The sequence below is a fragment of the Brachyhypopomus gauderio genome, chromosome 14, assembly GCF_052324685.1.
Source record: "Brachyhypopomus gauderio isolate BG-103 chromosome 14, BGAUD_0.2, whole genome shotgun sequence".
NCBI classification, from domain to species: Eukaryota; Metazoa; Chordata; class Actinopteri; order Gymnotiformes; family Hypopomidae; genus Brachyhypopomus; species Brachyhypopomus gauderio.
Window position 1 is genome coordinate 9,198,006 of NC_135224.1, and position 62,281 is coordinate 9,260,286.

At 48.5% G+C, this 62,281-nt stretch overlaps 2 protein-coding genes across 4 annotated transcripts in view; both read left to right on the forward strand.

The window, feature by feature from the left end:
- exoc6b (exocyst complex component 6B) overlaps window positions 1-13,292 on the forward strand; it is a 61,887-nt gene extending 48,595 nt beyond the window's left edge. For both annotated transcript variants that reach the window (XM_076972433.1, XM_076972434.1), the window contains 2 exons: window positions 9,659-9,771; window positions 11,540-13,292. In XM_076972433.1, the coding sequence (XP_076828548.1) occupies window positions 9,659-9,771; window positions 11,540-11,666 (240 nt within the window). In that variant the 3' untranslated portion in view covers window positions 11,667-13,292. The remainder of the gene's footprint in view (window positions 1-9,658; window positions 9,772-11,539) is intronic.
- An 11,296-nt stretch (window positions 13,293-24,588) lies between these two features.
- Window positions 24,589-43,147, forward strand: cyp26b1 (cytochrome P450, family 26, subfamily b, polypeptide 1). Of its 2 annotated transcripts, none has more exons than XM_076971928.1 (6): window positions 24,589-25,496; window positions 35,084-35,308; window positions 38,969-39,244; window positions 39,395-39,550; window positions 40,180-40,461; window positions 40,773-43,147. In XM_076971928.1, exons 1-6 carry the CDS (start codon window positions 25,293-25,295, stop codon window positions 41,163-41,165), a joined length of 1,536 nt encoding a protein of 511 aa, XP_076828043.1. In that variant the 5' UTR covers window positions 24,589-25,292; the 3' UTR covers window positions 41,166-43,147. The 2 variants fall into 2 exon arrangements, with proteins under 2 accessions (XP_076828043.1, XP_076828044.1); XM_076971929.1 differs by lacking the exon at window positions 24,589-25,496 and adding an exon at window positions 25,671-26,204.
- The last annotated feature ends 19,134 nt before the right edge of the window (window positions 43,148-62,281 follow it).

Sequence of the window (62,281 nt, forward strand, 5' to 3'; positions counted from 1 at the left end):
GTGTGTATGTGTATGTTGTGGTAAAGATAGATGCTCAATACTCAATTTATTCTTTCTAGCTTGGCTCATTGTGGAATATCAAAAACCACCTTTCCCCCCCAATGTATCTCTCACAGACATCACCTTCAGACAAAATGTCTGCATATCCACCAATCCAAAAGGCTAAAGTACCAGCGGTGAAGAGTCTGTAGTTGTAAATTACTAAGCAAAATTCATCAGAATGTAGGTGTGTGTGCGAGTGCATAATGGTGTAAGGGGCTTGTGTAGGGGTCAATATATCTGTGGTTTTGCCTCTGTGACCTTTGGCTTGTGGATCCTCGTTCTGCACTGTGGGGAACCACTGCTCTCCAATTGCTGTCAAGTTAGATTGGACTTGGTTAATTGGCAGTGTCCTTGTTGTGTTCTCCCTAAAACACAAATATTTGTGCGTGTGTGTGTGTGTGTGTGTGTGTGTGTGCGCACCATCCTGTCTCCGTCATGCTCCTTCTCTGTGCGGTATTGGAACTGCAGTAAGAACCTCCTTGGGTTCTCAGACGTTCTAGCCAACTGTTGGTTGCTCATGTTGTAGCAGTGACCTGATACTGGGTCAGGATTGTGCAGCTGATTTTGCTGGGTGATGTTCACACCCAGCTGTAGTTGTTCCTCAGCCTGGAGCTGTCCGTGATTTGTGGAGTTGTAAAGTCTTCTTTGCAGTCCTGTAGGTTGATCTCAAATGGTCTTCATGCAGCTGGCTAATATGACGCCAAGACTAGTTCAACAGATTGACTATTATATTATTATTATATTATATTATTATTATTATTATTATTATTATTATTAATAATAATAATAATAATAATTATTATTATTGACTACTATAGACTGTTTATGATGCTCAATAACCTGTCCTGTCCCACCTGCCATCATCAAGATGGGGGACGTTGAGCAAATCTCTAGATAGGGGCCGTTAAGTTAATCTCTCAGCTTTTGTTGAACGTTCTGTCATGTGAGTTGAAGCAGACCCTTAATGCCAGCAGGGAGTTGAAGCAGACCCTTAATGCCAGCAGGGAGTTGAAGCAGACCCTTAATGCCAGCAGGGAGTTGAAGCAGACCCTTAATGCCAGCAGGGAGTTGAAGCATACCCGTAATGCCAGCAGGGAGTTGAAGCAGACCCGTAATGCCAGCAGGGAGTTGAAGCATACCCGTAATGCCAGCAGGGAGTTGAAGCAGACCCGTAATGCCAGCAGGGAGTTGAAGCAGACCCTTAATGCCAGCAGGGAGTTGAAGCAGACCCGTAATGCCAGCAGGGAGTTGAAGCAGACCCTTAATGCCAGCAGGGAGTTGAAGCAGACCCGTAATGCCAGCAGGGAGTTGAAGCAGACCCGTAATGCCAGCAGGGAGTTGAAGCAGACCCGTAATGCCAGCAGGGAGTTGAAGCAGACCCTTAATGCCAGCAGGGAGTTGAAGCAGACCCGTAATGCCAGCACTACAGCCTCACTTTTCTCCTTTTCGGTCCTCTTTGTTTAGTGGTCACGCATGGTTCTGCTCCAGCTCTGAGTTTCAGAGGGTCATGGCATGAGATCTCTGATTATCTGTGGTTGATGTGTTATGATTATTTTTCATCAGTATGGAAAGTTAGAATTCATGTTTCATAGTCATTTTACAATTATTTTTTGCTTGTTTGGTGGGAGTCTTTAAGCTCCATGGGAGGTTTCTCAGTAAAGGACACAAATAAACAAAACGTACGACAACAGCCCTGACCTTTCGTGTTGAAGCCCTCGGGCCTATCCTCCTGCCAGCTCATGCAACAGTGCCGAGCATTTAAGACACTTCTCATTTTGTGTATTTATCATCTGAAGGGTTTGTTCCTGGAATTATAGATCACATAATGTGTGAAGCAGATGGAAAGATGAAAGTGTCTGTAAACATGTGAATTAAAATGTGCTCGGCAGCAGCAAAGGGAAAACCCAGTGATGCCAGGAACTCCCCAGTATCTTGAGTGATAGATGTAAGAGAGGGGCTCTGAGGAGGAGGAGGAGGAGGAGAGGGAGGAGGGCACGCTACAGCTGGGGGGTGGGGGTGGAGGTGGGGGCAGCAGCGGACAGCAGTGGACAAAGACAAGTGTGTGACGTGTGGGCTGGTGAACTTGTCCTGGCCCCAGTGCACGCTGGATGACCTTCCTGTACTTAACAGCCAGAACCAGGCCAGGTGTAATCACTTTCCCCAGCTTTCCTCCTGTCTTTCCGTCCTGCAGCAGAGGGAGAGAGAGAGAGAGAATAAGTATGTAAGACAAAAGGGGGAGGGCTACTCAAATGGCCTCCAGGCGACCCTGCTTGTGTTTCCCTGGAGCCAGCGGACGATAAGCTTGACGAGCTATCTGTATTCCTCTCTCTCTCTCGCGCGCTCTCTCTCTCTCTCTCGCGCTCTCTCCCACATACACACACACACACTCTTTCTCCCTGAGAATTATCGGGGGTGGGGGCTGGGAGTGGTATATTATAGCCGCAGACCACTGTGTGCAATACGTGTACACAGAGAGCACGCTCTGAAAGACCGAGTGCTGACCCCAAAGTAACCCTGGCCACTGTCCAGCCGCGGAGTCGGACAGCATCTAGAGTCTGAACCGCACTCTCTTTAACACTCCAGCTCCCGACTAGCTTAGCACAGCACGTGGGGCTGAGACCTGACAGGGAAACCTGGTACTGTTTCCTCCTTCCTACCTTCTCATATTACCCCCTGTCTGCTAGCTACCCCCCCCCCCCCCCCCCCCCACCACCACCACTACCACCCACCTTTGTCCTGCCCTTACTTTGAATATTATGAAATTTCCTCGCTACAATATCAACTGCCTCAAGATACCCACGCTCTGAGATCCCATATGATCTTAATCCCTTCATCTTTGCCCCTTGATTTCACCCCCGCCACCCCACACACGTTCTTACATTCCCCTCCCTCTTCCTTTTCTCAATATGTCCTCCCTGTGTCTGATTATGGGCTGATGGAAAGATCGCTTTACCTGTTTTGCCTCCTTATGACCTCAATTTCAACTCTCATTGCCTTCTTACCGGAAAGCCTGATGGGTTGTAGGTCATTTACAAATGCCAATTCCATTGCCAGTTAGACCTGTAAATTGGTGAATTCCAATGGGACAACAAGCCCCGACTTGACCTTTATTGTCTTAAACGAGCGACTCTCTCTCTCTCCTGCTTTCCTTTTCTGGCGTCTGTTTATCTGTTTATCTTTATGCTGTGGTGACCGTGAGTAAGTGGAATTTAGTTAGCGGCCTTTCTATGACCCTTAGCACCGGGGATATCAGAGTTCATATGCACAGAGATGGTGCGGCACTGCCGTGTTTAAAGAGGTTCCACTATCTGATCTTGCTTGTATCCATTATGCCTTTCTTGTTTTGTTAAAGCAAAGATGCCTAATCTGAAAATAGCCTGTGTACATTCACATACCATCTTCATTGTTTCACCCGAGTTGAAAAACGAGCTTTACTTTGTCCAGTTCCTTCAATTCCATTTCAAGTAAAAAAAAAAAAATGTCTTTTATAATTAATATGATTGTGTATACACCCTTTTGTCGCTGTCTGATTCCTGGAAGCAATAACAAAATATTCTAGTTTTTAGAACCATCTGTCCCCCCCTCCCAGAATGTCAGGATTTTCCCAAGACTGTGTGCTCTTTCGAAGACTTTGTCCACATTCTTCACACTCTTACAGCCACTTTTACTTTCAGTCTTGTGTAGAAAGCAAACAAACTCCCCTGTAGTGATAATGATGATTTGTTACTGAACTCAACACCACCTGTTCTTCACACTTTCTGCTCATTTATCCGAGCCCTATCATATTACCCACTTGACCCATGTAATTTTCAGTACCCAACATGCTCAGCAGCAGTCTGGCCCCTCCTCCGTGTTGCGAGGGCACCTGTCAGTCAAGCGTGTTGTGCTCGTCGTTCCTCTTTTGGCCGACACGCTCGTGACCAGCACGCCGCTCTGACCGTCCCATCGCACTGTTGCCCCTGGCGATAACTCTGCCTCGCCTGAACGGACAGGAAGGTGAGCGGGAGGCCATGTCTTCCCCAAGTTAATTCATACTCCCCTCCGTGTCAAACCCTTATTAATTATCGGCAGTTCCTGCAGCAAAACACACCCGAGCAAACAACGGAGCCATCGGCGGTCCTTTTCCTCCTTCTCCCCGCTGATCCACCTGCCACGTCGTTGGCGAATGTTCCTCCTGGCGCAGCAAGTGCGTTTACGCTCTGCCGCGACCCCTGACGACCCATGTCGAGTGTCTTTTTCTCCTGACCGTTCCCATGGCGGGTTGCGGGGCACGGCCCGCCTCACTTCCGAATCGCCATTCTGTCGCTCCGGCGATGACCGCCCCGTCGCAGCGGACAGGAAGGTGAGGGGGAGGTTGTGTCTTCCCCAGGCTAATTCATGCTCCCCCTGTCAAACACCCATGAATTACGGTCTGTGACTGTACCGCGCGAGTGTCAAAACAAACCCAGCCGCGGTGTGTGAAGGAGCAGCCTCTTCCCCTCGCAAACCTGCAGCCATTATACCTTGAACAGCACCTGGCCGCCCACGCACACGTTCACACGTGAACTCCAGAACCTTACCTATTTTTAACCGGCCCTCATTCTTCACACGTTCACCTATTTCCTTTCGGTTCCTTTCCCTTTTGTCCTTGCGTTTTTAGAGCAGACATATTGGATGAATGAGGTGAATGTGTTTCATATTGAATTCATTTTTACCAAACTTGCGTTTATCTGTTGAGCTCATATGGCTGCTGTTCGAAGACCACAGAGTCGACGTTTCTCACGTCCCCGTGCGTTTCAAACCCCTCCGGTGCGCACAAACCCGTTCCATGAGTATCCGTGATGGCACCTCTATGGTCTGCGTGACCGTTACAGCACACCGCTGCCCTGCTGATAATTCTCACGGGTTTGGAGAGCACAGGAAGGTGAGTTTGGGGCCGCTGCTTCCCCAGGGCGGGGCCGCATCTCCTCAGACCGACTGGCCCCAGGAACTGGGCTGTTTTCACTTGCTCCTGATGTGCCTAGTTAACAGAGCATGGAGGCCTGATAACACGACAGTGACCCAAGTGTGGGTTCACCACTGAGGCACTGTGCACCAGTCAGGGTGAGCATACACCACTGAGGCTGTGCTGTTGGAGCTCGTCCTGATTGGCTACTTTGCAGTTGATGACGGTTGGACAATCTCTTTAAATACAAGTGGATTGTGCTGCCCATTTTCCTTTCTAGAACAAGTGACGGGGTTTGCTTGGGATACAAAATTAAAACAAAAAAGTAATATCCATTGAGGGCAGTCATGGCCTGGTGGTTAGGGAACTGGTCTTGTGATGTCGTGGGATTCCCAGACCTGAAGTCATGACTGAGGTGCCTCTGAGCAAGGCCCTTAACCCTCAATTGCTCACTTGTATAAAAATGAGATAAAAATGTAAGTCGCTCTGGATAAGGGCGTCTACCAAATGTCATAAATATAAATGTAAAAAACAAAACAAAGACATAGAAACCCAGAGTTTAAGTGCTACTTAAAATAAAAATTTGTAAATACACTAATGCTTTCAATGTCTGTAAAGAGCACTTCTAACTTTGCTAATTTTTAAAGTTGAAAAAGACAAAAAGAGAGGATCGAACCTCTTGATGTGCATCATAAAACTGAGATGTCTCACACTCAGGTCTGCATATGTAATCAGTCATTTAGGTGACATGGAACAGACCTTCTGCGCAGTTGTAATTCTCTACTCCGTAAGCCATCATTGTGGTATTATCTATTGTCTATAGCCCAGCCTTGTTCATTCATCGTTTTCGGCTTTTTGTTTCTTGCTCCAACCGTCTCTCGCTCTCGCTCTCTCTCGCTTTCTACATCCCTCCTTCTCTCTCTCCTCTCTCTGGAGTTGTACTAGCTTATATTAAGAAGTGACAGGTTGGTCCCCAAGATGATTCTACAAAGTTTCTTTCATTCTGTTCGTTCATCCCCTCCCCCTCTTTTCTTCTCCACGTCAGTACTAGAAGGTCCAGTCACATCTCTGTCCTCTCGTCTTTGTGGTCAACACACACACACACACACACACACACACACACACACACACACACACACACACACACACACACACACACCTCCTTTAAGCCTACACTTATCTTGTTTTTGAGTGACAGGACCTGACTCTCTCTCTTGACCCCTGTGAGTCTTTATCTCATTGAGAATGTGCGATTGACAGCGCGGGGGAAAAGTGCACGTCTGGTTGCGGATAAAGCGTGTTGACTGACGGCCCTCCTACCCAAGTTCTCTCACCAGGACTGGGTGGACCCTCCACCTTGCCGTGCTTCCAGCGCTGCATCTGAACCTATCCCTAGAAGACAGGAGCTTGAACTTTGTCTAACCCTAGATAACCTCGCTGGATAACCTTTGACCTTGGTGGAGTACCATCGTTTTAACTGAAATAATGGTTGTGCTTCCTCTGCTCTAAGGGCCGATAATGCTTATCTCCGTCCTACCCAGACCTTCATGCTGAGTGATGCTTCTGTCGCCTTCACACACACACACACACACACACACACACACACACACACACACACACACACACGCGCGCGCACACAGAGCTGCTAAGTGGTTTCACTTAGCACAGCTTTTTTCTCTCCCCCGTGGTTCCAGCTTGGGCTCTAGACCTCTTGGTGTGTCTTGGCCCAGGTCAGTGTTCAGATAAGATTAGGCATTGTCCCTTTGGTCTTGCGCAGATGTCTGAGCAGCCCACCACAGGTCCAGGCCTAAGCTGCACTGGCATGTGCTCATATTTACAAGGCGGCAGGAAGAATGTTGTTGGTTTGAGGCCGTGTCGATTGACACTGTGACAAGAATGCTTGAGCTGATGTCAGGCATTCCATAAGCTGACCAAGCAAGCTTCTGATACCCATCATTTATGGGCTGTGAACATCTTGCGCTCTGGGCAAAAATAAAATAAAAATAAAACCAAAGACCTTCTTGGACGCAGGACATATGGAAATGCGGGTGATTTTCTTTGATATTTGTGAAGGCTCAAACTTATTTCTCCCCGTTTCTCTAGTCTTGTTATCTAAAGTAACGGTGCTGTAGTTATCTAAGATGTGTAGTAATCACCAGTGAATATTGGACTGGATTTCAAAGCTCTTGGTGTTCATGCTCTTGTATTGCTTGTGCACTCACGCTCTCTGTCTCACGTGCTCTGCCATTCTCCATCTCTCTCTGGTATTATCTGTTTTCATTATCCCAAAGTCTTGAAGCTGTTTTGGATCTTTTTAACTGGGACTATTGGTACCTCATGTTCAGTAACTGGGCACAATAGGTTTTTTTAAGTGTCTGGACTGGGTTTGCTCATCGTTCACATTTACGGCTTTGCACTTTGGACTTGTGCTTTTCATGATTCGTCCAACTAAAAGACATTTAATAGACAGTGGAGCTTTATTTGGTGAGAGTCTCCCCATAATCCACACACCTGGGCCTTAAAATCTCTCTCTCTCTCTCTCGGTGCTTGAGTCAGGTGATGTCAGGTGATGACAGACCTCTGTCTTCTCTTCTGGTTGTCATTTTTATCGTCGTTAAGTTGAGCTCGGGTCTGCAGAGGCCAGAGAATGCACTAAACATACACACGGAGGGCCTTGTGCCTGGCAGAGGTGGGCCAGAGAGGGGAAGAGACCCTCGGGGGGGTGGACGGGTCGCAGGAATACACTAGACGCAGAGACTTAAAGATGAAAAAGGGAGGGGAGAAAGTGTCAGGGTTACTCAGAAGTGAGTGTGGATGGGAGAGGGAGGATGGAACAGAATGGAGAGATTTGCATGACTGCTGTGTGAGAGGATCAGGGTAGCGGAAGCATGCATCAGCACTTGCCCTCCATGACCTCAATAAGTCATACCGAAAATTCACCCTATTGGTCCATGATTCATAAGCTGCTCTCGGTAGCCAAGCAGGTGTGTACTGTGTTAACAGAGCGTCCGTAGCCGTTACATAACCTTCTCCTTCCTTCTTTTTTTTGTTTTGTTTTGTTTTGTTATTCCCCAGAAAGCGCTCTTTGATTTATAACGCTGGTTGAGCTGCAAATCAAATCTGGTGTTTTCAAAGCGCCGAAAAAAGGCAACAGGACTGGGAGGATAAAAACAGACGGTGAACTCCACCACCCCCGCCCACCCCCCCCACCTCCCAAAAACTATTAACCGTAATAGTAATTCCCCCAGCGTTCCAAACAAATAAATACAGCAGTCGGAATAAGCATTAGGAGTCCTTATCCAAACGCTGGGGCGCGAGGCGGAGGGAGTGTGTGTGAGCCGGGGTGAAGATGAGGGCACGAGGGAAACCAGGTCAGCGCTACAGCGTGCAGCGTCATGTTTTGTTTTGCCCCCCCCACTCTCTCTCTCTCTCTCTCTCCATCATTCTTTCTTTTGGAAGAATGAGAGGAAGCGATAATCCGTGTGGGGGGGAGGGGGGGCACACACACCCACCGGCCAGCCGAGCCCACTGTTTGTACAGCCAGAGAGGAGTGCGGGGCCGATAACACCAGTGCAAGGGGTCACAGCGAGGTGAACGCGGAAAAGCCGAATGGAAGTTCACGGGGAGGTGAAGGTGGAGTGTGGAGGAGCGGAGGGAGAGGTGAAGCGTGGGGCAGGAGTGCGCAGCTGTTGACGTGCGGGCAGAACACAGCCGACAACGTTGGAGTCCGTGTGTGCCCACCGTGTTCCTCTCCCCCAGTCTCCTGTTGTTGTTGTTGTTGTTGTTTCTGGTGGTGGGGCTGCGTGAATCAGCCCTGCAGGACGAGACGGTAGAGATGCATCTGACAGGGAGATATGCAGGCAGATCTCACACTGGGGTGCCTTATCTGCCGCTGCTTCAGGACACGGCGGTCTGCTGGCACGTGTGTGTGTGTGTGTGTGTGTGTGTGTGTGTGTGTGTGTGTGTGTGTGTGTGTGTGTGTGTGTGTGTGTGTGTGTGTGTGTGTGTGTGTGTGTGTGTGTGTGTGTGTGTGTGTGTGTTGGCGGTGGTGTGCTGTTGTGGGAGATCATGAACGTTAGCCTGCAGTCTTTTGATGCTCTTCATGCGCTGAACTCTTGATCAGAGAGGATTCTGCTCATACATCCCACCATCTCTGTTGCACACACACACAAGGGTATTTTGGCTACAGAATATGCACTTTTGCATCTGCCGCTGACTAAATATGTTGAGTATTTATATCTGATGCAACACTTTAGCAAATCTCTTGGGGTGTGTGTGTGTGTGTGTGTGTATGAGAGAGAGAAATGTGCCGTGTGGTTGTTGTGGTACACTGAAGGTGGCAGGTTTGGAAAGGGCCTCGGCAGGTCAGTAGCTGTCCGGTCAGCCACGGGTCATTACTGGGTCAGGCCCGGGTCAAAGGCAGTCCAAAACATCTCGACACTCCGGGTGAAGTGTAAATGGCTGTTCTCTCCCCCCCCCCCTCCAGCTTTGTGATGTTTCTCTCCCCTCCACCTCCCCGCTAATCTCATTTTAGAGGCCCTGCTCACTTACATAACACTGGCAACAGTGAACCCAGCTGCCCAGCTCAAGCTGCAAGTGGGGGGTTGATGGCGTCACACTGATCTTGGACTGCTTTGATGAACTTTAATGATCTTTTTCTCCACGCTTTCCCCCTGTCCATCACCACGTTAGCTGTTGGATCTCTTCACCCAGTGGGACTGGTCTACGTACCTTGCCGACTATGGACGTCCTTCCTGCAAGTACCTGAGGGTCAACCCGCACACCGCCCTCGCCCTGCTGGAGAAGTGAGTCACGCAGTCGTGCACACACACACACACCCCGCCGTGCCGCAGGGGCTCTGCACACGCCACACGCGCGCCTCTCTGGTTTGTGTGTCACTCATGCACATGTCAGTGTTGTGGTGCTCGGCCCCTTCTGACCTCTTCTTTCTTCCTCTTTCATCACTCGCTTCTGTTTGAGCAGGATTTCTCGAGCGTAAGTACACGAGTGTGTGTGTGTGTGTGTGTGTGTGCGTGTGTGTGTGTGTCATTTTGGCATGCACTAGTGCATTTAGAAATGTGTGTGGGTGTGCATGGTGATTGTTGCCTTGTCTAGTGTTCCTTGTGGTGAGAGGATGTTGGTGTTTGGGTGACTATAGAACATCGCAGTGCTCAGTTATACTGGGAGCTTTTCCCCCCACTGGTAATTCTAGACTCTCCATCACTTCACCTCCACACACACACACACACACACACACACACACACACACACACACACACACACACCATGATCCCTGGCCTTCCTCTCTTAGCCCCAGGGCCCTCAAACTGTTAACAAGGTAAAGACTGTGTATGAGAGGGAGGCCACTATTGTAGTCAATCTTTTTTTGAGTGTGTGTGTGTGTGTGTGTAGTGGTGAAAAGAATGGTAATGCTGGCCTATAGAGTGTACCAAATATTACACATTCTGGGTCAAGTGGAATTATGTACTTGGTGCTGCTGTACATCCAAACATCTGCTGTACAACTTTTAATACGTCGTAATAGGAGCGCGTAATGAATTTGAAAGCAATTAAATAATAAAAATAAATAAATGATGAGTAAGGGGTGATTTGTGATCTTATTTCAGCAGAGCAGACGGTGAACTCGCCTTCAGATTGCTGTCAACAGCCTCTGATACTCATCTGGTTTCCTCTTCATCCCTGTTTGGAAACACTAACGTGTTCTTGCGCTGATGTCTATCACCACGGTGATAAGAGGAGATGATCACCCATCACCAGGAGATGTGTCCTGGTTGGCCGTATTTCCTAATAACACACAGCAAGGCACCATATAAAAGACTTTAGTGAATAGATACACGGGGCCCACAGTCACACTGCTTGCAGGAACGCTCCTCTTCCTGTAGTTATGAACTAGTGGACTGAGATGGTGAAAACCACTGAGATTCTCACTTTGATCACTCCGTATTTACTCAAAAAATGAACCGACCAGTTGTACCAAGATGTGCCAGATCACCTTCATATCCCCACTCTCCAAGACCCAGATACCCTGAGTCCCGGGTCCGGTCCGACGTCGGGAACCTCACTGAGAGTTCTGCCCTGGCCCAGTGGTCTCCTTAGCAGCCAGTGTGAGCAGCTGGCACAACACTGCTCCAAACTGGGCAGAGTGTACCGGTGCCGGTGACGTTGTCAGACTCTATCAGACTCTGGGGTGATGCTATCAGACTCTGTTGTTGGTGATGCTACACGTGGAACCTGCCACTGTCCTGTGCTGGCGGTCCCCCTTCTAACCCAAGTTGCTTTCGGAGGTCGTCATGGGAACACAGCCCCGTGTAGGCGTGTGGCAGGAGGAGGAAGCCATGTCGTGTGTTAAATTCCCCTACTGCGTTAAATTCCCCTTCTGTGTTACAGTAAAACTATCTTTCCGTCTGTTTAAGTTTTCCTTTGCTTTATTTATTTTTCCTGTGTGGTTGGCTGCAAGCGTGTGGGAGACGTCAGGTGTGTGTGCACGGAGCCCTGACACCCTGCTGGTTCCTCGGGTGGTTCTTCTTCTAATCTCCTCTCGTTTCTTCTTCAGGATGAAGGACAACAGTCGCAAAAACAACATGTTCTCTCAGTTCCGCAAGAACGATCGTGACAAACAGAAGCTCATCGACACCGTCGTCAAGCAGCTGAGGAACCTCATCGCCTCCCACCAATCCTGAGGCTGCGTGCCGCCGTGTTTCACCCAGCCCCGCCCCCCACCGTGGCCCACCAGGCCCCTCCGGGCCCCTCCGCTGCCAGAACACCTAGATCAAGGGGTTGACTTGCACTAACGTACACACTGGTGCCATGAGTCTTATAAAACAAGTGTGCCTCACTCTGGTGTGCCTCACTCTGTGGCATATCTCCGTGCCTCACTCTGGTGTGCCTCACTCTGTGGCATATCTCCGTGCCTCACTCTGGTGTGCCTCACTCTGTGGCATATCTCCGTGCCTCACTCTGGTGTGCCTCACTCTGTGGCATATCTCCGTGCCTCACTCTGGTGTGCCTCACTCTGTGGCATATCTCCGTGCCTCACTCTGGTGTGCCTCACTCTGTGGCATATCTCCGTGCCTCACTCTGGCGTGCCTCACTCTGGCGTGCCTCACTCTGGCGTGCCTCACTCTGTGGCATATCTCCGTGCCTCACTCTGGCGTGCCTCACTCTGGCGTGCCTCACTCTGGCGTGCCTCACTCTGGTGTGCCTCACTCTTATTGTCTTCCTCACCAAGTGAACCCTAGAGCTGCCCTCCTTTTTTTGGTTGCCTGTTCTTTTGACTATTTTTTTATTTTTAAATGCTGTTTCTGCGAGACTCCTCACAATCTATTCATACGAGACTGATGGCTTTGTAACGCATCCTCTGTCTCCGTGTTGCTTTGTACAGTTAAGGGATTCTGCTGAACTGGAACTAACTAGTAGTCTCTCCTCAGAGTTTAGAATAACACTGTTATGGCCTGTAAGTAGAATCTGAGGCAGAAGCGTGCGGTGTAGGCCTGTCCACAGGGACGTGAACAGCTGACTCCTCATGAAAAGGAGCTACACGGATCAGCTACGACCTGCAGACAGAGCTCCTTGTGCTGAGGAAGAGCTGGTTTCTTTTGTCTTTCATTTGACACACGCATGGGTGAATGCGTCTTCGGTTCTTAACCACCCATTCTGCTTACGTTTTCATTTCTAAATGTGGGTGCAATATTACTTTAAATGTTTTTCAAGGAGAGAAGGAATTAGAAAATTTCATAGCAGATTGTATTGTAAAAAAAAAATGGAGGGTGTAGTTCTCTTATACACGTGAGTGTGTGTGATTGAGAGAGAACATAAACCCTGTAAAAGGGATGTATATCAAAACCTAAAGGGATTATTACTGCACTCTCTCCTTATGTTTTAGGAGACTGTTGTGGTGTTTGAACTCGTGTGTATTTCACTGCATGCTGTTCTCTGCTCATGCAGTTCTCTGTGCCTTGACTTCCACACTTCCAGATTGAATGTAGTGTCTCCTGCACTGCACCTGGACTTAGGTTTGCGACCAAGCTTGTGTGTGTGTGTGTGTGTGTGTGTGTGTGTGTGTGTGTGTGTGTGTGTGTGTGTGTGTGTGTGTGTGTGTGTGTGTGTGTGTGTGTGTGTGTGAACGCAAGGCAACACATGTGAGCATGCTTCTCTTGTAGTCAGTTGTGCCTGCACATGAAACATTTGCCTTTGTTTTTTGCTGCATACAGGTGTACTGTACATACTGTAATGTTAAACCACTAATGAATTACTTTACAATACTAATAAAGCCTAAAACAAATGCCAAATAAACAAGCCACATCTTAGCTATGAGTGCAGACTCTTATTTGTTTTTCTGCAGTTGTGAAATGACCCTCTGTCCCCAACTCAATTCTGCCGCCCTTGCGGACTCTAAGGTGGACACCAGATGACCTGTGGGACCCTGCTGCGTTCAGAGTTTGTGACCTCAAGGACGTTGTGGGTCGTGGAACAGCCAGCATGTTCATTTATTTCATATAGCATTTGCCTAAGGGCTCCCACCAAAGGGGGACAGGGCAACAGTGCACTGGACAGTCCATCCTAATAGATGAGAGACTCTGTAAAAGCTGTGACTGGGAGGAATGTGAACCCAGTTTGCGTTTGAGAAATCTATAAAGATTATAAGGGTATTCACTTAAACCTTCAAGTGTGATTGCAACCTAGATGTATTAAAACATATTTTGAGCCGATCAGTAACCACAAACAGGATGCTGGATGATTTTAGCCAGATGTTACACAAGTGTCTGTTTCATTCAAACTTGATTTGATAACTGACCCATTACATTACAATTTACCTAACATAAGCGTCCAGATCCACACTGCAGTGGAGGGGACAGAGTTGGTGGCTTCCTCTGACTTAAGAACGTATGAAACGCCACCCGTAATCGTGATTTTAAAGCAGCGCCTATTCGTTAGCAGGAAAAGAACAACACAGCGATAAGCTGGGAGAAGATTTGCATTTTTCACATTATATTGCAATCAGATTCTAAATGTACATGCCCGTTCAGTCTTATCAGTATGTGGGATTATCAGGGACAGAGATTAAATGATTTTAACAGCCCTTTGATGTACTGCAACACATTAAATTGTGCGTTGTGCTGGTGAACTTCCCCTCCTGTTGTCCAGGGTGCCAGGAAGTGTCGCTGAGAAACCAAATGTTAAACGACTTTGTATAAAGTCACCCATAGAAAACGCCCAACCTTCTGTGTGAATGTGTGTTTCTTCAAAAGGGTGTGTGGCAGCATCATAGACAGGTCAGAACAAAGCTTTGGGACTTTCTATCTCTGTGCAGTCTAGTTAGACTTCCCCCCTAAATTCCTCTATGTTCACACAGATGTAGGTAAAATGGTGAAACCGGGGTCGCAGTACTGTATTCCTAGTTCTAGGACGAGCGCCGCATCCGTACCCGGTGGAGGGGACTGTGGTTCTGAGTCCTGACGCTCTCCCAGGTGAGGTGTGTGTGATCGGCCCCCACGTGGAATGAGGTGGGAGGCTGAGGAGGTGAAGGGAGAGGCTCTCTTCTCTGGGCCTGCTCGGCCTACGCTGCCTCCCCAACGCCCCTGCTGCCCCCGCACTCCTGCTGCCTCCCTAACGCCCCTGCTGCCCCCAACACTCCTGCTGCCTCCCCAACGCCCCTGCTGCCCCCAACACTCCTGCTGCCTCCCCAACGCCCCTGCTGCCCCCAACACTCCTGCTGCCTCCCCAACGCCCCTGCTGCCCCCAACACTCCTGCTGCCTCCCCAACGCCCCTGCTGCCCCAACACTCCTGCTGCCTCCCCAACGCCCCTGCTGCCCCCAACACTCCTGCTGCCTCCCCAACGCCCCTGCTGCCCCCCAACACTCCTGCTGCCTCCCCAACGCCCCTGCTGCCCCCAACACTCCTGCTGCCCCCAACACTCCTGCTGCCTCCCCAACGCCCCTGCTGCCCCCCAACACTCCTGCTGCCTCCCCAACGCCCCTGCTGCCCCAAACGCCCCTGCTGCCCCCAACACTCCTGCTGCCTCCCCTGCTGCCCCCCAACACTCCTGCTGCCTCCCCAACGCCCCTGCTGCCCCCAACACTCCTGCTGCCTCCCCAACGCCCCTGCTGCCCCCCAACACTCCTGCTGCCTCCCCAACGCCCCTGCTGCCCCCCAACACTCCTGCTGCCCCCCCCACATGCTTCCGCTTGGGCTTTCCTGCTCTCCCTCCTCCTTCATGTCCGTATTCAAGTTCGCTGTCTGGTTTCTCATGCCGGACAGCAAGCCCCCCTGCCTTGTGTGTGTGTGTGTGGAGGGCATCGCTGAACTGTAACAACACAAACACACCCCTCTTTCTCACACACTCGTCCTCTTGTGCAGAAGCGCTTCCATGACCCACCATGGTGGCGGAGCGCCGCGTGTGTTTTGAGCTCGTCGGGCGAAACAATTCTCTTTTTTTTGGGGCTCACTTGAGCGCAACGTCTTTTTTGTGTGCGGGCCGGCAGCGAGCGGTGCCAGGAAACGGATGACGGGCGCTTCGCTCCACTTCCTTCCACCACTGATGTCCAGCTCGGAGGACAGAGGCTTGGAAGCTCCTTAATAATTCCTCAAGAATTACCACACTGGGCAAAGAAACACTTCACACGAATCACATGGACACATGGGAATTGAAATTTGAGGCAGAGACTCAAGATTTTAATATGCCTTGAGTATCTGTCGAGGTTTTTGTTTAGAATAATTGTTAAGAAGACGTATGATGTAGTAACCTTGCTAAGGTGTCTGGTTAGGCTGGTCAGTCTTCCTCTGGTGTGTGCAGGTTTGCTGGGCTTGCGTGGTATTACACCAGTCTTGCCAACCCTCGGCTGCTTTGCCACACGGGTGCCGAAGCAGCCGCTGGCCAGATTTGGCTCTGTCTGCTACGATGAGCCCTCTTGAGTGATTCTGCATGACTACCTGAGCACACACCAGTGGGTAAGCGTGTATGCCTTACTGAGAGGGAGAGCGTAGATTGCTTCGTGTTTGCTCAGTGTTGTTTGGACCTCACATTTTGGATGTTGTCATCTGTATTCACGTCTCCAGCCTGGCCTGTCCTCCACTGAGAGAAAGAAGTGCAGCTACATTGCAGATCCCGAGACGCTAACAACTCCACAATGCCATTGAGCTGCCAGTGAGATTTCTGTCCATGATTGTGTGTCTGGTCAGGGCTGAGGAGAAGGGCATCGTGTTTGTGTGTGCCGATCTTGCACATTCTTTTGCTGCGTGTTTGTTGAGGTCATTCACGTTCATTTCTTGAGCACATTTTTGGGGGGTTCTTTTTGTGACCACAGGTCCGGCTTTCATCACAAGCAAAAAAAAAAAAACAAACAAAAAACAAACAAACTACATTCTCCTAACTAGTGACCCGCACTAATGATTTAGAGTGGGAAAACATTCATTTTAGTCTTTTTTTCATAATTGTTTTTCATTCCAGAATGGCCTCTTCCTGGTTTGAACCTCCCCATGATGTTGATGTGGAAGATGTTCATGTGCTTGGATTGAGTGCCTTTCAAATAGAAGTTACTATTCATTTGTAGTATAACAATGGTCCTCTTTCGATTTCACCGAGAGCCATTTCTGTCAACACCATTTCTGAGAACTTCATGTTTCCTGATGAATCCACACACGTATTTGACAGGAAGACAAGTCATTGTGAAATGCTGTGGCTTCCTGTTAAGGCTTTGATAACAACAACAACAAAATAATCCCATAGAATTAACATCTGCGTTGTAATCTTCTCCTATAATCTATTTATGGATCCATCTCGACTGATTAGGCGCTCCAGTGAAGTAAAAATATGAGCATTTTCATTTCCTCTCCAGCCGAACTGATTCTGGTGGTCCTGGCAGCCGTGATGAATTCACACGTGTTCCTGAGGTAACGAGCCTTTCGCAGCAGGCGCGCGCGCTGTGAGTCAGAGACGCTGTTTACAAACGGGAGCGGAGCCGCTCGTGCCGCCTCGAGCCCAGGGAGGGAGCCGCGAGCTTCCGCGCGCTCGTGAGCGCTCGGGAGTGATGCTGCACGAGCGCCGGTTCCTCGCCGGCTCCCCGCATGAATCAGAGGGGGAAATCTCCAAAGGCGAGTGACTCAACGCGGCCCGTTAAAAAACGAGTCACTTTCTGTGTGCGTCTACGTCGACAACACTAACGGTCGTGTTTTTGATGTGTTGTTCCTGCTCCTCTGTTCGCTGCCTGTGCGCTAAAAGAGCTCTCAGGTCAGGAGAGGTCAGCGTCTTGGCGGCTGACCGTTGCGGCAGGGTCCGGGGGGGGGGGGGGGGGGGGGGGGGGGGTATACGAACTAGCGTGCGGCCGATCTGGACCGTGATGTCCTGCACAGATACGGCCTCTGCTGATAGACCTTTGTCTCAGACGGAAGGCTGTTAAAAATAACCGCGGCTATGTACTCCTGGTGGTTGGCGTGGATGGTTTTTGTTTTGTTTTTTTTTGCTGCAAGCGCGTGTGCACTTGGCACCGAGCTAGACGAGCGTCACACACAACAGAGGGACGGTCTCTGTTTTTGCATAGTATCTGCCATGAGACCATATCAGTGTGACGAGGATCTAAAACAGGACCTTCTGAGCACGCTGGCATCCATAAAAAAAATTAGCTGTGAAGCCACAGACTGTGTGGTACTAATAGTGGGCTCTCTTCACCTGTCTCCATCCCTCTCTGTCTGTCTCTCTTATGCTGGAGGTGATGCTGATAAAGACTGTGGCCCTGTGGTTTAAATGCACACTAACCACTCAGTGGCTTAAAGTGACAAACGTGATCGTTGTAGCTTGCACTGTCTGACCTTACATACAGGTTCATACACTGCAGTGTTTTCCGTTGGAGAGTATGTTTTTAAATGTAGAATAGCAGCATGCTGAGGAATTTGATTTGTAGCGTCTCATGTTCATGTTGTCTAGCACTAGTTTGTGGCTTACGGTTCTTCCAAATAAACCTTAAAAACCGTTAAGCAGATTTTGTATACTGGGCTTCACAAGTTCTGATCGTATAGTGTGCTGAATGGCGTGAGCAGAGGAGAGTGAGACGTGGGAAGTGTGAGGCTTAGAGGGAGACACGACAGGCAAGACAGATGAGACAGGGGAGAAGAGTGGAGAAAGTGCAGTGAGAGTGTGGGAGAAGATGGAGTGATAGTGGATGAGCGGACAGACAGCAAGCGTGCGTCCTCCTCTCCTCAAATGAAGATGGATGGGGGGAGGCCACCCTCCCTCTCTCCCCACTCTTCCCAGGTTATTGATGGGCTCCTGGGGTCAAAGGTTACAGTAACAAAAACCTGGTTTCCTCTGTGCGCTCTGTGTATTTGCCCCTGCAGTCAAATTGTTTTGGGGATTCTGAGGGGGGGGTGGTGGTTGGGAGAAGGAAGTGGGGGGGGGGGGGGGGGGGTCCAAAGCCTCCCTCACACACACCCACCCACCCATACACACAAACACACTTAGTTCAGCCACTGGGACGTCCTGCAGGGCCAATACATCATGCCAGTGACATGGGTTGTGTGTATATTTGCATGCTTAAATGCATGCATATATATTGGTTTCAAAGAGAGACAGACTCTGGATAAATGTTTAGCTGAGGCTAGATGTGTGTGTGTGTGTGTGTGTGTGTGTGTGTGTGTGTGTGTGTGTGTGTGTGTGGTGGGTGTTGGGCTCCTTGGTCATGCTAATAAGTGCTGTCCCCACACAAAGTCAGTAGCCAGTGGGGGTGATCATTGACCCATCCATCTCCATCCTTCAAGCCAACGAGCTGTTCAATTACTCTCCGATTTACTGGTCCCCCAGTGATCTGCTTTGACTGGAACACTGTCTGTGGACTTGATTACTATCAATCATCTGGAATGCTGCCTTGAAATAATACCAGCTTTCAGGACCTCGGTCTCTTTTTCACGTGAACCACACATCTATCTGTGTCTGTTGGCATGCTTGTTAATGCATGGCTTTATTTCACAGGAATATGGCCCTATTGTTTTCTTTTCAGTGTCAGTAACGAACCTGTGGCAGCTTACATCCATCAAGGGACGTTCATTCAGTGATGTGTCGATACAGAGTGCTTACAGAGTTCGGTGGTTTTTACAGACTAAAACAGCTATAAGATCAATAAATGCTAGTTCTGACAGCATGCTTGGTAAACTGGAAAAAATGACAAAAAATGGCATGTTTCATATTTCGTTACAGTGATGGAGAGAAAGTAGATTAGGCCAGAGATCACACATTCTATTCTCCCGTTGTTTATTCACAGTGTCCAGACCTCCACCAGGCAAAGGGAGATACAGCATATTGAATTTCTGGGTGGAATGTAGTTGTTCGGAATTCGGTTAGATTAGATTTGAACTTGCTTGGTTTTCAGATTCTTTTGGATCTTGTTACTCTCCAAATGTCGATATCTGTATTACAGACGTTTGCTCTGAAATCAAAACCACTCCTTTTTATACTTGTGATTCCATTTGATTTTATTTTTAAGCATCGTGATTCAGGGATTTAGCAGTGGTCTTCATTTTGTTCCTTTTCCCCCTTTGCCAAGTTTAAGGGTAAACGGCCAAAATTCCAGGGATAATAGATGTTCATGATGCATGTTACAAACGTTAAGAAATTTACTATAAATAGTCGCTTTTTTCTCAAGAAATCGGTTTATCTCCAAAGTGAGTCCATATGTTTCGCGTCTCTCTTCCAGTAACTCGGCGCTGCTCCGTTTTGGACAGCACCCAACCGTGTAAGGGAGGCTAAAACAAAATAAAATGATAATGGTTTTTATAAGGGGAAAAGGTTTAACTTCAACTTTCTGATCTCATTTCCAAGCGTTTATGTAGAATTAAAGTGTCCAGTGATATTAGGGTAATTGCTGTGTACAGGGTCTTTTGATCGAGTGAAGAAAGGGGGGTTCCATATGGGTTAGAATATGGATTCCCTTTGAGTTTGATGATGGTAAACTCTCAAAAAGAAGAACACTAGTGAGGGAGTGAGTGAGGGAGTGAGTGAGGGAGTGAGTGAGGGAGAGAGGACCAGTGCTCGTGCTCGGGCTACTGTTGGTGGTGGCTGACATCATAGTAGAAGATCAGAGAACCTACACGGTTTCTGTTCCGGAGTGTCTCCAGGTTTAGATCAGCGGGTTTCATGAATGAACAAAACGATCAAGGACTAACATCAGAACAGAAACTGCAGTTTTTTGCTGATGTACTTTTATCAGTGAATTATAATATACGAATGATGACACTGTGGAAAAAGATGTTAAATGTGTTCCTTGTCATTTAATAGTAACATTACTTTTTTTAACGATTAAGCTATTATGTTAATTATTACATTACATGTGTTATTATGTATTAATTATATTGTAATATGGTGTTAAATGACATCTCCGTATGAAATAGGGCATTACAGCAGTAAGGGTGATTGGTGTGTGTTTAGTTCTCTGGAGAACACACATACACTCTTTCATGTCTTTCCCCTCTAGTTATCATATCACCATCACGTTTGCTTCTGAGGCTCTGAGGTTGTTTTAAATTGTCACTCATGTATATAATAATAATATATTTAATAATGTACATAGTTGTAGAAGCAACCCCCCCCCCCCCCCATGCTGTCTTCCAGCTACGTTCAGGAGAACACCTATTTGATGAATCTGAGGTACACGTTTCCTTTGATATGCCCCAGGAAAAGCTTGTGTTACACCCCTGGGAGTATTATTATTTTTTTTTTAAGTCACACCTTCTCTTACTGGTTCTACAAAACCTTTGGAGCATTTCTTCAGTTGCGTGTAAACCTTTGAACCTCATTGGAATAGTAGGAAGTCGTCAATCTCCAATCTGCACGTGTCCCAGCATGAAAGGTTTTAAGAAAACAGCGACTCCTGTGAGGGAATATATCTAATCCGAGATTAAACCCCGCCCCGTGCCCCGTGCATTACACACCATGCTAATGCTGAGTTCTGGAGGAGTGTGTAGTGACGAGCTGTGGGAAACGCGGCCTGCTTCTGCGTGAATCGTGCAGGTTGCTGCTGCACGGGGCCCAGACGCACCCAGGGCTGGCACGCGGAACCCGTCACGCGGAACCCGTCACGCGGAACCCGTCAGCTTCTTCTATAATCACACCACCAGCAAATTCCTTATGTTCACTGTCTTGTAATCAGTTATAGATGTGAGTCTGGGTTTAAAGGGGTTTAGCCGGTGCGATGCATAGATTTTAGTCCTGGTGGCTTTACGTGATTGACACTTAGCTGAGAGCATTTGTGGAGATAAACGTTGGGGGTCAAACACTTTTCCATTAAGTGGGACTGCCTGGCTGCTGAGTGCTGGGGTAGAAATCCCACACCTTTCAGCGTTCTCCAGCTTGTAATGGTTTCTGTGTGAGGCCCCGCCCTCCTGGCAGTGCCTGGCTTGGCTGAGGTGGCACAGCTGATGGATGGCTGTGGTTGTGCCCACTGGCACACAGGCTCAACGCTGAGTGCCAGAGAGCCTGCACAGGCTTAGGCACAGCAGAGGGCCATGCCAGTGGGGCCACCACATCTCTCTCTCTCTTTCTCTCTCTCTTTTCCCTTCTCTCTCCTTCCCTCCCATCTCATTTTCAGTTAACGAGTGTGCCAAAGGGCGGCAAACTGTCTTTTATAATCCTCACCATAATTCCATTGCTTTATTGCACACTCTCACACACAGACACACACACACACACACACACACACACACACACACACGCACGAATGCGATGGGCGCACACAGAACAAAATGTGCCAGTGTGCAATCTCACTTTCTGGTACAAGAAGTGAGAAATTGAACTTTGGGGTTTATGTCTATCACCGCTGGGAAAAGGCAACGCTCCCAGCCTCTGTGTGGTGGGCTGGAGCCCCCTCACCGAAAGCTGGCTCCACCCTGCTTCAGTCATCATGGGAAAGGCAGGGTGACTCAGACCTTCTTCCAGGTATTGAGCCGCAGCGCTCTAAGCTCCGTCTCCTCCGTGACCCATCGAACTTTCTAAGATCTACAGTAGAAGCGTAGGACCAACAGACTGCTCAGGGAAGCGAATCCAGCTGCTACGTCCTGCGCGGTTACACGTTGGAGGGTGAGTGGTCCTGACCCCGATACTGGCTCGCAAAAATAGATGAGGTGGCCATCGCGGGATTAGGAACTTCCCTGTGTGGCGTCAGTGCGAGGCAGTGCATGGGCCCGTTGTTTACGTCTGCAAGCTCGTGCGTGGGATGATCTCATCTCTCGGCCTCCGTCTATATGTTGCCATTACTTCCTCCCTCTTAAGCTGTTGAACTGTGTCAGCCAGAGACAATTTCCTAGTTTATGTATGGCTGTGCTGAATCATGTCACCCGCACCTGCACAGATGACACAGCACGCCCCACCCTTTTAATGACTGTTCTAAAGAACATAATTGTTCTACACTTCCTCAAAGTGTGGAGTGAAGTGTGTCAAGAGAAAAGTGCCACAGTTTCTACAGGTATGCGTGTCGAAGATTCACTGAGCGGAGTCAAACAAACCCAATGAATTCCCCAGATGAACTACCCTAAACCAGATGAAAGAAATCATGAAGGCATGTGTGTGGGGTGACGCCTCTCTAGTAACTAGCTCTAGAGGTGTGCGTTTCTCGGTGGTTTCCTGACTTAAAGCCATTTATTTCCTTCAACCTGAAAAGGGGTTAGTCTTCTAAAAAAACCTGGAGTCTAGGAATGGGACATTAATTTGGTTTTGGTTTGCGATTGGTTGATTAGTTACTTGATTGATTGATTGATTGATTGATTGTACAAGAAAATAGATCTACATATCAGATTACAGCAGATGAATACTTCTCCACCAAGTAGACAAACCAAGAAGCTGTAGTCTGTTCTTTCCGAAAACATGGTTCATAATTTCGTGATGTTGGTTATGATTTACAAGTTAATTTTGACATACCATGTTGAATTTTTATTTTTAGAAGGCCGTATGACATGGTGTCGGACACCCGATAAATAACTACTTAGGTTATTTATATTTGCTCTACGTTTGTTGCCACTAGGCGGCACTGTAGCGTTGCAAGACGTACTCCGACTTACATCGGCAGACCGTAAACCATAAAGTATGTCTTTGGAAAATACCATTAACAAGCCCCGTTTCGTTGCGCGACCTCGGGATAATTTACTTTGGCCTGAAAAAAATACCAGATAGAATAACAAAATCGGAGGGAGAGAACATGTCAGTGTGCAGAAGTCTCGCTCTTTAAAAACAGACCGAGGAATGAATGGGATGAGATCTCTCTGTAGCACATCTATACACCAACACCTCCATCTTCTCATCGCTGTGGCAAAATGTATTTGATTTACATTAGAGGCATTTTGGTATAGAAATAATGTGGGACATTTAGATTTAACAGCATTTCTCTCTCTCTCTCTCTCTCTCTCTCTCTCTCTCTCTCTCTCTCTCTCTCTCTCTCTCTCTCTCTCTGTCTCTCTCTGTACGTGCGCGCGGTGCTCACAGGTATCGCGAGCACAAGAGAAGAGTGAGCCCAACATCCGGGGCACAGGGGGATGACTAAGGTCAGCACGAGTCGGCTCGCGCGCTGAAAATCATTACATAACTGACTGCGCGTAATTATGATCACACGCCGGACGTAATGTAAACCATATTCCCGCTGAAACAGACGACACCGAGACCCGCCTGCTACCCTCACAGAGCAGTAGTACTGTTCGAGCGCTTTTGAACAGTTTTTTCTACAATCTTTTGTCGATGTGTTTATTTCTATGCGCTCTTTTCTGCGGTTCGTTCCTCTAGCGTGATTTACCCGCGCATTAAAAGTAAAATATGTTTGGAAAAAGAAACAATATTTGACCCTTCAGTCTACAGGACAACACTGGATGCACCGTGCGCGCTCTGTGTGGAGTCATGGGACGCACGAGCGCTCTGCGCGCGCTGATGCGAGGTGAAGAATCCCCCCAACAGACTACCGAACACAATACACAATGAACTGACAGCGAATCACACGTCCAAGAACGTTTCGAACACTGTACGAATGTTTGGAGCGTAATTTAAACTTTTTAAACATTAATTGACAACCTCCTGAGCCATTGAGCCATGGATATCCCTCTCTTTCTCTCTCTATACACACTCACACACACCATACAAGGTGCAAGGTGGTCATGATCCATCAATGACACCGATGTCTCAGTGATGCGGCACTGCTCAAACCAGAACACTTTATCTCCACGTCTCATGAAAAGCCCTAGCAGTTGTAATTATTAGTGTATCTCATTCTACTCGTGCCAAAGGTATTGGGCTCCCGGCGCAGTGAAAACAGAATCATTTACGCACGAACTTATTACTGTATCGCAGGTGGTATGGGACATGGAAATGAAGAATTAAAAAATACTTCGTATTCAATATAAAAAACGTCTGTCTGTCTGTGTCCTCTCTCTCTCTCTCTCTCTCTCTGTCTCTCTCTCTCTCTCTCTCTCTCTCTCTCTCTCTCTCTCTCTCTCTCGGGCAGGCGTCCAGGTCCCGCACGCTTCAGCGCCCGGTCCGTTCACTTTTCACCCCGCCTCAGTATGGTGGGGTGGGGTAAGGGGGGAGCCGCTTGCACCCTGGCCGAATGCCGCCTCGCTGCCTCCGCTATATAAACACACATTGGAAGCTCGCTTAGCGACTCGAACTCACATTGAGAAACTCTATGTGAAAAGAGAGAGAGAGAGTGAGCAAGAGAGAGCGCATCAGAATAGAGGTAGAGAAACGCACTACAGCCATTTGAAGATTTTTACCGCTCTAGACATTAGCATCCGTGCACAAACTTCAGAGGACTATTCCTTTTAATTTTATTTAACGTCTTTCTCGAGACCAGTACTTGATTTATCGCATTAAATGAGATTATAGGTATAAAGAAGCTTATTTTGTGGAGACACGTTTGAGGATTTTTTTATTTAAAATTTTTAAAAAGCAGACACTATTAGGGCAGAGTTTGAAACCTTGAACAGGTTTCCCACGTGGTTGCACTAGTCTGACAAGTTCACGTCTGTTTGTCATATTTCCAGAGGGCTAGCTTATATCGATTTTATTTTAAAATGGTTTATCAAAGGTTAAACTCTACTTATTTCATTTCGCATTCAATTAATTAAAGACAGTTTCATTTCTAAATTATTAAGCACTTCATTACTAAAATTCAAAGTGAAAGAGGGCAGGTTTGTTTCTGCGATTTTTGAAAGGTGCCGCTCTAGATCACCAAATTATTTACAATACAGTAAAATACCTGCACGTGCGAAAACGTGAGCGCGAGAGAAGCGCACGTTCCATTTCAAAGAGTTCAAATCCGCGTGAGATCCGAGGACGACAGTCGCGATGCTGTTCGAGAGTTTTGACCTGGTCTCGGCTCTAGCCACCCTCGCTGCCTGTTTGATGTCCATGGCGCTTCTTCTGGCCGTGTCCCAGCAGCTGTGGCAGCTACGGTGGACCGCTACCCGAGACAAGAGCTGCAAACTGCCCATGCCCAAGGGCTCTATGGGCTTCCCCATCATCGGCGAAACATGCCACTGGCTGTTCCAGGTAAGCGCGTCATCACGCACCTCTTTCAGCTGTGCCTTTTCCCCAAATGTCCGAGCTCGCTGGAGCAGTAACGCGCCTGGCTGTCGCTGCACGCTTGTGTGGCCCCTTGTGCGCGCCAGGCGCCGGGGCTCCGCGCGTCCCCGCCGCGGTCTTACTCTTGTTTGTAAACTTATGTAGGGATGTGATTATGAGAATGCCCGTCATATTCGCCATGAATCGTACGTCTATGCCAGGCGTAATATTAGCAACACGGCAGCTGTGAATTGAACGTGTGTGTTAATAGCGCACAGAGGCGCACGTGCCTCCCAGCGATGTGCAAGGAGGATCTCTCTAGAATTAGTTCCAAACGAGGCTCCTTTATCAAACGGTAACTGGTTGGTCCACGTGGAATAATGCAACGGGCATACGATGTATGATGATAGCAAATAATTGCACGGTGCGCAGGAGAGCTCCATAGCGACTGACACGAAGCACTGATATATCCAAGAGGCTCGAGCGCAGAAAAAGGGGCTCGCGGCTCACGGGAAGAAGTGTGGAGGGCTGGTTTAGCTCCCGTGTGCTCACGCGCCCTGAACGCATCTATTCCATCCCGGTAAGACCGGAGACGCGTTAGAGAGGCGCGAGGCGGTGTAGGGGACTCCGTGACGCTCCGCGCTACTGAGGTCCGCCCGGGCGTTGAACGATAGTGCCCTCGTCACGTCTGTCTTGGTGAGTTTGGGTCTTCTCCGTTAATGTTTGGCTGATACTACCAGAAAACCAGCAGGCTTGAGAGAAGACGATACATCCGTTTGCCACCGAAAAGGAAAATCAAGTTACCGAACTTTGCAAAAGGGGCAAAACACTGAGCACGCGCTAATCGCTGACTGTGTTAAATAATGACTTAGCATAATGAAATATTTCTGGGAACAACGAGCACAATTCTATTTATTCAACGAGCGGGTAATTCTATTTATTCAGTTCTTGCTATGTTTGGAGAATTACAGCATGTAGTATCTGGAGAGCATGTCTCTTAAAACTCGCCCACTTTGCAGAGCTACGGTTGCGAGGAATGTCTTAAACTAGCGCGGTGCACACTTCAAATTCTCCGCTCAGTAATACTGTAGATTCTCCAAACTCGAGAGATTCATTCCGTATATTTGGCCGCCTCTATGAAAAAGTAAAACTCCTGAGCCACTGTCCGAGTGATGGATCTAAAATCAACGAACGTGCGCCTGTGCCAAATTTCTGTCACTTTTGGAAAGGTCCATTTTGTGCCAGGACCACAGAGCGAGTGAGTGCTACCGTGCAAATTTGAAGTTAGAATAGTGAATATGTTTCTGTTGTGGATTTTTGAAGTGTGGTCTGGTTCCTGACAGCTCGCCCTTGGTCGCACGTTTCCAGCAGCCAGGGCTTCTACGACCTCGGCCCGTTTCTGCGGTCAGCAGCGCCAGCGCAACTCTTGGTCGCTCCAAAAGTGGGTCAGGACAGATTCATACGCGATCTCTCAGACTTTATGTCATATTCACATGTCCAAGTGTTGGATGTCTACACAATCAATATGCTGTTATACATTTTCACTGATACTTTATAAACTTTAATTTCCATGCCGTTGTCTCCTGCGCTTATCTTGTGCGTAACCATGTAGACTGCACATGCACGTACAGATGACTTCATTTTTTTGTTCACGATTTACTTCGGCGAAAATCCCTCCTGTCATTTCACGATTCCCCTCGTGCAAAGTTTTTCCAGATGTGTTTTTCTTTTGGATCTTTTTTTTCTGATTTTCCATTATTAACTCAGACACAAGCGATGTCAGCATACTGACCGGTAACCTGTCCGTGAACCATTCGACCAGGGCGACAAGCTCTCGCGGTTAAACTGTATGTTCCGAACATTAGAGTTTTGAATGTTTACTAGTCAAAAGACAAACATAACGGTTGTAAAGAGGCATGCGCAAACACACACACATACACACACACACACACACACACACACACACACACACACACACACACACACACACACACACACACACACACACACACGACCCGGTTTTCTCTATCGTAAATACATATTCAACTAAAAAAATACATATAGGCTACATAGGCACGCGCGCACACGAATGTATGTATGTATGTGTTAGGGAAGAACTGTTGGCTCGAGGCCAGTTTTCTTTGGCTGGAGGGTTGTGGGTTATTGGCACCGCATGTTTTACGCTACTACAGGAGGGACACTATAACAGTAAATATTATCATAAACACATCTAATGTATATCACAATTTGAACTTAATTGACGTAGATGCATGATCTAAAACTATTTTCACGCACGTGCAGTGTACTCTCTATGAACTCCCGCACTTACAGCGCGCTCCTCGCAAACCGTCTTCCAGAAAAATGTCACTTGCGCGTCAATCAGCCTTTATTTAGACCGTTTATCTAAATGCCGCTGAAATGTTTGCCCTGATATTCACCACAGCTTTGAACGCAGCGCATAAACGTCATGGTGATAACTGTGTCGAATGGGAGAGGCTGTGTCGGTTACTACTGATTAAATGGCTGGGTGGGTGTCTGTCCCCGGGCTGAATGGCCCTGGGTGGAATCGGCTGTGCTCTGGGTGAGGGGCCTGTTGTTACGCCTGTCTCCATGACACAGGTCACTCAGTGGGCATGAGGAAGGAGCCCTCCAGCTCAGTGCCACTAGCTCCCTGCTCTCTCTGCACTCTGACCCACATCACTCCTGGCCGGGTGGGGGGCACAAAGCACTCCTCTAGGGGGGTCACACTGCTCTCATCCCCTTTGCTCGCATAAAGGGCACAAGGCCTGGGGCCTGATCAGCATTCCTGAGACTTTCTCTCTCTTTCTCTCCATCTATCTATCTCTCCGCTTCACTTGCTCAATCACTTTCACTTACCCACTGTGTCATTCATTCATTCACTCATCCACCCGTTCACTCTACCATTCGCTTACACATGCTCACTCTCACTCAACCCCCCCCACCCCGCCCCCCCCCTCATCCGGATTACTGGGCACGAAACAGGAGTGACTGGCAGGGCCGCAGCATGGCCCCTCTTTCACCCCTGGAACGCACCGCCAACCCCTCAAACAGCCTCGTCTTTGGGGTCTGCGGAGAGAAAGGAACTGGTGGAAGAGGCTTGGCAGCTCCAGCGGGGGGTGGGGAGGGGGGGGGGCGGAGAGCCAGAATAAAAGAGGGTCCCGGGGGTGAACGCTCACACTCCACTGAACAACCCTAATCTCTCTCCACATACTGTTTCCAGGTCAAAGGGGAGCCCATTCTCCCGGCGTGGCCTTGTCGGGCCCTTTTCAGGGACTCGTGGGTTCTGGCGCCCGATCGGGCCCGAGTGAAATGGCCCTTTCTGTGTGGGGATCCCTACCTGTTACGCTCCGGCCTGCCCCCCCCCGTATCGCATTTCTATTCCAGTGAGACCCGGCGCCTCCCCTATGGCCCTTGGCCCACCCCAGCGCCCGCTTTGGCTGCTGGGGGCACTGGCCCTTTGGAGGTGATGGATGGTAGAATAATGCCACCTCCACTTCTCCCTCCTTTATCCCCTTCCTCTAATCTCCCTCTCCATCTCTCCGTCTTCCTTTCGCTCCCTCTTCTCCATGCCAGAGGAGGCTGTCCAACGTACACACCCCGAGAGATTCCAGCGGGCTATTTCTGTAAAATGGACGTATTGTCTGTATTTATAGAGAAGGAGCAGGTTCGAACAGGGCACCCTCCTCCCGCATCGCCGTTACCTGTTACCCTGCTGCACCCAATGGGCAAATACCGCTTCTGTCCTTCCCCCGGGCTCCTCCCACTTCCCTCCGTCCCCCGGGCCCCTCCCACTTCCCTTCGTCCCCCGGGCCCCTCCCACTTCCCTCCGTCCCCCGGGCCCCTCCCACTTCCCTCCGTCCCCCGGGCCCCTCCCGCCACACGTCCAGCCACGTAAAAAACCCTGGCAGGGGCCGCGGTGGACGAGGGCTCGAGGACGTGCGGGGAAGAGGGAGTGAGGAAACACGCCAAAAGCCGCGAGGGAAACCAGGGAGGCGTAGACGGACGGAGCCTCCGTGAGCGCCAGTCGAAAACGGGGATTACGTTTTTCAAATCCCCCCTGCTTTGTCCGTCATTCTCCTTCTCCTATGTGACCCTTTCTGTCTGCTCCTCGGTTCCTGGCAGGCCTCTAGTAAAGAAACACATCTGAGGTGCTTCAAATAGCAGGGAAAAAAAAGACCCTGTCCTTTCTCCTCTCCTGCCCCCACCCCATACATTCGCTAAGCACCCCAGCGTTTGGGTCACCCCTTGCTGATCTGAATAAATATAATTAAAAGAGTTTTTGTGGTGGTAATAAAGGGGTCATTTGTATAACATTTCCACTGCCACACAAAGGCTACATTTATGGCGCAGGAGTCTCGACCGGTGTCCAATTTACACAGAAATTTGTATTTTTAGTTTGTATTTTAGGCTGCACAGTGTGAAGGAGGCCAGTGGAAAAAAGTAGAGCCCCTTTATTGCGCCTCTTGTAAAATATCTGATAAATTTCTTTTCAAACGTAAAAGAAGCTATTGAGCATGGCGTGTTAACCTTTTCATGACCAAGCCAGACAAGACCAGACCAGATGCCGAAGTGAAGTACAGACATGTTCTGTTTTGAGTACGTGCACGCTCACACACACACACACACACACACACACACACACACACACACACACACACACACACACACACACACACACACACACACACACACACACACACCTGGTCCCTTCTGTTTCTTTAGTGCTCCAGAACTGCTTTATCCATCTGTCCGTTGGCCTCTGCACCTACCTGTCTCATTCATGCCTCTCTCCTCTTCTCCATCCATTCATCAGGCTGCTAGTCCCTCCCATCACTACCAGCCCTTCAGCCCATAAAGCAAGACAAGGTTCAAGGGGCTTTGCCACATAAATACGCTCCGCAGACTAAATACCTCGCAGGCTCGGACGAGGAAACAAAAGAACAAAAGCTCAGTTCGGCGTGAACTCCATTTAGCTTTTCTCCACCGTCCCTGACCAGATGTCCACGTCCACTAACCTCTCTTCCCTCTCGGGCCACGGAGAACAAACCTGACGTGCTAATGCGGAACGTTCACTTTTTGGAGATCTAGGGACGGCCCGAACGCACGACGGATGCCGGACAGGAACGGGACGCGGATCTTTTGGCCCAGACGTCCATGGGGACGGCGGCGTGCGCTGTGGGCGTGCACGCACGTGAAAGGGGGCGTGGATTAGAGAGAGGTTAAGCTGCAGATTATGACCTCATCGCTTTTCCATGGGTGTGTGGTGCTTTCGTGCGTCATCTGCCTTTTTGGGGTTTTCCCTTCCCGTTTCCTCCCCCCCCTCCTTTCTCCGCACGCCCGAGCTTTAGTGCCCCCCGTGAGAAGGTGGTGGTGTGGTGCGTGTGATTGGGGGGTGTGGGGGGAGGGGCATTTCTCACCTTCTAGACAAATGTCATTGGCCGTGCCACACCCCAGCCCGTGTCCCTCTGTGTCTCAAACGCCTGAACTGACCTGCTATTTCCAGCAGGGCGACTCACTGGGCCGTGAATCAGAATGCAGCCGTCCCTGCAGTCCGTCTCAGTCCGTCTCAGTCCGTCCCCGTCACTGCTTCCCATGCCTGTCCACCCCATCCACACCTGTCCTTGCTGTCCCCATGCTCAGTCTCTGGCTCCCCTGCTCCAGGGGCCTGGTCCCTGGCCCCTGAACACCCCTGCAGGATGGAAAAGGGGCGGCAGGTCAACTTTAATCGTGTGGGAGGGAAACACCTCTGCTGTGCACGTCTGCCCTCCCTACAGCCCACACTGTGCACGTCTGCCCTCCCTACAGCCCACACTGTGCACGTCTGCCCTCCCTACAGCCCACACTGTGCACGTCTGCCCTCCCTACAGCCCACACTGTGCACGTCTGCCCTCCCTACAGCCCACACTGTGCACGTCTGCCCTCCCTACAGCCCACACTGTGCACGTCTGCCCTCCCTACAGCCCACACTGTGCACGTCTGCCCTCCCTACAGTCCACACTGTGCACGTCTGCCCTTGTTACAGCCCACACTGTGCATGCTTCTGCAAGTTTGTGCTTTTCAGTCTCCATTTTGTTCCTCGGTGTACATTGCTGTTGGGTTGTATGCATGTGTAGGGCCTGCCCTACACATATTATGAGTTTTCTGTGTGTGCACGTGTGTAAGTCTGTGCTTGCCTGTGTGTGTGTGTGAGACGGGGAGAGCTCCCATGCTGTGTGTGTGTGTGTGTGTGTGTGTGTGTGTGTGTGTGTGTGTGTGTGTGAAAGACGGCCTTGTCCCTGGGCTGTCGTGCTCTGAAAGCTACTCCTTTCTCTCACTTTGCACAGTCCGACAGCTCAGCCGAGAGCAGGCACGACACACACACACACACACACACACGCACGCACGCACGCACGCACGCACGCACGCACGCACGCGCACACACGCACGCGCACACGCGCACACACACACATACACACACACTGGGGGGGGGGGGGGGGGTGTGATGATGGGATTTAGGTGTCAGTGCAAGGCTAACCTGAATTCCAGGGGAAAAATAAATGTACATGCAAACACTCAACTCTCGCAATGTGGTGAAAGATGTTACATTTATTTCTCCTGGTAATGTTTTTGGATGGGTTTGGAAGTGTGTGTGTGCGTGTGTGCATACACGTGTGTGTGCATAGGTGGGTGGGTGCGAGTGTGTGTCTGTTACCTCACACTCACTCGATATGTTAACTCCTCAATCACATTAACTCTACACTGGGTGTGAGCTGCCCGTCTCACCCCCGCTGTGCAGACATGTAGACCGGACCCTCCTACCCTCCTACTGACACCTAGTCTGGCACAGGCCCATCCTGCCATGTGTCTGACTGGCACCAGGCCACAGTTCCACACGGGTGAACCACCAGTCATGCTGTTTAGGGAGCAGATTCTGCCATTTTCCCCTCTTTGTGTCTGCCCCCTTTTTACACCCTGGTGCCGTGCCAGTCGCCGACCACAGCTCAGCTTGTTATGTTTTGAGTTCGGGAGTCTTGTCAGGGGCAGAGTTGCAATTCAGTGCTTTTTTTTAACAACAAACCACCTTTTCCCATGAAATGCACATCAATACATAACTAACTTCGGCTCAAAGTTGTGAAGATCGACGAAGGTGTCTGATGCTCATGTCGATCAGAACCTTCCAGAAGATTCCACTTTTATCCAAGGCCCAGCCAGTACTGAACCTCTGCTCACCCAGTCCAACTCAGCCAAAAGTCCAAACCATTTTATGCTTAAAAGCTCTGCTAATCTCCTTCTATATGAAAGGATGTACAAGAGCTCAGAGTCTGGAGAGTTTGGGTGGTTAATCAGGCCGACCAGAGAAAGGACGGAAGGTTAAGGGGAAAAGGGACAACTCTCAACATAAGTACTCCGAGGACGTTTAGTTCAAAGGCGGACGTTTCGTCTATAAAGCTCTCATTCAGTCAACCACTCGTACTTCATCAGAAGAGCTCTTGTCCTGAAGGAGCTGAATCGAAGTAACCACCTGTGTCTACTGTTCTGAAATCGACTTGTCATGTCTGCAGCCCGGTGTGGGGACGCAAGGGAGCATCACATGTGTGCAGGACGGTGCACCGAGAAGACCCGTCACACAGCCCGTTAAAAAACCTTCCTTAACGAGCTCGTTCAAATCAGGAATCGCTAACCTAATTTTTGCGAATATTATTCTGGCACCGACAGAAATCCCTCAAACCCCCCAAAATACAGAAGTCTTGTCACGTCCCTTTAGCATAACTGGGCCCCGAGACCCCTTATACACATGCAAACATGCAGTCTCACACACACTCCAGCGCCAGTGTGCCGAGGTGAAGTGTATTCAGGCCAGCCCTCTCAAACAGCCAAACAAACAGGAAAAAGCCCTCCGTGCAACTAAAATTATCCTCCCGAAAGAAGCGTCTGTGTGCCGAAGCCCGTGTTGCATGCTCTGAGAAACAGGTCACAAATCTTGGCCTGGGGGAATAGGGTGGGGCCACAGAGAGCAAACAGCTCCAACCAAAAGCCTTCGCTGTAGGATCGGTACGCGTGTTTGTGTGTGTGTGTGTGTGTGTGTGTGTGTGTACGAAGCCGTAAGGTTACAGTGGGTCTTTATGTGCGTTGTGGACGTCCCAGGGGTTGCAGCCTATTACTGCATATTACACAGAACAACATGTTTGACCACTAAGAGCTCTTCCATAGACCCAAACTCCGGCCCTCCCGATAAGACTGGGCACGTCTCCGTGGAACGCCGCGACTCACCGGGGTCAGCTCGAGTTTTCCTGGCTGCTTAAGAAGCCTCGTCCGCCATGTGGCATTTGTACAGTGGGGCTCCGTGCTGCTTCCCCTGGACGGGATTATGTAGGTTTGCGTGCGTTTCGGGACTGTGGCGGGGTAAACGGTGCCTTGCAGGAAGTCTCCTTGTACGTCTACATCCTGGGCTCTGTTCTTGCGTCACTACGGTTGTGTAAGAGATCCGTAATAGCACTGCCATTACACCCCTTTCACTATCTCGCACTTGGATCCAGGCAGGGCCTGGGCGGGGCTTGGGCGGGGCTTAGGTGGGGCTTGGGCGGGGCCCTCTTCTCTGGTTCACCTCTGATGAGAGGGCCACAGCTTCAGCTGTCTGGGGGCCTCCCACCTAGGGGGTGTCGCTACCTGGCTGATGGTTAAAGTCACAGCGGGGACTTCATAGATGCAAGTGACCAGTACCCACTGTGGTGAGCTCCTAAAGCATGATTGGTTGGTCACTCCTGTACAGTCTCACAGATCACACATAAATATGCAGCATTTATTCCCACACCCTTCTAGCACATAAATGCACATTACATATGTCCTTTCTCTCTCTCTCTCTCTCTCTCTCTCTCTCTCTCTCTCTCTCTCTCTCTCTCTCTCTCTCACGCACACACACACATTAGATCATTTTCCCCCCAGTGATCCCAGGGGCTATGCTAGAGCCCCTTACTTGTGAATTGCTCAAACTAATCCACTTACAGTGAATCTGACACAACTAGACCCGTGCGCCCTCGCAAAACAAAACAAAGGGGGTGGGGTGATCCATCAGGGCCAACACTCTGGTGATCCGTCAGGGCCAACACTCTGGTGATCCGTCAGGGCCAACACTCTTCCCTCCAAATGGCCGTTAACGCCAACACCTCCGTCCTGCTGCGGTCGCCTGCTGAATACCTCAAAAGCTCTCCTGGCTCGTGCAGCACAGGGCAGGCTAAGGCCGGGGGACCGTCGAGATCCTCAGCGTGAGCAACCATTCTTCTGTTCCTGTGACGAACTGGTGAAACACGCTGGTGAAACGCGCTAAATGAATACGATGTCCTGATGTGTGTTTGCAGAGCAAAGGTCTAGAACTGAGGTCGTGGTCACATTCACCCAGCAGCGCCATTAACCAGCGTGTCATCTGTGCTCTCTCTCTCCCTCTCTCTCTCCCTCTCTCTCTCTCTCTCTCTCTCTCTCCCTCTCTCTCTCCCTCTCCCTCCCTCTCTCTCTCTCTCTCTCTCTCTCTCTCTCTCTCTCTCTCTCTCTCTCTCTCTCTCTCTCCATGCGTCCTGCAGGGGGCGGGCTTCCACGCCTCGCGGAGGCAGAAGTATGGTAACGTGTTCAAGACGCACCTGCTGGGCCGCCCACTCATCAGGGTGACGGGGGCGGAGAACGTGCGTAAGGTCCTGATGGGCGAACACACGCTGGTCAGCGTGGAGTGGCCGCAGAGCACAAGCACCCTGCTGGGACCCAACAGCCTGGCCAACTCCATCGGGGACATCCACCGCAAGAGGAGGAAGGTGTGTGTCAGACACACGCACGCTCGCACCAACACACACCATAGGAGGATCGTGTACTCACCTGAAACACGAGCCATGCAGTTTTGGGTTAATTAGAAGAGAGGATAGTTGCACTACTACCTTTTCCACAGTGTTCTCTCTCTATCTCTCTCTCTCACACACAGAAGCATTCAAAATATCTCAAGAATTATTAAATTAATTAAATAATTTTTCATTAATAAAAAAACAAAACTATGACAACAAACACCAACTGGAAATGTACAAATCCATACGAAATCTTCCACGACTCCAGCATACTTGAGAAAACACATAAACAGCACCCGTCTTGCAATCACGCTAAAGCCAGATTCAGTGCTCTTCATTATTCTGAAACTGGGAGAGAGATAGAGAAAGAGAGAGACAGCGAGAAAGAAAGAAAGGAGAGAGGACAGAAACTGAAAGAACAGAAGGCAGGTCAGATCCGAGCAGACAAGCAAATACTGTGGCCTCTGTCTCCGTCTCTGTCCTGATCTGGGAGCAGATATCCCTCACCCGGGTTTGTCCTCACAGCGTCTGTACGCCTTCGATCAGTGACCTCGCCGAATTTCACAAATCCTTTGTCCTCCGGTCTGACCTATTGTCCTTGGCCAGAATGACTCTTTTTGTGTTCCTGGTCCCATGCAGGCTTGCCTGGGCTCAGGTTTCCCTTACACACCTGTCCCATTGAAGGGTCAGGGAGGGGTAATCAGACTGCGTAATCCTCCAGGCCTGGGCCTTCGGGCGAGCCCCACTAACGACTGCTAATTAGTCAGCCCGCTTCAGAGGCACAAAGGAGACCTTCAACCCGGGGGGGGGGGGGGATTGGATGGGTGAACCCTCGCTGGTCACCCCAGACATGCTGCACACGCTGTGTCCCACGGCCATGTTTATATACAGCCTTTCTTCCCCTTGTGACAATGCTGATGCCTCCTTGAGTTAGCCATGTCCAGTGGCTTTTAGCAGTGCGAGTACACATGCCACTACTTCCAGGGCTTGGTTATAGAGTTAACAGCCAGTATGGAGTGAAAGCTGGGATGTTACTGTATTACACAGATACTTGCATTCAGTTTTTGACCTCCGATGGAAACCTTCCCACCGGCATGTCTGGAGTCTATTCTAGGATTTGTGGCGATAAGCTTGAGCTCTTCAACTCTGGAGACTAATCCATCACTAAGGCAACATGTGTCGGGCCTGGGGCGTCTAACACTAAAACAACACTCACAACAATAACACAAACAGCGGCTGGGGCGAGACCCCAATTCCTCTTGCGTTCCTCAGCCCTTCGGGACAGCAGAGCCCCAGGTGTCCCTGGAAGAAACCCAGTGCAACCATATGCTGTCTCAGTTGTTCACTGCTGAAGTGTGTAGTGGAGACATGGTGGGAGACAGTGCTAGCTTGTCTCCTCTGAGCTCCATCTAAAGCCCCTCGTGAGCTCAGGAGTGGACAGCAATAGCTCGGAGTCATAACCCGGTTTCATACAATTCCCTCTCTGAAATGTTCTTCAGCTGGTCTGAAGATGTTCTCCTCACCTTCTTCTGTTTACGCCTCCGCCTTTCTCCCTCTGCGGCAGTGCCTGTACCTTGACCTCCTCCAGCTGTTTCCATTGTTCCTCTGGCAAACTGTATGGTCCGTTTGCCATAACGTTCTCCCCTATGCTAAGGAGAAGCAGGTAGACAGAGGGAGAGCTGGAGATGACTGTAAGTTAGGTCTCCAAGTTCAGCTGCTGGTAAAGTAATAGCAGTGCCTCCAAGGACCTTGGCAATGGTCATCTTCCAGCTGGTCACTGTCCTATTCTCTATGAACGTGAAGTGCATCTGGGCCACCTCAGAGAGGCTGTTTCCTAAATGTGGGTCTTCGCTGTGAACTATGAGCTCTTTCAAACTGAGTGCATCAGCGCGCAAAGTCTATAAAAAGTTGCAGCTCCCGGAGCGTCCAGTAGAGGGCGCAGTGCTTTAATTCTGTGGCTCACCTGCTTCTCTGCACTTTTCTCCTTGTGAATAAGGGATTGTGTTTTAGTTCCTGGGGGGGGGGGGGTATGGAGTGTAGTGCAAGTGAGAGAGAAGCAAAGAGGGGGTGAGAAAAGAAAAAGAAGAAAGAAGAAAGAAGCCTTTACATTCTGCTCAGACCAGCAGCTTCGAGCTGTTTCATATAATTTAAGGCATATGGAAATGATTAAGGGGGAGTTTTAGAAGACCCGTGTGTGGGTGCGCGTCGGCGTATGTGCGAGAGAGAACACTACACGTCTCTCTTTTTGTGAGAAAGACAGAAGAGCAACTCGAACATTTCCCCCAGCGGGACGTGGACTTTCCTGGACGACGTGGAGCAGCATTGGCCGAACCTGCCAAACGACCGTACGGTAGACAGCTAGAGCAGCACTGTCCACACCAGCAGAGCGGAGACACACGGCTGCTGGCCTGTACGTGAGCACGCGCAGAGTGCACTGTGGTGCAGCCGTGAAACACGTACGTGTGCCCCTCACTGGACACACCACAGCCAAATAGGAGCTTTAATTTACACATACACCATATTAGGAAGGTATAATGAATCATATTTATCAGCTTTTGCAAGAAAGAGTGAGGGACACTTTGACTGACGAATAAGGTGAAGGATGATTAAAAAGGGGCGGGGACAGAGGGAAGGTTAGCAGAGCAAGTGTTAGAGGTTCCGAGTGATTAATTTCTTAACACGGATTGTGATCTCTCCAGTGTTAAGGTGTAAGAGAGAGAGAGAGAGAGAGAGAGAGAGAGAGAGAGAGAGAGAGAGAGAGAGGGAGAGAGGGGAAGAAAACGAGAGACTAAATAAAGTGAGAATCAGACAGGAGACTGATCCACGCGAGGTGCACTGATTATGCCAGGGGAGCAGAGAGGACAGTGAGAGACATTCAGTGATGTGGACAGACAGCGAGAGAAACCCAGAGAGAGGGGGAGGACCCGGGTGTGTTGGCCCCGCCCACGTCATCTTTACAACACTGGAAAAGGAGTGAAAGGCGGGCCGGGCCAAGGTATTTGGGCCGAGATGGCGTATAAAAAGTGCTATTGTTAGTCTGCGGAGCTTGAGTGTTTAAGGGGGAACATGGATGTTATTTCACCAAACAAACCCGCACGTCTGAGGCACATTAGAAATGCGCCGTTGTGGCCAGGAAAATCTTACTTTCCCTGCTCAGTCTCTGCTGATGGAGAAGGAAACTCTCTCTGTCCAGGTCTACTATAATGGAACGGGAGGGGGGGGGGAGTGAAAAGGTCAGAAATAGTGGGGACTTGTTCATTAATGACAATGTTCCATGTTCCACGCAAAAAAGAATGCAAACCTGTATTATGGCTGCTGACTTGTGGCTCCAGGATAATATTTAGGTGACATTTCTACCGATATTTCTGTTAAGCGCAGGGCAGCTCAGTCGTGGTTTTAGGGGTCAAGGGAATTGTGGAATTGTGGGATTTGTAGTTTTGAAAAGGCAATCCGCATACCTATGTTTATACGTGTAGCATAATATTAATATACTTGTTGTTTCAAGCTTTTGAAGTGTGTGCTTGAGGCAGATTTGTTCTGACGCCTGACTATTACAGCTGTACGGTGACATTCTCACTGGAGTATCGTTCCTTGCGTGCAGTCTTGTAACCCGAACACCGTTTCCTCCCGGACCAGATCTTCTCTAAGGTCTTCAGCCATGAAGCTCTGGAGAGCTACCTGCCCAAGATCCAGCAGGTGATCCAGGAGACTCTGCGCGTGTGGAGCTCCAACCCGGAGCCCATCAACGTGTACCGCGAGTCCCAGCGCATGGCCTTCCACATGGCCATCCGCGTGCTCCTGGGCTTCCGCGTCTCCGACGAGGAGATGCGTCTCCTCTTCAGCACCTTCCAGGAGTTTGTGGACAACGTCTTCTCACTGCCCATTGACCTTCCCTTCAGTGGATATAGAAAGGTGAGAAAGTGTCACAATCATTCCACCTTACCTGGTAAAAAAAACAATAATCTCCCCCATAATCCTCGATGAGACGTAGATGTTAAAAGTCTCGGTTTAGGCCACGGTGGGCTCGATATAACAGTGCTGTGAATCTCGATGTGTCTGCAGGGCATTCGTGCGAGGGACGCCCTTCAGAAGGCCATTGAGAAAGCCATCAGGGAGAAGCCACTGTCTACCCAGGGGAAGGACTACAGCGATGCCTTGGACGTCCTCCTGGAGAGCGCTGCGGAGAACGGCGCCGAGCTCGGCATGCAGGAGCTTAAGGTTCGTGATACGCCTCATGCGCATCACCACACGTGATTATTCATAAATTACATCCACCAGCTGCTTTCCACCAAGATCTTCTGCTTTCTCTCATGTCCTTGGCTGCGTCAATTATCTTTTCCCAAGAGGCCCTGGGATCCCATGCTCAGATAGGAGGATCTCACAGTCACACATGGGTGGATGGAGGGATCCCGTGCTTAGCCACAAGCAGACAGGTGGATCCCGTGCTTAGCCACAGGTAGATGGGTGGATCCCGTGCTTAGCCACAGGTAGATGGGTGGATCCCCTGCTTAGCCACAGGTAGATGGGTGGATCCCCTGCTTAGCCACAGGTAGATGGGTGTATCCCTTGCTTAGCCACAGGTAGATTGGTGGATCCCTTGCTTAGCCACAGGTAGATGGGTGGATCCCCTGCTTAGCCACAGGTAGATGGGTGGATCCCTTGCTTAGCCACAGGTAGATGGGTGGATCCCTCAGGTTCCCTCAACAAGAATCATACAGAACAGCTAACAGCTTTGGGCAGGCAGCAGTGGTGGAGATCAGGGTCCTGCCTCACTTTCCCATCCCGTCGTGGAATTCCCACCTCTATGAGAGTGGGCGTGGCCTTTAACTCTCCCCTCCCCCCCGCAGGAGTCCACCATCGAGCTGATCTTCGCGGCGTTCGCCACCACGGCCAGCGCCAGCACCTCCCTGGTCATGCAGCTGCTGCGTCACCCGGCCGTGCTGGAGAAGCTGCGTGAGGAGCTGCGTGTGCACGGCCTCCTGCACGACGGCTGCCCGGGTCAGGGGGACCTGCGTCTCGACACCATCTGCGCCCTCAAGTACCTGGACTGCGTCATCAAGGAGGTTCTGCGTCTCTACGCGCCCGTCTCCGGCGGCTACCGCGTCGCCATGCAGACCTTCGAGCTGGATGTAAGTAGCACGGACGTCTCACGGCGAATGGCTCACGCATGTGTGAGCACCATCGATCTTCTAGATATTTTAGTACTTTGTGTACTTTACTACAATGTTTATACCTCTATATATCTTCCCTAAGTACTCTGGCATTTAAATCATAGGAATCAAAGTCAAAGAGTCCGATGTGATAATGAGGTCTCCAATCAACAACATTATTTTGAATGAAAGAATGTAATAGTATACATGATTGACATTCATGCATGTTTCCCTCATGGTCTTGGCTCCTCCCCTTCCTCCCATAATCCTCTGCTTCTCTCCTCACACAGGGCGTGCAGATCCCCAAAGGCTGGAGCGTCATGTACAGCATCCGAGACACTCACGACACCTCCGCCGTCTTCAAGGACGTGGAGGCCTTCGACCCGGACCGCTTCAGTCCGGAGCGCAGCGAGGACCGCGAGGGCCGCTTCCATTACCTGCCCTTCGGGGGCGGTGTGCGCTCCTGCCTGGGCAAGCAGCTGGCCACACTCTTCCTGAAGCTGCTGGCCGTGGAGCTGGCCGGCGGGAGTCGATTCGAGCTGGCCACCCGGACGTTCTCCCGCATGGTCTCTGTCCCTGTGGTCCACCCTACCGACGGCCTCCGCGTCAAGTTCTTCGGCTTGGACTCCAACCAGAACCAGATCATGGCCAAGTCAGATGAGATTCTGGGCGCCACCGTGTGATTGGTTGAGGTTGGGGGGGAAAAAGAAGGAAGTGGATGAGAGAAGGGGGTGGAGTCTTTGACGCTTACCGTCGATATTTTATCCTCTCAAGCGACAAGCCGTGAGTTGAGAAAGACACTCTTCTTTGTAATTTTCAAGACGACACTTTCATCTGCCAAAAATGTACAGTCTATCTTTTTTTTTCTAAGAAAAAAAATAAATACATAAAAAAGAGATGTAAGGCAACACCATAAAGAAGTGCTAGGAAAAGGACTGCACAAGCTGAAATGTTCACAGAAGGACTGGAAGGTTCAAGAGGCATGAGGGACAGTCAGGAGATCCGTGCCCAGCTACGTACATGTCACAGGGTATGGCCAAATGTGTACTCACAGTGGAATGGCCAATTCTGAGTAAGGACAGGAAGTCATTCTTATTATGACCTGAAATCAGAGGTTCAGTACAGGGGTGTTTTTCAGGGTTTGTGTGTGTGTGTGTTGATTTTTCACCTTCATGGATCAGTTTTGTGCATTTGTGTATACATGGGGAGGGGGGACTGAAATTCAGGCATTTAGGAATGTAGAAAACAGTGTAAGCTAGAAAGAATGAAAGGAGGGTGTAATTACTCAGGTGTGAATGTAGAATAGAATGACCTTTCAAACTAATCCAGTACTATGTTGAATCTGTACCTGCACATAAGTGACAATTCAATATCATATTATTCTTTTTATGGTGTGTGTGTGTGTGTGTGTGTGTGTGTGTGTGTGTGTGTGTGTGTGTTTGTGTGTGTGTGGTGAGAGAGAGAGAGAGCGAGAGAGGAAAAATGGAAAAACTGCAGTGATGTCACAGTGGATTGTGTCTGTCAGGTTGGTTTAGATTGTGTGTGTGTGTGTGTGTGTGTGTGTGTGTGTGTGTGTGTGTGTGTGTGTGTGTGTGTGTGTGTGTGTGTGTAAATGAGCATGGGTCTCTCAAAACAAGCTATATTAAAATCATTCATACTGCAAAGTGTATATAGTGAAGATGGACACTGGTTCTAGACTGGGAGATGACCATTACTCCAGAACATGGAGTGGGGGGGTCACCATATTTTCTGTTGGAGCTGAATACACACACGTCTGCCTGGCCTCTGACAGGAATGACGTCTCGACCTGCTGCTCCACTCTGCAACACTATCATGCCAACTGAAAAAGGTAATTGAACAGAGATGATGAGACTTGCTTGCTTCAATCAGTATCTCAAACATTTGTAGAGATTTCAAATGGAGCATTTAATGCCACTTCACAGGAACTATTTATGTGAGTGTCTAGCAGTGGGATGCAAGCAGAAGGGCACTAGGACCCAGAGTGAATAACAAACACTATGGAGGACCTCTATCACTCATTCCACACGAAGGATAAAAAAAAAACTTTTTAGACACAACATGCCACTTGATCTTTCTATTATTAATGAATGGATGAGTTGGACTAAAGTCTTCTGCTTCAAATGTGCCGCTTTCTAACAGAGAGTATATTGCTACATTAGTCTGCAAGTAAAGTTTGCTCATTGTAAGCAAATGATGATTGTGTGAAATATGTTCATTTTAGAAAGCCATGGGTATCACCTATTTGTCTAATATCCTAATATTATTACTATTAATATTATTGTAATAAATATTATTTTAAGTGCTATTTTTGTTATATTTCAGAATAGAGTTCTAGTATAAATAAAGTTTGTTGGTAAATATTGTTATATTTAGATTGATATGAATGGCAGTTATATTGTAAACAGTGTTTAAATGTTAATATGGTTTTATGTTACTGTAATTATTCTGTTACCAATATTATCGTTGCATTTAGTTAATATTAAAAAAACAGAAGCACTTGTGAGGTATGTTTATATTGAGTGCCATGTGACTACATGTTGATTTTTTCATTTTTTTCCCCTCCTTTTCTTTTTTGTTACGATTCTTAAATGTACTTGGCAATTTTATAAACCCCTGTAATAAACTATAATGTGAAAATCCACAATCTGAGTATTTGACTCTTACACTCTATTCATGTCAACATAATGATTGTTTTGATTTTGATGGTTATTTACCATCAACCAATTGACACATCAAGTGTGTAATGGAGCCCGAAGTGTCTAGGGACGCCGGCAGTGCTGAGCACGAGGTTTGGATTATCACTGAAGCCATTACAGTTGTCGACCATACGGTTCTTTGTCATTGTCCCACATTTCCTGGAGACCACAGAACACTCTTTTGATGATCTGTGATGATGCACTGCTTTCAAACCATGCTTACTTTGTTAAGAAGAAAGAGGTTCAATTATTCTGCAAATTTATTGTCATTTTATGACATAATGACAACAAAATGGTGTCATCCATGCCAGAAGGTGGTACGTTCTTTTTTGCAGGCACATATCGTGTCTAGAAAATTAGAATAGGATGAGTTCAAATTTTCTCCATATTGATGTATTCTTCTGACACACATATTTCACCGTCCTTTCAAGTTGGGGTATAGCAGGAACATCCACAGAATACAGTTCAGCAAACAGCTAAACCACATAGAAGCAAGATGTGCTAACCGTCATATTCATGTTAGAGACCCATGCTAATCCACACCCCTGACTACACATTCCCCCGTCTGTCACTAACTTTGTGTTTTTAAACTTTATGCTTTGTAGCATAAAGAATATTGCAGGCCGCCTGGATGGACAGAAACCATCCAAACGTATTCAGGAACTGGTGATGGCATTAATTCTTCTGTGGTTTAGCAATGCCTTTGATTCTTAGGACTTTATTTTTAAAAGGTGATAAAGTCTGGTGAATCAGCACAATATGTCACATATCCCAAATGATGGGCCTGCATCCTTCAGATCTGATGGGTGGATTAAAGAGTGATCTCCTGCACTCCTGCATAAGCTGTACGTATGATTAGACGGAGGACGGTGGAGCCAGTGGGAGCGATTAGGACGCTTAAAGGACAAAAGGACTGGCAGGAACTAATGAAGGAAACCAGGAACATATGGAAGCCGATACTTTGACTCTCAGGTTTCGCTTTCTGACCCTTACTATGACATGCTTGTACAGCTATTACTGGTTATCCGAACAGTGCTCTGGATGATGATGATGATGATGATGATGATGATGATGATGATGATGGTAATGATGATGATCTTGGACAGCAGTCACAAACAGACAGGCAAGGTTCTCTGAAAACGTTTGCTGCATTTGGGCTCAGTTCAGTAAATCCTGGCCTGGAGTGGAGCACATATGAAGAGACCTTGTAGTGTACCACTCACCCATATCTACATCAATCCCATTCTCCACAGTTACTTGTGTGACTCCACTTGCCCTGTACTTCTTATCAGCTCATATGGAGAACAATAGACTTCTTTCAGCCTCCACCCTGCTACTCCCCCCCCCGCCCCCCAACCTCACCCGCCTCCGTGCCAGGAATGCTGATTTCCGACCGCGGTGTCTGGGAGTGTGCCTGGGAGCCGATATTTGGAGAACGAGGAGATGCTTGTAGGACAGTTGGGCTCCTTCATTGTTCTCTGAGGGGAGCGTTTGGTGAGGGAGCCATGGTCCTTGCTCCACCTCGACCCCTCTGGGCCAGCAAGACCCTCATCTCCACAACATTCTTGGGGAGATTTCAAATGTTTTTATTTCTTCTGCAGACAATTTTGCCAATTTTCCTCAATTACACACACAAAGGTTTCATTGAGCTGATATAGAGATCCTTGGGCATGCTAGACTTACGCCCTTCAGGAGCGGCACGGTGATGAGGGGGACTTTTGTTGTTTTGTCAGTCTCTTGGTGTTTGGAGGTGGAAAGATCCTCACAGCAATGGCATTTTTACCACAGCTAACATGGCAGAATAAAAGCTCTGAGATAATGGATGAAATCTCAACAGAACAAATGAGATGGCAAACAGGTTCAGAAAAGCTTTTATCCTACCAAACAAAGACTAAACAACCTTAGTGGCTGCTCTTTAATGCTTTTATCATTTTAGAATATTAATTCAGAGAATACTAATACAGACGCCTTTTGTTCATTTCTGGATGAAAAAAAACACTCCCTTTTCATTACACTTTCATGGTTGTTCATCATCGCATCAGTAATACGAGTAAAGGAACAAACTAGTATTGGCTCAAGCATCAGCCCCAAGCTCCAGGATTCATGCTTTCAATTTGGGAATAATTGCTACAGGCTGATGTGAGGGTTTAAACCCTCAGCTGTAGAGGCAGACGAGAGTGTTGACAGGACAGCTCTGAGCCCACCACCATTGACCACTGAGGACGTACCTCTAAGGTGAAATGAACTGTAGGCACAAAAATCGCAGTGCAGAAAACCAGACTGAACGAGATGAATTTAAGACACGTTGTTCGGCTGACTCAGGAGTCTCGGTGGACGTCTGGACCGAAGGCCCTTCGTACGCTACATGTCTGTGAGGTTCACCTGCTGGTCCAGCGTGGCTCCTTCCACAACAGCGCAGAACCTCCATGTCTGCGTCTCACTCCAGGCCCACAATGAGAGCATTGTGCTCCGGATCTGGCGGACAGAGTGCACAGCCTCTTACTTCTGATTGTATTTTGACAGAGAGTGGGCTGTGTGTGTGTGTGTGTGTGTGTGTGTGTGTGTGTGTGTGTGTGTGTGTGTGTGTGTGTGTGTGTGTGTGTGTGTGTGTGTGTGTGTGTGTGTGTGTGTGTGTGTGTGTCTGAATATGTGAGTATGTGTATACAGTATGTGTGCAAGCATGTGTTCAAGATTGTTTATGGACAAAACCTTTCAGATGGGGAAGCAATGTTAGAAGACTGGGGTCTCGTCTCGGAAAGGTTACAATCTGGTATCATTTTTGGGAATAGTAGTTGGAAATTCAGTACATGACTCATAAACAGTCACAGGGGTATACTTGGAGACAAAAATAAAACTGAGATACTGAGGATAGAAATTACACCATTCCTAATCATAAATCTTAAATGTGAAGCCTCTTTATTGTTGGAAATTCATATTTCTGAGGAAATGTGTGGGTTATGTGGCAGCGTGGTGCCAATCAGTTTAGTTTCAGGAAGGAACATCTAGGTTGAATGCAGACAGAGTCTCATTTAAATGTCTACTCAGAGTCTACTTTAAATGTATACTCAGACATTTCTGCCAATACAAAACAAAACTGGTCACTAGCAGACTTGTGATGAGTTCTAGCTTTTTCTCTTGTTTATTTGATAAGATAAATATTAACTTGTTAAGCTAAATTACTTCTGGCTTACTAGAAAACAAATGTGGGGAATTGTTCTGGTTCAACTATAATTGTTGTTAACTGCAGTTACTGTAGTAACAAACTCAAAAGTCAGACCAAAAGCCACAACAGAAACTATGAGAAAGTTTCAAATGCCCTGATGCAGCAGTTATGGAGACACCACGCCAGCACAAAACTGGGATGTTTTATATGTCATTTTCTAAACAATGTCTTGTTCGATATGTAATAGGTCGTTATATTGTAAATAGTTTTATGGACATTTTAAGACTAGAGAGACTGAGACAAAACTTTGATTTCATGCATGAGACTTTAGTTTTTAGTTAAGGCTTCATTGAGATTGTTTTATCTTTCTGAATTGTAGTTGCTGAATTGTGTTTGCTTATGCAAGACACTGAATTGAAGTGATTTGGAAACCACTAAACTGATTACTGACACAGTGTGCACTACAATTATTTATAATTATAGGCCAAATACCTGACTAATCGTGCAGGAATTGGAAATTCAATACTGATGTCAGTAGAAATGCAATATAATGAAATGCCATGAGTGTAATCGCACATATTTGCCACCGAAGGATTGGTTCAGAGTTACTGCATCCCTTTCACCCGGTGTTATAGCAGTCACTACGATGCATTAAATGCAGAAGAATGAAAACAAGTCTACGTGAGATTGTGAGTGAACGTCGAGGACCACCTACAGACCCCATGCAAACAAGACAAACGCAGCAGCCATGCCAGCATGGATGATCCTATCAACGCTTATCGGCATAGGTGGGAAAAGACAGAGCCTGACCTCCCACACCTGCAGTTTGAGCGTCCCTCCCCAGGTGTTTATACCTGAGGGTTCTGGTTTTTCTTTCAGGAAGCTCACACACCACCTTCTGAAACAGATAAAAACAGGTACTGGAAAAAACACAGAAAGGCACTTGAGTCAGGCATAAGGAAAATACATTTTTAAAGGCTGTTTTAGTTTTCGCGAATTATGATAACTGTTTGATCTGAAATCAGTCTCTTATTTAGTCAAGCAATGCTCTCCATTCGTTAACACAAAAGTTTCCCAGTGAAACTCACCCCGCTGTTTGTTTCCACATCTCCCTGCATATCCATTCTACACACCTCCATTTTTGTGTCATGGTGCAACTAATACTTTTAGCAGCAACTTTAAGACATGTTCTTTACCCTGATGTCACAGATATAGGACGGTAAATACAGTGAGATAAATAAAGGAGAGGTCTTTCCAAACCCATTGTCACCATCTAGCTCACGTTTGCTTCATGAAATGTTACATTTTGTATTTAATATCTTACAATGTCATATAAACTAAATACATTATTTTGAAGATTATGTAATTCTTTATGCCTGGAACCCAGCAAACTAAACAGGTTTCCTATGTAGCATTTTACAGTAAAGAAGTGTAGATCTGAAGACCAGAAGATAAATTACTCACTGAAATAGACAATGCATGTGGAAAGATCTGCACAAGTAAATTAGCATGTCATGACATATGCAACCCATCCACTTGAGATTAAGTTCAAGTGACATGCTCAGCTCCTCACACACACACACACACACACACACCACACTGTGAGCTCCCGCAGGGGACCTGTTTGATCTCACATTCCAGTCACACTCACACACACGGATACTCACACACACACACACACACACACACACACACACACACACACACACACACATACTGAATGACACATCTGGGTCAATAGCAGATTTACAATAGTACAGCACAATGTTGATATTTTTACAAAGTGGCTAGGGCATGACTTTTAGGGCATGACTTTTAGGGCATGACTTTTAGGGCATGACTTCTTTCAATAAGGATCGAAACCAGAGAAAACAGATTAAAACATCCCTCTGAGAATATACCTTTAGCACAGTCTATAACACACATCATCACATAAAACAAGTATCATCATATTATATCTGGTAATGATTGAGTGAAACATTTTTCAGACGTGTGCATCTTCTCACCTCCTCCACCTGACACTACCTGAATGTTCAGACATCTCCTGGTGATCTGGCCATAAGGGGCAGCCTGCACGTCTTATTGGTCGCTCCTTGTTCCTCTCTTATGCGTTAGGCTAATAAGCCTAATAAACCTTCTCTCCTTCCTTCACTAAGATCAGAGGACTCTTTCCCCATCCTCCCCAGCAGCTCACCTGGTCCAGCAGGTCGAGCAAGGCACCCGCCAACACCAAAGTCACAGACTGGAGCTCCCGAAGGCATAAATCACGTCATGCTGATGAACATGTACGTCCCTGAATGTAATGCGATATGTAGACTCCAGTTTTACCCTCGCCACAACACATCCCCAATACTAAAGTTACAGCAGCTCAGAGCCCGCTAACAACATTATTTATCTGTCTATAAAAGTGGATGTCCTTCTATAATTACACTTTATGGGTCATACTTGATACTGGTGGACCAGGTAGGACTGGAGCTCAACGAGTCTTGGCCTTCTATTAATAAAACTGGATCAGTCAGTTCTGACACCTCCATTTTGGCAGCATGAATTAAGACAATATTTCATAGGTGTTGTCTGTAAAAGCCAGTAAACGTGAAGTCAGACCAGCTGGTTCTACCGGGCTGAAGCACTACTGAGTGTCGGAGTGACCATGGTATGTGTCGGTGTAACCACGGCGTGCAACGTGTGGCACTTTTAAGGGTTAGCGAGTGAACTTCTCTGTGACCCTTTGGTGACCTTTGTTAGCGCTGTCTACACATCTGACTTCACCAGCCTCGAGGGAAGCCATTTCAGCATGATTCTGTTCCTCACACACACACACACACACACACACACACACACACACACACACACACACACACACACACACACTCACACACACTCACACACACACACACACACACACACACACACACACACACACACACACACTCACACACACACACACACGCGCACACACACGCATGCGTGCGCGCACACACACACACACACACACACACACACACACACACACACACACACGCACAATCAGCATCAGTTACAATGAGTTCATGGCAACTCTGTGTTATGTCTTGGGCATCTGCTAAATTCACATCTATAAATTAACAGTGGTAATTAAAAGCTGGTGTATCTGTCAATGAAGGTCTGAGATAAGAGAGCCCAGCCCCTGGGAAACCCCTGCACACTGTTCACACATCCCCAGAAGCACGTGAAGAGAAGTCTGTATTCTCAGGCTCAAGAGACATAGGAATGTTGTACAGCTATGAAAAACGCTATAAACATTAAGAGCTAAGCACGTCGGTGTCACTGAAGACATCCCATCCCATACCGAGCCGGCCCATTTGTACAGAAGTCATTACGGTTTTGGTTGTGGCATGAAAAAAAACATTATGACATTATGACATTATGGGGGGGGGGGGGGGGGGGGGGGGTGGCGAACGTACAACGTGTTTTTTCAATAGCCCTGAAATAAATGCTACGGTTTTGTTTTGGTCCGTATCCAGTTAATCAGGAATGAGATTGGGTCCGGACAGGACTGCGTTCGGGTCCGGATCCGGACCGCGGTCCGCCAGTTGAGTACCCCTGGTGTAGAGAATACGGGGAAGACCTTAAAGGTCCATTCAGAGGAGGGAAATCAAATGAAATCATTTGTGTTTGTTTAGATTGTTGCTATGGATCCGATGTTGTTCTGAAAGCTCTAATTGTGGTTTGGTGGACGTCAGCATTTGCCATATAATCTTTAATACCTGGATTAATTGATTTATCCAAGCCATAACGGCAGATTTTAGAACAGGATGAAATGGAAAATCCACATCCTTACAGTGGTTATGTCTCGCTGTGGTTTACATGACCTACGTCTTATTGGAGCCGACGTCTTTCTACGAAACAATGGATGAAACAGACATCAAAAAGCTACAGCCACAGGTCTTCCAAATCCAATAGCCAGCATGTCTGGATTCTAACCTAGCGTGGGCTCGCTCTCAACAAAATGATCTCTGGCTTTGCTAGTGGTCCTGTTGGTTAAAAATCAACTCTCATGGGCTTCCAGGGCCTGAGTGGTTAATGTGATTTCTGAAGGCAGTGTGGAGGCCTTGGCTGGATGAGAACGTCAGTGATGTTATTGCTCCTCACGATGGCAGGTGTCTCCTAATACCGCCGCTCTCTCTCCCTGCACTGGAAACACATGTTTCACATTGATTCATCTCCAGCGAAGTTATAAAATATTCTGTGGTTCGGAGGGGCAGCCAAGACGCATTCTGGAGACGGAGGAGCGGAGCGATCACTGCGCTTTTGCGCCACGACCTCAAAGGAGGAGAGGAAGAGGAGAGGAGGAGAGAGCGTTGGGGAGCAGGGGTATAGAGAGAATCCAAGGAGTAATGGGAAACAGGACGAAGGACGCAGGGAGGATGACACCGAAGGAGAGTGGAGACGTAAAGGAAGAACAGATGAAGGGAACAGAAGGAGGAGGGGGGGGGGGGTTATCCCGTCATCTCGGGAAGGCTCGGCCTGCATCCTGCAATTGGATTCCTATTTGGGTGCGTGCGACAGGACGATAGTGATCTACGGGGAGTGGCCACGCTGAGCCTGCAGCCAGACGCACCACCAGTGATGTCAGTAACGCGTTACTCTAATCTTACCACAATATAACGCGCTACTATTTCCGGTCCAGTAATCAGATTAAAGTTACTTATCCAAATAACTGTGCGTTACTATTTATATTTTCCCTAGTGTGGCGTCTAAGAGTTAGCTAATACCCAACTACGCCACCCCTGAGTTTAGACCTGGAGCGAGGGGAAGCTCCGTGTGAGTTAACAATCTCAAGCTACACAGATTTACAATCGTACAAACAACGGACAGTTTATTATTTGTTCCAGAAATTGTCAATAATCATATGGGTTTGACTCAGAAAGATGAATAAAACAACTACCTTGCTGGCACAGTAATGGGGTTGGGAGTCCTCTGAGGGTATCCTTATCACACGTGCAGTTAAAACAACACACACAAAAAAAAGATCCCCTATTGCACACCACGATCTCACTGTATTGCACGACAAGTTTATCACACGTGAAGAAGTTTAAAACCAGACATACACTATATTGCACTGCAAGTCACACTAATGGATACCCAAAGTATCAATATCCCAACTCCACACTGTTGATCCAACACATACGGCAACCACCCTTAATTATAAAAAAAAACAGACAAGAGTATAATCATAAAACCACAGCAACACGAAGGGGACATATCAATACGGAGAGAACAAAAAAAGAATAAAAGCACAATAATACAAGGAAAAGCAGCTGGCAACCCAAGCACTGTATAGTCTGTTACAAAGTGGCCGGCATCAATCAAAAAAAACTAGGCGCTTGCATTAACCTTTGAGGGATCACCATACGTCCCGGCTGTAGAGTAAACACAGTCACGGCACCGCACGCCACCTCAGCTCTGCTTCCAAACAAGGAACACGCTACCGGGAATCACAGCGTCTCCCTGCTGATCTCACACTTCACCATGTGCATGCCTCATCAGAATAGTTCTTCGTCCAAACGCTGTTAGCTTAGCCGCCTGTTCTGCTCTAAGGACCCCGGGCTGTCTACCTAAATACCTGAACCGCAGGACCACAGCTGCCCCCCGTGATTGCCTGCTTCCTCACACTCCAGCACACACACCAGAGGGCAGACCATGCTAGGGCTACAATCCACCCCCCCCAAATGAATCGGCGCCCCGACGATGACAGCCGGCACCTTGGCCAACTAATGGTCCTGTTCCAAGGCCCCTCCATCACCCCCTATCACGGCGGTTCTCGGGAGTCTATGAAGGTTAGAATGGTGGCCTGCTGTGGACCTAACTGAGCGTCGTGGAAGGTCTAGAGCTGGTAGTGCTTCTACTTCATCCGGAATAGCAGCCATTGTTGGTTCGAGAGCTTCTTGGGGCTCTTCTCCCATACACAGAATTATGGAGCTGGCTGATGAATCCTCATCAGAGGATTGTGACCCAAACGAATTGGGCTCAGGAACTATCGGGGTTACCTCCTCTTGTCCCTGTTGCTGCCCTTCGGGAACGGCCCTTAACTCGACCCGGTGTACTTGTCGGATCGGTCCTTCTTCATAGGCTGGGGCCACCGAATACACGACCCCTGTGCCTGTGGGTTTTCTGACTACTTGATAGATACAGGAATTCCAGTGGTCCTGAATCTTGTTTCGCCCCGTCACATGATTCTTCAGATACACCAACTGGCCTTCCTCAAATCCAGCATCCCTCACCTGCTCATTGTTGTTCCTATTACGCCTCTGAGCCTGCTCCTCTGACCTCTGCCTCACATGCTCATGTATCCACTGAAGACTTTGCTGATGCTTAGCTACCCATTCCTCCAGTGGTTCCGTGCCCTGTGTGATCTCACCAGTTCCCAACAGAAAATCCACAGGCAACCTCGGATGACAGCCGAACATGAGGAAGTGAGGTGTCTGTCCAGTGGTCTGATGAGGGGTGGTGTTATATGCAAAGGTCAGCTGTGGCAGGTGACGGGGCCAGTGTCTCTTTTCCTCAGGTGGTAGGGTTCGCAGCAGGTCATGTAGGGTACGGTTAAACCGTTCACATTGCCCATTCCCTTGCGGATGATAAGGGGTGGTTCTACTTTTCTGGATGTGGTACACTCTGCACAACTGCTTAATTAACAGACTTTCAAAATTTCGCCCCTGGTCAGAGTGAATGCGGACTGGGGGGCCAAACCGGTGGAACCAGTGTTGTACCAACGCCTGAGCCACAGTACTTGCCCTCTGATCTTTAGTGGCAATGGCCTGGGTATATTTAGTGAAGATGTCAGTTAAAACTAAAACATTTTCTCTGCCATCACTGGCAGGCTCCAACACGGAGAAGTCAATGGCCAAAATTTCGTTTGGGTGGGCGGCCTGTAGTGTCCCTCGAAAGGCCCGAACTTTCGGCTGGACAGCCTTTCCCAGTGTACACCTGTGGCACTGTTGGCACCACTGTTCCACATCTTGAGACATGTTCACCCAAAAACACCGGTCCCGCAGCAACTGAAGGGTTCTCTCTGTGCCCTGGTGGCCATGATCATCATGAACGCTTCGGAGGACCTCGTTCTGTAAACACCGTGGAAGAAGGAGTTGGGAATACTCTGGTCCGCCTCCTGGGGGATGAACCAAACGGTACAGTACACCCTCACGCTCCACTAGCCGGTCCCACTGCCTCAGCAGCACCTTACTGAGGCCACTCAAAGCGTCCCGGTCTTCGACTCCAGGCCGTCGGCCCTCGCAGCAGAATTTCCATATTGGCCCGATCACCGGGTCAGCTTGCTGCAAAGCACTCAAATCACTGGGGGAGCGCCCCGGGAGAGCAACCACTTCCCTGCACTGGCTCCTTGGGGCATTTAACTGGTCTTCCACCACCGCCGCTGCCACTAGTGGTGGAACCACTGTCCCCACCGCAAAACGCTCCACATATTGCCTAGACAGGGCATCAGCATTCTGGTTCTGCTTTCCCGGACGGTACTTGATGGTAAAGTTAAAGGATGCCAGTTGGGATGCCCACCTCTGCTCTACTGCTCCAAGCTTGGCAGTCTGCAGATGACTCAAGGGATTATTATCAGTAAATATGGTAAACTGATGGCCAAGTAAGTATTCCCTAAACTTTTCTGTCACTGCCCATTTTACTGCCAAAAGTTCAAGCTTCATAGAGCTATAGTTATCCATGTTCCTCTCGGTTGGCCTCAACCCCCTACTAGCGAAGGCGATTGGTCGCACCTTTCCATCTTGTTCTTGTGACAGGACTGCTCCGAGTCCCCCATGGCTGGCATCCACCTCCAAGACAAAAGGCTTGTTGAAATCAGCATACGCCAAGACGGGGGCAGAGGTCAGCTTTTCTTTCAAAGATTGGAATGCATGTTCACATTCAGTATTCCAGACTTTGGCCAAGGATACAGGAGAGGTTTTACCTTTCCGTCGTGGTCCATTCAGCTTCCCCACCAGATGGTGTAATGGTGCAGCCAACTTGGCGAACCCCTCCACGAAGCGTCGGTAGTAGCTAGCAAAGCCAAGGAAAGAACGAAGCTCCACCAGGTGACAAGGACGCTTCCATTCCCTGACCACTTCAATCTTGTCAGGGTCAGTGGCCACCCCCTCAGCCGAGACCACATGGCCCAGATAGCCTACTTGGTGTTGGAAAAAATGACACTTGGACAATTTGACCTTTAAGCTCTGCTTTTGTAGCCGTGAAAACACCTCCTCCAATCTCTCCAGGTGTTGCTCTACGGTAGCTGAAAACACAATCACATCATCCAGGTACAAGAGCACAGACTGGTAACGGCAATCCCCAAACATGCGCTCCATGAGGCGCTGAAATGTACCTGGTGCATTGCAAAGTCCAAAGGGCATTCGGTTAAATTCAAATAACCCAAAGGGTGTACAAAAAGCTGTTTTGGACTTGTCCTTTTCCGCTACTGGAACTTGGTTGTACCCACTGGCCAGATCAAGAGTGGAAAACCATTTGGCACCACATAATGCATCCAAGGACTCCTCGATGCGTGGAAGCGGATATGCATCGCGGCGGGTCTTTGCATTTAACTGCCGATAATCAACGCAAAGCCGAAGGCTTCCGTCTTTCTTAGACACCAAAACAATGGGTGAAGAGAAGGGGCTACTACTTTCTCTAATTACCTGGCTATCAAGGAGCTGTTGAATGTGAGCTTTCACGGTTTCATACTGGGAAGGGGGAATCCGCCGATAAGGCTGGCGTACCGGAACATCATCCAGTAATGGAATTTCATGGGTGATCAATGAAGTGCAACCCAAGTCTCCCTCTTGCTTAGCGAAGATGTCCTGGTATTTCAACAACAGAGCCTTAACCTGTGCAGCCTGCTCCTCGGTCAACCCCTCAAAATCAGACACTGCAGGTTCAGTAGGGCTAATACACGGCGTATCTTGTGTGGATATAACAGCTAGTCTATCATCCCAAGAGGGTTCTACAGAAACGAATGCCGTAGGCCCTGGAGGAGTTACTGTCACTGCCTGCACTGTGCCAAGTATGCGGCGAGGTGGAAGCCACACAGCCGTACTGCCCACATTCACCACAGGGGCATAAAACAGACCCTTCTTCACTGCCACAAGGGTAGGGGACACGAGCAGGCCTTCTGGAAGCTGCCCCTCTTCATACCCCAAAGGCTCCAACAAGAACTCCATGGATTCCAGCTGAGGACAGGTAACGGGAACCATAGAAAGGGTACCAGCTCTAATACACACTGCCGACCTACCCTGCACCTTGGCCTTAAATGGTGTAGTAGCATTAAGGACCGCTTCCATCTTCTCGCAATGGTGCAAAGCATGCCGTACCGCCGGGACCGCCGACTGCAATAAGGGGGAATGAAACAGCTGAGAACCATGCTTTTCGAACAACACCCGGTAGCAGTCCCGAAGCACGTTCATCCCCAGTAACCCAGGAATTTCTGCCTTGCGACTCTGTAATGTGGGATGCTCAGGGTCTTTAACGATCAATACCCCCCTCTTAGGAACACACTGTCCCAGAACTACCACATCCAACTCCAGGTAACCTATGTACGGTATATCAAGACCATTTGCCGCTTTTAACCCCAGCCACCTACAGTCTTGCGTTTGTAAATGTGAAAAGTGTTGAACAAAGAAGCGCTCAGTGATTGTTGTCACCATGGACCCGGTGTCGACTAAACAAGGAACTGAAATGCCTCCTATAGCCACCTGCAGCACAGGACACTTTCCTACAAGCTGACTATAAGAGGAGGAATCACAAGGGACTGAGCCGGAACCATTCCTTCCCAGTGTGTGGCTCTGCACACTGGGGATTTCTAGTTTTCCAGCTGACTAGGACTGCTGCGTGGTACCTGGCGACCTGGCCTATTGCGGTCTGGGGGGGGGAAGCCGGGCAGTAACGGGCTATGTGGCCCGGTCTATCACATTTATTACAAATGGGCTGGCCATCAGGCGTACGTTTAAAACGACTGCCTCTGGGTCCAGAGGGAGCATAAAAACGCTGATTAAATGGCCCCAAGTGTCCAACTAACATATCCAACTGCGCCTGTTGTTTTAAAACCAGCTCCTTTAATTCAACAAACTCAGATGACTGTGCAACCGTGGCCTCACACTGGGAAGTAAGCTGAATTTCACTACTGTGGCCCATTACCCGCTGTCCCCGGTCACGACCTGGCTGGCCCTCCTCCATCCACCTAATAGCTTCCTGCCGTACATCTAAAAGGGTTACCTCGTTTCCAGTTCGCACCAGCTTTTTAAGTTCCCGACGCAAAGCAGAATCTCGCACATTCTCGCAGAACTGGTCTCTTAAAACAATATCAGGGTCCACAAAGGCATCCCTCTTACCTTGCTTAACTTTGTCCATAAGTCCCATTAATGCATGGGAAAACTCAAACAGAGACTCACTCTCCCTCTGCTTCCTATCGAAAAACTGCTGCTGCCAGTACACATACGACTTAGTGCACCCGTAAACCTCCTTTAAAACCGCAATAATTTCCCCTGGGTCTTCTCTGACCGTAGCCGGTCTGTACTTAATTTCATTACGAGCCCCCCCTTCTAAATGATCAAAGAGAAACAGTGCTTTATCCAAATCAGACATGCCTCTAGATCGCATACAGCTTTGGACCTCTTCCACCCATTCTTCTACAGAAAGAGCACCTGCCACTGCAGAACCAGAAAACTTGGAACACTTTCTCTCTCGTGGCAAATAAAATGCCTGCTCTCGACGTGCAGGTTGGGTACCATTTTCCCCATTACCTCCATTTTGTGCCACAGAGAGTCTCTCATTGTCTCTTTGGAGCCGCTCCACCTGCTCCCTCAACCTCTGTAGCTCATCATCCATGGTGGGGTCCTGATGAGGTCTTCGTTTGAATTGCCAGCTGCTTTTTTTCGTCCTCAAAAAAATAAAAATTACTCCTACACCTCAAATGCACTTAAAACCAACTAACAAACAACAACTTCCGGAACACGGTTAATCCTGCCGACTACGCCAGAATGTGGCGTCTAAGAGTTAGCTAATACCCAACTACGCCACCCCTGAGTTTAGACCTGGAGCGAGGGGAAGCTCCGTGTGAGTTAACAATCTCAAGCTACACAGATTTACAATCGTACAAACAACGGACAGTTTATTATTTGTTCCAGAAATTGTCAATAATCATATGGGTTTGACTCAGAAAGATGAATAAAACAACTACCTTGCTGGCACAGTAATGGGGTTGGGAGTCCTCTGAGGGTATCCTTATCACACGTGCAGTTAAAACAACACACACAAAAAAAAGATCCCCTATTGCACACCACGATCTCACTGTATTGCACGACAAGTTTATCACACGTGAAGAAGTTTAAAACCAGACATACACTATATTGCACTGCAAGTCACACTAATGGATACCCAAAGTATCAATATCCCAACTCCACACTGTTGATCCAACACATACGGCAACCACCCTTAATTATAAAAAAAACAGACAAGAGTATAATCATAAAACCACAGCAACACGAAGGGGACATATCAATACGGAGAGAACAAAAAAAGAATAAAAGCACAATAATACAAGGAAAAGCAGCTGGCAACCCAAGCACTGTATAGTCTGTTACAAAGTGGCCGGCATCAATCAAAAAAAACTAGGCGCTTGCATTAACCTTTGAGGGATCACCATACGTCCCGGCTGTAGAGTAAACACAGTCACGGCACCGCACGCCACCTCAGCTCTGCTTCCAAACAAGGAACACGCTACCGGGAATCACAGCGTCTCCCTGCTGATCTCACACTTCACCATGTGCATGCCTCATCAGAATAGTTCTTCGTCCAAACGCTGTTAGCTTAGCCGCCTGTTCTGCTCTAAGGACCCCGGGCTGTCTACCTAAATACCTGAACCGCAGGACCACAGCTGCCCCCCGTGATTGCCTGCTTCCTCACACTCCAGCACACACACCAGAGGGCAGACCATGCTAGGGCTACACTAGTAAAATATATATTTTTGCTTTCTTCTTGGCTCAGTTCTACTTTTGCGTCTGACCGTAGCGCTCGACTCCGCACGCTGCGCGCGACCCTGTGAGAGCGCGAGCACGTTTTACAAGTCATTCTTTGCTGTGTCCTCCCGTAACGATATGTGGTAGTATAAAGAAACACCCCTCAAAAACAGGGGAAGGAACATTTACCTGATGAATTTTAATGTTGCTTTGTGTTCCACGTTTGAAAAGTGCTGGAATTTTGACTAACGTCGCCTACTTTAAAATGCTTGAAATTGTAATGGTATTTCGTTTCACAAGCTGTCTGACTGAACTGGGGTGGGTTTCCCGAAACGTTCATTCGGGTTTCCCGAAACGTTCGTAACCTTCATACGAGGTTACGAAGTACTTGGCGCTACGAACGTTTCGGGAAACCCACCCCAGTTCGCTTGTATTACGTTTACAAATAAATTTACAAATAATACCGCGCAGCTACACAAACGTAATGTCAGGAGATACTGTAGCGACTCCTGCTCCTCACGGCGAGTCTTGCCCTTTAAGTGACACTGGGGGGCGGAGCCAGGGTTGCGTTATCAAAAGTTTCCCTCCTCGGGATTTTTGGATTAAGCAGTTTCTGCCTCGGTTACGGAACCTGCTTCAATACATTGTTACTGTTAAAAATGCACTTCCAATAAAGTGAGTATTGGAAAAATTTATTTGGCTGCTGAATGTAACTACTAAAGTAACTTGTAATCTAACGTAGTTACTTTTAAAATCAAGTAATATGTAACGTAACTAAGTTACTTTTAAAAGGAGTAATCAGTAATCAGTAATCGGATTACTTTCTCAAGGTAACTTAGCCATCACTGCGCACCACTGAGAACAGGGGCGGTGGGGCAGGGTGGAGTAGGGTGGAGTAGGGTGGGGCAGGGTGGAGGGAGGCCTGTGTTAACCTGAGGAAGTGCTTCTGAACTCTGCTCGGCTTCTGATACTGGAGACCTTCCAGAGGTCACGAACTTTGCCTCACCCCTATGTACCTTCCACTACTACTGTTCTTTCTACTGACACAAACACACACGCACACACACACACACACACACACACACCTCACACTTGCCTGTAGCCTCCTACCTTGAGCGAGGAATTGGATCCAGATGATCTTCAGGAAGAGAGAGATGCAACATCTAAGCTGAGTGGACATCCCATGCGCTGCCCTCGTCACCATCTGGCTACGCATCACATCACTGTCTTCTCTCAATTTGCACCGTGTAGATTCATGTGGAAATGTCATTGATATCCAGTCAAAAAACCTAAAATATGGCGTGGATGCACGTCTTCGTAGTGAAACTGCAGTGGCATGAGAACGCTGTGTGTCTCTTGAATGGCCGTATCATTTAGAGGAAGGAGTGTGTGAAATCAGATCAGGCAGTAAGTAGGGCAGCTTTGGAACAGGGGTCCTAGAGATGTTGTCTACAGGTGTGAACATGAACAGACCTTCCACAGCTGCTGTAATCAGCAACAGATACACAGGCACCTGGTCCCCACACACACACACACACACACACACACACACACACATACACACACACACACACACACTCACACACACACACACACACACACACACACACACACACACACACACACACACACACACACACACACACACACACACACACACACACACACACACTACACTACTCACACACACATGGATCTTGTAAAAATAGAGCACAACTGCACCAAATGTATAATATCTAATTGTTAATCTGACATGTAATCTCCAGAAAGACTATAAAAAAGCACGCTCACACACAGCCACCTGTAGTGGAGCTCAGATGATGAGGCGTGACCTCTGTATGAACCGTGACCTCTGTGTGAACCGGCTCCTGTTGGCCGACGTTTCCTCCCGTCATCCTGACAACTGTTTTGTCTTCCCCTGTTGCACAACACACAATCTCTATCTGTTCTCAGCACAAGTGTCTGAGCACATACTCATACATTCATTACATCATCCCTCTTTCTCTCTTAAACACACACACACACACACCACACACACACACACACACAAACTTGCCTGGAGAAAACAGGTCAGAAACGTGCACGTTTTTACCTCGTAAGAACGAGAATGGCAAGAACAACATGGCACCAGCGTGTTGCCTGTTTGTAACATGTCTGACAATCATGCAATCAGCTCCAGCAGTAAAAGTTCAAGGTTTTGAGATAGAAGCACCATTTAATTGCTGTCCCGATGCACTTGATATCAGCACAAGCCACTCTGGCTGTGCATGTGCGTGTGTGTGAGTGTATATATGTGTGTGGTGTGTGGTGTGTGTGTGTGTGTGTGTGTGTGTGTGTGTGTGTGTGTGTGTGTGTGTATGTGTGTGTGTGTGTGTGTGTGTGTGTGTGTGTGTGTGTGAGAGAGAATGAGAACATCCCTCTCCCTGGGGCTCCTCAGATGGATCTTCTGCTTCTCACTCAGGCAGCTCCGTGTGAAGTTGCATCAGTGTGCCACAGGAGATGACTCAGTCCTCGATCGGTGCACAGTGGCACATCGCGGAGTTCTCTCCTCCACCCAGGCTGCTGTGGTGCCTGGAGCACGGTGGTGCTGACCCTGGTGGTGTTAGCGAGCCCAGCTAGCACCTCCACCTCCACCTCACACAGTCACATAGCTAGAGCCTCCGACCATGTATGATTAGTGCTACAGTGTGTGTTTGAGAACAGTTGGGGAAAAAAAACTGAAAGGTTTTATGTGTGTGTGTGTGTGTGTGTGTGTGTGTGTGTGTGTGTGTGTGTGTGTGGTGTGTGTAAAGTGCGTAAGTGTGACTAGACGTGTGTGCGTTTCGCTGCCTCTAACCAAGGAATCATCTCCCCATCACTCAACAACAACTCCTCTCAGCTTGGTGCTAGGGGTCAGGGGTCAAGAAAGGACAGCACAACATGAACAGTCACGCCGAGGACCCCGATGAACTCCGTTTGGAGGCGGAGCCAAAGAGGACAGACGCCCATGTGAATGTGAGGTCACTCTGGTGGGCAAACCCTGCTAGTCACTGGGCTTCACTGACCTGTCAAATTCTGCCCTTTCACTACAGTGCAAATGTAAGCACATACCACAGCCTGGGTCACAACAGCGTCAGGAACATTTGGGCCGTTAAAAAGAGTTGCAGGAAAAGAAGTGAACACTAGCAGTTGTCACCAGGTCAGTGGTGATTCACCGTTCAACAGATGGTGAACAGTGTTACTTAACGTCGGCCTATGACCCACAATAGTGTCTTCTCCCCAAGAGGAACATCTGTGGGTAGAAGCAGTGGCTCTCAGTGGAGTCCACTGAAGAATGCTATATGCTATACAGGTTAGAGAATATTTATGTGCTTTGCTGAAGTCCATCATCTGTCTGTTCGCATCCACTGCAGTTTTCTGTGGAATCGATCCATGACTGGTATCTAAGTATCTAAGCCTAAACCTTGACCCTCTGCTAACTGTGGTGTTCTGAGAGGGGAACGGCTTCTGAAGGCATATGCATCCTGTTTGTGTGTTTTCCAATTCCAAATAAATAAATGCATTATTTACTCATGTGCTCAGTACATTGCATCAGCAGCTACGTTGGACCTCTCCCCCATCTGATGGTTCCTCAAACACATGCAAGATGTGGATGATGTGCCTTCATAAAGGCTTGTCACTGTAATAGAACTTGTTGAAGGACTGAACGGGTTTCCTCTGTTATGGGAGGATGTTGTCACAGTCACCACGAACTGAATAGCTTTCAAATATCTTTTGTATCTACTGGATATCTGCTTTTCAATTGTGCCTCAGTGACAGTAAAGCTTGACTAGACAACACAGACCACATGGGAAGGCAACGAGACTACGGACGTGAGGAGAGACAGAAGGAAGGTTTAGGGGTGAATGCTGGGTATCTGTAAGTAATTTGGCAGGGGTGCTGGTTTGGTGCAT

What these genes read in the sequence shown, in the direction of transcription:
- cyp26b1 (XM_076971928.1), top strand. Translation starts at nt 25,293, where the DNA reads ATGCTGTTCGAGAGTTTTGACCTGGTCTCGGCTCTAGCCACCCTCGCT. An exon ending in CATGCCACTGGCTGTTCCAG is followed by an intron (nt 25,497 to 35,083) that starts GTAAGCGCGTCA and finishes TGCGTCCTGCAG; the next exon opens with GGGGCGGGCTTCCACGCCTC. An exon ending in TCCACCGCAAGAGGAGGAAG is followed by an intron (nt 35,309 to 38,968) that starts GTGTGTGTCAGA and finishes CTCCCGGACCAG; the next exon opens with ATCTTCTCTAAGGTCTTCAG.